Source organism: Jaculus jaculus, chromosome 1 (assembly GCF_020740685.1).
Source record: "Jaculus jaculus isolate mJacJac1 chromosome 1, mJacJac1.mat.Y.cur, whole genome shotgun sequence".
Taxonomy (NCBI): domain Eukaryota; kingdom Metazoa; phylum Chordata; class Mammalia; order Rodentia; family Dipodidae; genus Jaculus; species Jaculus jaculus.
The window spans coordinates 212,676,760-212,748,848 of NC_059102.1; the positions used below are offsets into that span (position 1 = coordinate 212,676,760).

At 39.4% G+C, this 72,089-nt stretch overlaps 2 protein-coding genes across 2 annotated transcripts; both read right to left on the reverse strand.

Annotated features, from left to right (window-relative positions):
* Positions 1-21,301: 21,301 nt before the first annotated feature.
* Positions 21,302-34,293, reverse strand: LOC101597043 (disintegrin and metalloproteinase domain-containing protein 25-like). The gene is made up of 2 exons (XM_004666395.3): positions 32,299-34,293; positions 21,302-21,586 (listed from the first exon to the last, which is right to left on the reverse strand). The coding sequence occupies exons 1-2, from the start codon at positions 34,291-34,293 to the stop codon at positions 21,302-21,304; spliced, it is 2,280 nt and encodes a 759-aa protein (XP_004666452.3).
* Positions 34,294-58,627: 24,334 nt separating this feature from the next.
* LOC123457885 (disintegrin and metalloproteinase domain-containing protein 25-like) lies at positions 58,628-60,427 on the reverse strand. The gene has a single exon (XM_045142479.1). The coding sequence runs from the start codon at positions 60,425-60,427 to the stop codon at positions 58,628-58,630; it is 1,800 nt and encodes a 599-aa protein (XP_044998414.1).
* Between the last annotated feature and the right edge of the window lie 11,662 nt (positions 60,428-72,089).

Sequence of the window (72,089 nt, forward strand, 5' to 3'; positions counted from 1 at the left end):
ATTGTTGAGGTTTATGGGTCATGCATTCTATAGTTAGCCCACAGTTATGGGGAGGGGGATAAATGTCTCTGCATATCATGACCCAACATGTGGCTCTGACATTCTTTCCACCCCCTCTTCTGCAAAATTTCCCTGAGCCATGTTGGGTTCATTTTGGGTCTGCTTCATTGATGAGGAGTTGGGGGCCTCTGAGTCTCTGGATATCTGATTTGGTAGGAGTTGATTTTTCTCTGTGTTGATCTCCTTCACCCTTGTGCTGGTACCCTGTTCGCCAAGAAAGCACCATTGCTTGTTTCTCCAATTGTTCTTAGTTTCAGCTGGGGCCCTTTTGGGGTATGATGGGGTGTCACTCTCCTTAGGATATGCGTCTATCTGAAAAAGAGAAGCAGATTCTCCAATGGAGAGTAAAGTCAGCACCCGACAAATGAGATAACCCTTACTTTTTTATAGAGAATTGTATAGGTGTAGGTCTTCTTATAGTCCATGATTAGGATAGCTTGATATTGGAGAGTGGGCTTATGTTTGGGTATGGTTCTGACTTGTTTCCCAGCTCCAGCTATGGGTCCCATACCACTGAGGGAATCAGTTAGCCAAATCAAGAGTAGTTGGTTCCCCACCATGGCTGTGTTCCACTATTGCACTTGTGTGTGCATCACAACAGGTGTTATTTTCTGCTAAGTATGTTATATCATGAGTTGCTTGGACAGATATTGGTCATTTTCCCCCAGTTGCCCATGTAACACCTCCTGGCACTAGACATGCTGACTGTCTGAGGACTGATTCTCTTCCAGCTTCCAGCCATGCCATTCCATTTTATGTGTCAATGGCATAAGGTGTCTTTAGCAGTAGGGTCTTACCACTATCCTTTGGTGGGTCATCAAGTACTCTGACAGAAATCTATCTTTATTTTAGGAAACTTTGTAGGTCTCTCTGACCCAAAGCTCATTGTGGATGATAGCCACATGCTGGTACTGGGAGTTACAGGTCAGTGCCCACTAAGAAAAGGAAGAAAAAGATAACAAATATAAAAAAGTTAGAGAGAAGAGAAGGAGATTAGGAGAGAAAAAGAGAGAGAGAGAAGCTGGAGAAGATTAAGGTCAGTCTTCATCATAGCCTCTCCAGTGTCTTGTGGCTCAAGTGTTCCCTCTAAGGGCCTGGTGATGATTCAGCCATTTGGTCTGCCTTTTAGGATGTAGAATTTTATGGTATCATTGCCATTTGGGTCTATATTTGTGTTTTCCACCCCCTCCCTTACCCTCCCCTCCCTCCCCTCTCATCCTATTGTCTAGTCCACGAGATGCTTGCTGGGTATGTAAGGCATCTGGGGTAGACTCAGGTTAGGTGCTGTAGATGAGTGAGACTATGTGGCACTTTTCATTCTGTGATAGGGTAAGTACAATGAGAATGATCTTTTCCAGGTTCAAACATTTTCCCTCAAATTTCACTGTGTCATTTTTTTTCTTGCTGCTGTATAGAATTCCATTGTGTAGATATACCACATCTTAGTTATCCTTTCTTCTAGTGATGGACATCTGGGTTCATTCCAGCTCTTAGCTATTATGAATTGAGCCACTACAAACATGGCTGAGCAAATCTCTCTGGCCTGTGCTTTGAAGGTTTTAGGGTACATGCCCAGTAATGGAATTATTGTGTCTATTGGTATCTCTTTAGTCAGCTTTTTCAGGAGACTCCATATTGCTTTCCAAAGTGGTTGTACCATCCTACATTCCCACCAACAGTGGATGAGTGTTATTAATTCTTCACATCCTCGCCAGCATTTATTTTCATTTCCTTTTTTGATGTTTGCTATCCTCATTGGGGCAAGGTGGAATCTCATAGTTACTTTCATTTGCATTTCTAGGATGATTAGGGATAATGAACATTAACTTAAGTGTGTATTTTCCATTTGTATTTTTTCCTCTGTGAACTGCTTGTTCAGCTCTTTGTCCCATTTTGTGAATGGGTTGTTTGACTTTTTATTGTTTAGGTTTTTGAGTTCTTTGTAGATTTTAGAGATTAGGCTTCTGCCAGTTGGATAACCAGCAAATATTTTCTCCCATTCTGTAGGTAATTTATTGGCTTTGTTTATTGTATGCTTGTCTGTAAAGAAACTCTTCAGCTTCATGTGATTCCCATTGGTTGAGTGACTGCTTAAGATTGTGAGCTACTGGGGTTTTGTTCAGGAAGTCTTTTTCCATTCCTATATCATGGAAAGTTTTTCCTATATTTTCTTACATTAATAGTCAAGTTTCTGGCCTTATATAGAGGTCTTTGATCCATTTGCACATGAGTGTAGTGCATGGAAAAATATGTGGATCAAGATTTAATTTCCTGCCTATGGTTATCCAGTTTGTCCAGTTCCATTTGTTAAAGATGCTATCTTTTTTTCCAGCATGTATTGTTAGGGCCTTTGTCAAATATCAAATAGCTATAGTTGCTTTACTCAAAATCCAGGTCCTCAAGTCTATTCCATTGGTCTATACTCCTGTTTTTATGCCAGTACCATGCTGTTTTTATTACTATGGCTTTGTAAGATAGCTTTAGATCAGGTATGGTGATGCCTCCAGAAGTATTTCTTTTGCTGAGGATATGCTTGGATATGTGAGGCCTTCTTCATTTCCATATGAAATGTGAGATCAGTATTTCTATCTCTGTAAAGAACACTGTAGGGATTTTAACTGGAATTGCATTAAATCTGTATTTTGCCTTTAGTAGGATTGCCATCTTCACAATGTTAATTCTGCCTATCCAGGAGCATGGGAGGTCTTTCCATTTTCTCAAGTCCTCAATTTCTTTTTTGATTGTTTTTATGTTTTTGTTGTATAGATCTTTCACTTCCTTGGTTAACATTATTCCAAGGAATTTTACTTGTTTTTGTTGCTGTTGAAAATGGGACCATATCCCTTATTTCTTTCTTTGCATCTTTGTCATTTGAATATAGAAAGGCTACTGATTTTTGTGCATTGACTTTGTATCCTGCTACTTTGCTATAGAAGTTAATCACCTTCAGGAGTTTTTGCAATGGAGTCTCTCTGGTCTCTTATGTATACAATCATGTCATCAGCGAATAGAGATAACTTAACTTCTGCCTTTCCAGATTGTATCCCTTTTATTTCTTTCTCATGTCTTGTTGCTTGAGATAGGACTTCCAGTACTACACTGAAGAGCAGAGGTGAGAGTGGACAACCCTGTCTTGTTCCTGATCTGAATGGGAATTCCTCCAGTCTCTCTCCATTAAGCAATATTTAGGCCTTATGAGCTTTGTATATTACCTTTATTATGTTAAGATATGAACCAACCATGCCAATTTTCTCCAATGTTTGATCATGAAGTGATACTGAATCTTGTCAAAGGCCTTTTCTGCATCTTTTGAAATGATCATGTGTTTTTTGTGTTTCACTTTGTTTATGTGGAGTATTACATTGACAGAATTCCATATGTTGAACCACCCCTGTGTTCCTGGGATGAATCCCACTTGATCAAGGTGGATAATGTTTTTGATGTGTTGTTGGATTCGGTTTGCGAGGATTTTGTTCAGGATCTTTGCATCTAAGTTCATTAGGTAAATAGGCTGGTAGTTTTCTTTTCTTGTGGCATCTCTGCCTGACTGTGGAATTAGGGTGATAATTAGCTTCATAGAAAGAGTTGGGTAGCTTTCCCTGTTCTTCAATTGTGGGGCACAGTTTGAAGAAGATTGGTTTGAGTTCTTCCATGAAGATTTGATAGAGTTCAGGTGAGAAGCCATATGATCCCAGACTCTTCTTTGGGGGAAGGTTTTTAATTACTTTTTCAATCTCCATAAGTGTTATGGGTTCACTGAGGTGATTAATCTGCTCAGAGTTTAGCTTTGATAGATGGTATGCGTCCAGTAATTTATCCATCTCCTCCACATTATCCAGTTTTGTGGAGTAGAAGTTTGTGAAATAAGTCCTGATTATCCTCCCAATTTCACTTATGTCTGTTGTGATCTCTCCTTTTTCATTTGAATTTTGTTAAGTTGAAGCATTTCTTTCTTTTTTTTTTTATTGCTTGATCAAATTGGCCAGGGGTGTGTCAATCTTGTTTATTTTTTCAATGAACCAGCTCTTTGTTTTTTCAATTGTCTTAACTGTTTTCTTAGTTTCCAATTCATTAATTTCTGCTCTGATTTTAATTATTTCTTTCCTTCTGGAGCTTTTTTTTTTTTCCTTTTCCTGTGCCTATAGGACGATGTTTAGGTTATTGATTTGGGATCTCTCTGTCTTTGTTATGAAGGCATTGAGTGCTATGAATTTTTCCCTGATGGCCATCTTCATTGTGTTCCATAATTTTTGGTACAATGTGTTGTCATTGTCATTCATATCTAGAAATTTTACAATTTTATTTTTTAATTAATCCACTATCCATTTATTGTGTGCTGTTTAGTTTCCAGGTGCCGATGAGATTCTCGGTGGGTCTTTTGTTGTTGATTTCTAGCAATACAGCATTGTGATCTGATATCATGCAGGGCATTATGTTAATCCTTCTAAATATATGGAGGCAGGCTTTGTGACCCAGCATATGACCTATTTTAGAGAATGTCCCATGGGCTTCTGAGAACAATGTGTAGTCTGTGGATTTGGTTTGGAATGTTCTTTAGTTGTGTGTTAGGTCTAAGTGATCAATGGCTTTGTTAAGGTCTCTTACTTCCCTGTTGAGTTTCTGTTTGGATGATCTATTACTGATAATGGTGTATTGAAGTCCCCAACTATGATGGTATTGGTGGTTATTTCTGTTTTGTTGTCAAGTAGGTTTTGGATTATGGACTGTGGTGCCCCTCTGTTTGGTCCATACAAATTCATGATTATAATATACTCTTGATGGATCATTACCTTGATAAGTAGGTAGTGGCCTTCCTTTTTATTATTATTTTTTTGATTATTTTGAGCTTGAAGTCTATTTTATCCGATATTAATATAGCTATGCCTGCTTGTTTCTTCTTCCTGTTTGCTTGGAATGTTGTTTTCCACTCTTTCATCCTGAGGAAGTGTCTGTCTTTAGTGGTGCGGAGGGTTTCTTGAAGAAAACAGATTGAGGGGTGTAATTTTTTTGATCCATCCTGTTAGCTTGTGTCCTTTGATGGGTGAATTAAGGCCATTAATATTTAGGATAATGACTATAAGATTTGATTTGATCCCTGCCATATTGTGATGGTATATGTGGTTTTGTGTTTTCATGGACTTTGAAGATTTTTTGTGCCTTCTCTGAGTTTGTTTATTGCAATCTGCTCCTTATAGGCATTTGAGTTTGATTATTTGATTCTTCTGTGTGGAGAATTTCCTGAAGTACTTTCTGTAGGTTTGGTTTTGTGTTAATATAATTGTAAAGCTGATTTTGTCATGGAAAGTTTTTCTTTCACCATTTATTATGAGAGATACTTTTTCTGGGTAGAGTAGTTTGGGTTGGAAGTCATAGGTTCTTAGTCTTTGCAGTGTTTCATTCCAGTCCCTTCTAGGTTTCAGGGTTTCCAGTGAAGTAATTCTCATGGGGTTGCCTTTAAAAGTGGTGTGCTGTGTTTCCCTACCTGCTTTTAGGATTTTCTCTTTGATGTCAATGTTTACAGTCTTAAGAACAACATGTCTTGGAGAGTTTCTCCTTTGGTCCAGTCTGTTTGGAGTCCTGTTAGCTTCTTGTATCTTGTATCTTGATGTGCTTTTCTTTTAAGAGACTTGGGAAGTTTAATTTGATTATTTTGTTAAATAATTCTCCATGCCTTTGGTCTGAATTTCTTTCTTCTTCTGGTATTCCAATGATCCTGATATTAGGATGTTTAAAGGTATCCCACAATTCCCTCATGTTCTGTTCACAGAGACTTTTGAACTTACAGAAACTTTTGAACTCTTAAATTGTTTCTTCCATCTTGTTTTCCAGATCAGAGTTTCACTCTTCCACATGGCTGGCTCTATTCTTGAGAGCTTCTAGAGAGTTTTGGATTTGTTCAATTAGGTTTGCATTTTCTACTACTTTTTTATGTATAGTTTCAATCCCTCTGTCAAGCTTCCTTTTCACATCATTTTCTGATTTTCTTGATGCTTCTTGGAATTCATCCTTATACTTCTTTATGTCTTCATTTAGGATCACCAGCTGATATTTGAAGTCCTCTTTTTTTTTTTCCACTCTCCCTCATTTCTCTTAACTGTCTTTGAATTCCTTCCATTTTCTTATCTACTAGGTCTAGTCTAGTGATGGCAGTCTCCACACATTTATTGGTCCTTTGTTGCTTTTCTGCAAGTTCTACCAGTAGCTTGGTCAGGGTTGCATTGTTCATAGCTTCATTTTGGTGTTCTGATCCTAATGACTCTTCATTGTTTTGATTAGATACATTCATTGTAGGACTATATGATCTAACTGGATTTTCTTGCATTTGATTTTTCATGTTATTTCTTTTGTGCTGTGGTCTGCCCATCGCAGTATATTGGCATTGTAGGTGGGCGGATCAGTTTGGGCTCAAGCACATGGGGAATCTGAAGCAGCCTGAGGCAGTTGCCAAGCCATATGAGCTTTGGCTCTCACTTGCAAAGCCACCTGAGCTCCTCCTGACAGGGTCGCCAAATTTTCCTGAGCTGTCATGTGGTAATACTCCAAAGCTGCCTGTGCTCACATTAGGAGGGACCCTGAGGCACCAAGCACCTAAGCAGCCCAAACTCCAGCATAGCAGAACACAGGGACCCAGAAGCAGTCTGAGCTCCCCCACAACAGGACAATGGTTTTCAGCTGGTGTGGCAGACAGGGTGGGGCTGGCACCTGAGCTGGCTCAAGTGACAGGCAGAGACAGCCTGAGCTCACATAGGCAGTCAGAATGGGCCTGGGCTTGTGTGTGAATGTGCAGCAGCCTGAGCGGTAAATGAGCAAATAGGCTGCGCATGCAAAGCTTGCAGAAGCAGGGATTGGTGGGGCGGCAGGCATGTGGTGGGCAAATGGATCAAAGGAGCTTGAACTCCAATGGGCCAGTGAGTGTAGCCTGGCTAAGGTCACTCATGGGCAGGGGTAGCAAGGAGATCGCCCCTGTGCAATGAGGCAAGTGGAACTATGTTGGCCTGGGACCCTTTTCCAACAGTAAGTGTGGGAGTTTCTTGAAGCTGGGACTGTGGGTACGACAGCTCCTTGGGAGTGGGTGTGGGGCAGTGGTGTGCTACCCACACATGAGGGAATCAACGATTCCCTGTTTTTTCCTCTCTGTGCCCTCCCACTGGCAATCTATTAGAGATTTCTCTACCCTAAAAGACCCAGTGAACCCTTAGTGTCTTGCCTTTCTTTCCTGGGGATGTGCAGTGCAGTTAGGTGGTTGCCATCTTGGCCAGAAGTCCTCTTTCTCTCTTTCAAATAAATAAATAAAATATTTTAAAAAATGAAAGATAAAAAGGATAGCATCACAATGGCTACCAATGGAATTCATAAAATCATATGTACCTTAAAAATGTATGCTCTAATATACTGGAAAATCTAAACTTAATGAGTTTCTAGCTAGGTATGATGTTTCAAAATTAAACCAAGATTAGATAATTTGTATTTTTTCAAACCATTAATTGTTTTCCATTTTTAATGTTTTTCAATACATGTGTAGTGTATTTTGATCTTATTTCCCCCAATTATGCACTCTTATTCCTTCCTGCTTCCATGAGTCATCCTCATTGATTATCATCTGTAGTGGTTTGAATATAAATGGCCCATAACCTCAGGTATTTTTGATAAAGCTTCCAACTTAGTGGAAGGTGGAGCTGTGCTTGAAGAGGCTTGTCACGAAGAGTGGATTTTAAATCTACCCTTAAGGTGTATTTTGAGTCAGCTTGAGTCCTGACTGCTCTCTGCTCTCTTTGTCACTCTGCTACAGATGGATGCTGAAGTGATCCAGCTTCTTCTACCATGATGAAGTTCCTCGTCTGATATGTAAGCCTGAAATGAACTCTTTCCTTCCATAAGCTGCTTCTGGTCTAGTGTTTGTCCCAGAAATGAGAAAGTAACTACAACAACATATGACTTTTATACCTTATTTTATTTTTTACCCTTTGAGTTAATATAGGGTTACTTGCATAATCATGGATTATTTGTCATGTTATTTACCATAGACTGGAACCTGACTCCTCTCTCCCAGCAACAAATAGCTGCCATTAGCTACTCTGGAAGGTGTGAGGTGTGGGATCTTATAAACCCTTCCCCTACCAGTGATGATGCATTTACAGCCTCACTCTTGTTTAGAAAACCATAGCTACTGCCAATTTATCATTGTAACACCTATGTCATATCCAGAAAATAGTGTTTCACAGCCTTCTTCCCCATATTTCTGCTCTTACATTCTTTTTCTTTTTCTTTTTGTTTTTTGAGGTATGGTTTCTTGCTCTAACACACAGCGACCTGAAATTCACTCTGTAGTCTCAGCATGGCCTTGAACTCACAAGGATCCTCCTACCACTCTCTTTCAAATGCTGGGATTACAGGCATGTACCACCAAGCCTGGCCTCTTACATTCTTTCCACCTTTTTTTTTTTTCCAAGAGGTTTCCTCAGCCTTAGAGGGTGTAGTTTAGATAGTCCATTAAGGCTGAATGCATGGTAGGTAGTTACTTATTCTCCATAATTTACCAGACATGCATCTCTGCATTAACCACAGCCATTATGTGTCTAGAGACTTCTGTGGTGGAACTTTCAAGTACTACTAATCTGTGGAAGAAAATACTGATATTTAGAGCAGTTTGGCATGCTGAACATTTAGCATAATCACAGTAGTAGGTTCTGCACTATGGCCTTTGTCATTAGCTGTGAAATTTTGCCCAGGTTACAGTACCAAGCATGGAATTTTTCCTGTGGAGCAAGCCTCAAACCCAATAAGAAAACAACTGGATACTCTAATAACCTTCATACCACTATTGCACCAGTGGATATATCTTGCCTGGCATGTTGGTTGTGGAATGTAGACGGTCCACAGCTGGACAGGACTGTACAACCTTGTACATCCAATCCCCTTTGGATCTTCTTCCTACCCTCAACTACATATAAACCAATTTCCCTGACAATAAACCAACCGAAATTGTCTATCAAGAGTAATTCTTGACTTCTGGTTAAGATGGTGGCTTAAGAACCACACCAAAGCAGCCTAGGGGAGAAAAAGCCAAAGATTACCCAGCAAAATACACACTTTTACTAAAAAGTGAGGTGTATATGAAATTAAAATGGCAGCAGAGAAGTAGGAGAGATCCACGGCATCCAGAGTCCACACAGGCAGGCCAAAGCATCCCCGGCAGCAGTGGCTTTTGCTTTGGCAGCTGTTGCTGTGACAGCAGTAGTGGAAGCAGTGGCTCTGGCTCCAGCATTGGCAGTGCCGGCTCTGACATCAGTGGCTCAGGCAGTAGCGGATCCAGAAGCTCCAGCTCCAGCAGCAGCGGTGGCTTCAGCAGTGGCAGTGGCAGGGGCAGCAAAGGCTCCAGCAGTAGCAGCTTGAGCAGTGGTGGCTTCAGCAGTGGCAGTGGCAGCAGAAACTCCAGAAGCAGCAGCTCCAGCAGTGGCAGTGCCAGGTCTGTGGGGTCAAAGCTGCCAGGCTCAGCTTGCCCCACAGGAAAAGCCAGTGCCTAGCTCCAGAGCACAGAACAGCAGTCCAGCAATCCAGCCAGCCTACTTGAACCCACAGGGCACCAAAGAGGGACGCATAATTGAGACCAAAATCATCCAAAAAGGTAACTGGGATTGCACCAGGGAAGGGGCTCACTTGGTCACAAGCTGACTTGGAACCCTCAACAGACCAGAAATCTTAACTTCTTTGTTGATAGAAGATATGGTTGTTATAATACCTACTCTTGCATAAATACTCGGTGCTGTTTTTTTTTTTTTTTTTTTTTTACTGAATGTGTACATTGTTTAGTTATATTTCAGAATCTATCTGTATTTTGTTCTTAGTATAGCAATAATGCAAGAGACACACATAAAAGGCTTACAAATCAGAAAGAAAGAGATCAAGTTACCATTATTTGTAGATAACATAATTCTGAACATAAAGGACCCTAGAGAATCTACCAGCAAATTGTTAGAGCTGATAAACACCTATAGCCATGTAGCAGGATAAAAATAAATACACAGAAATCAGTAGCCTTTCTATATGCTAACAACAAACACCAGAGGATGAAATCAGAGAATCATTCCCATTCACAATTGCATCAAAAATAAATAAATAAATAAAGTACCTATCCAAGGAAGTAAAGGACCTCTACAATGAAAAGTATAAAACACTCAAGTGAAAAATTGCAGAGGCCACTAGGAATTGGAAAAACAATCCCTTGTTCCTGGATTGGAAGAATCAATATTGTGAAAATGGCAATCTTACCAAAAGCAATCTACATATTTAATGTAATCCCCATCAAAATTCCAATACCATTCTTCAAGAAAATAGAAAAAACAATCCAAAAATTCATTTGGAATCTCAAAAAACCTCGAATGTCTAAAATAATACTGAGCAACAAAAATGAGGCTAGTGGTATCACTATAACTGATTTTAACCTAGACTACAGAGCCATAGTAACAAAAACAGCATGGTACTGGCACTAAAACAGACATGTAGATCAATGGAACAGAATAGAGGACCCAGATGCAAGTCCAAGTAGCTACAGCCACCTGATATTTGTTTTTTTTTTTTTGTTTGTTTGTTTTTGTTTTTTGAGGTAGGGTCTCACTCTGGTCCAGGCTGACCTGGAATTAACTCTGTCATCTCAGGGTGGCCTTGAACTCATGGCAATCCTCCTACCTCTGCCTCCCGAGTGCTGGGATTAAAGGCGTGTGCCACCACACCCGGCTTCCACCTGATATTTGTTAAAAATGCCAAAACTACTCATTGGAGAAAAGACAGCATCTTCAGCAGATGGTGCAGGGAAAACTGGATATATATCTGTAGTAGGATGAAAATAGATTCTTCTCTCTCTCCATGCACAAGAATTAAGTCCAAATGGATTACAGACCTTAACATCAGACCAGAAACTCTGAAACTGCTAGAGGAAAAAGTAGGGGAAACCCTTCAACATAGTGGTCTTGGACAAGACTTTCTGAATATAACCCCAATTGCTTAGGCAACAAAGCCACAGACTGACTGCTGGAACCTCATGAAATTACAAAGATTTTGTACAGCAAAGAACGCTGTGAATAAAGCAAAGAGGCAACCTACAGAATGGGAAAAATCTTCGCCTGCTATATATCTGATAGAGGATTAATATCTAGGATATACAAGGAACTCAAAAAATATAATAAGAAATCAAATAAGCCAATTAAAAATGTGGTATAGAACTAAATAGAGAGTTCTCAAAAGAAGAAATATGAATGGCATATAAGCATCTAAAAAATGTGCCTCATCCCTAGTCATCAGGGAAATGCAGATTAAAAGTATGTTGAGATTCCATCTCACTCCTATCAGATTGGCTACCATTATGAAAACAAATGACCATAAATGCTGGCAAGGATGTGGAAAAAGAGGAACACTTCTACACTGTTGCTGGGAATGCAATCTGGTCCAGCCATTGTGGAAATCAGTGTGGAGGTTCCTAAGACAGCTAAAAATTGATCTACCATATGACCCAGCTGTAGCACTCCTAGGCATATATCCTAAGGACTCATCTCATTTCCTTAGAAGTACGTGCTCAACCATGTTTATTGCTGCTCAATTCATAATAGCTGGGGAATGGAACCAGCCTAAATATCCCTCAGCTGATGAATGGATAATGAAGATATGGCACATTTATACAATGGAGTTCTACTCAGTAGTCAAGAAAAATGAAGTTATGAAATTTGCAGGAAAATGGGTGGATCTGGAAAGGAATATACCAAGTGAAATAACCCAGGCCCCCAAAGCCAAGTGTCACATCTTGTCTCTCATATGAGGATCCTAGCTACAGATGACTGGGCTTCTGTGTGAGAAGAAAAAAATTCAGTAGCAGAGGCCAGTAAGCTAGAAAAGAGATAGAAAGGGAAGAGAAAGGAAGGGAGGGGGCTACTTAATAGGATGGTATTGTATGTATGTAAGTAGAAGAATCGATTAATGGGGGTGAATCAACCCAAAATGAGGTCTGGGGAAGAGATTGAATAAAGGAAAGGTGGAGGGGCAGCTAATCAAAATTTAAGAGGATATAAATAAAGCATGTGTAATTCTACTTTTTTTTGGACAATGGAACACTCAGGACCCATAGACTGTTACTAGAAAATTTTCAGTGCCAGGGATGGGATATCTTCCAGTTTGTTCTTGCAGGGAGATCCCTTATGCCCCCAAAACATTATAGGCCTTTGCCGAGGCCCTTGGTTTCCCACCAGGAATAGATGGGAAGATCCTATTGCTGAAGACTCCATATACTTGGGCTGTAAGGACACTGAGGAATCTTGTTGGAACTGAGCTGATAACCTCCTCCATGTAGAATATCTGACAGACAGCTGGAAGAAACCATTCTGCATGCAATTCAATGGAAGAAAGAGAAATCACCAGTGAAAATACTCATCAGTGGACACTGCAAGCCTTATAATTGGCCAGCAGGCCAAATGAGCCAATGGGTGCAATAGTGGCATGTCTGTTATGGGAGAAACCAACTGCCCTCTAATTGGACTGGAGGCCTGCTCCATGGGAAGGGAATACATCCCTGACACTGAGAACTTAAAACAGGGGTGGTCATATGCCCTAGGGGTGTAATGTCTGCTGTTGTCTGGCCAAATGTGTATACTATGCTTATCCAACTGCCCAGTAAGCACTTCTGTTAATATTCACACCCTTATATTAATACTGCTTTCACTTTTTGTTGAGAATCTTCTCTTTACAGATGGCCGTGACCTTGGGACTACTCAGAAGGTATCATGGTGATGGAAAGAAATGACTGCAGTGCTAAATAATGCAATATCTGTATCACACCTTCCAAGGCTCAGGGTCTAATGAGGAAGAGGTGGGAGAAAGAATGTAACAGCCAAAGGAAGTGCAGGACTCCATACAACATGCTCCCTCAAGACACAAAATGGCCTGGATATCCATTGCCTCACAGTGCGTGATACTACCTGATAAGACCATCATAAGAGGAGGAAAAGATCAAGACCTCAAAAGTAAAAGAGAGACTGATTGAGATGGGGAGGGGGTATGATGGAGTGTGGAGTTTCAAAGGGGTAAGTGGGGGTGGGGAGGGAGGGTATCACCATGGGGTATTTTTTATAATCATGGAAGTTGTTAATAAGAAATAAAAAAAATAAAAATAAATAAAAACATTTAAAAAAAGAGTGATTCTTGGTCTTGTCACAAATGCATAACCTTGATCTTGATCTCCATGGTTGCCTGGACTCCTTGGGAGACCATATCCAGCCTGAGGATACAGGAACCCAAAGATAAAGACATAAACAAAATACAGGAACACAAGAAAATATCAACATGATCAAGGTGGTTTTAGTACAGATATGCAGGAATGGTTTCACATAGTGAAATTGGTAAATGTAATACATCATATAGATGAATCTAAGAACAGAAATCACATACTCATCTCATAGATACAGAAAAAGCTTTTGAAAAATACAACATCCCTTAATGATGAAATTTTAATAATACTTTCAAGAAAGGGAGCATAAGTCAACATAGTAACAAATAAAACTTAAAGCCAACATTACCAACATTATACTAAATTGAGAAGAACTCAAAGAATTCCATGAAAATTAAGACCTTGACAAGAGTATCTATTTTATTCCCTTTTATTAGATACAGTACTGGAAGTCTTAACAACAACAAATAAGACAAGACAGGCAAATCAAGGGATACAATAGAAAAGGAAAATGTCAAAGTACCCTTATTTACAGATGGCATGATTCTCTAAGGTTCTGCCAGAAAACTTCAGAGCTAGCAAACACTTTCATCAAAGTGACAGAATACAAAATTAACATTCATAAATAAGTAGCATTCGTATTTACAGATAACAGGCATGATGAGGAAGAAATAAGGGGAAAAATTTCATTTACAACTTCCTCTCTCTCCCTCTCTTTCTCTCCCTCTCTCTCTTTCTCTCTCTCTCTCTCTTTCTCTCCCTCTCTCTCTCTCTCTCTCTCTCTCTCTCTCTCTCTCTCTCTCACACACACACACACACACACACACACACACACTCTTTTGGATGCAAAAAACTTATACATCCCATCTCCACGGTATGAGTTCCTTGTGTGGTCAGTGTGTGGGTGGATGCAGTAGTCTGGAGTAAGTAGGCTAGACTCATTTCTGGACTCCTACCAACTACTGGGTCTGAGTTCCTTGTACAGAAAGTGTGTAGCCAGGAGTGGTGGTCCGGAGTGAGTAGGACAGACCCATCTCTGGAAATATCCCATATCTCAGGCCTTAGTTCCTTGCACAGTGTGTGTGCAGGCATGGCACTGTGGAGTGAGTAGGCCAGACCCCTGTATCTGGGATCCTCCCACCTTCCCAGTCTGGGTTGCCTGCACTGGTCTATGTCCTGGAGGGCACAGCAGTAAGTAGGCCAGATCCCTGTTACCTTGCTCCTCCTAATTCCCTGGTTCTGGTATGTCCCATTGTGCTTTGCTCAGGGAGGTCTGGTCACTGTATGAACTGTGGAATCAGGCCTTCTGCTCTGGTATCTTGACTGGCCACTAGGTACCAACATTCCTGTTCACCTGAGTGAGAAGGCAAATGAACCAAAGGAACAAAACTTTTTGCTTCTCAATAAAATAAAGAGTCATCCTAAAACGGGTAGACAACAATGCAAAAAAAAACAAAGAAAGTCAGAAAACAGAGATCTCCACCAAGGATGTCTAGTCCTACTACAGTAACCTCCAATTAAATCATAGAGAAATCAACATAAATTCATTTCCCAAGTGAAAACACAACAACCAATGAAACTCTGATACAAACAAATTGATTAACTTGAAGCAAACTATCAAAGAACCAACAATCATATCAAGGAAATTGAACAGAACTATCTTCTAGAGCATTGAGCCTTTGATAGTAAGCTTAATTTGATTGAAGAAAATATTAGAACCCTCCAAAGAGACATGGATAAATTGAAGGTAAGTTAAGAAATGGAAGACTTCCACAACTGGTAGAATAAGCTTAATGAAGACTTGATGAAATGCAAGAATGAACTACAGGAACTATCAGGAAAATCAGAACTTGACTTGGAATCATACCTCAAAAAGAGATGGACACGATACAAAATAACACAACAAAAAACAAAAATCAAATGGAAATTATAAAAACCTCTCTAGACCCACTCACCAACAGAGTTACTCATGTAGAAGACAGAACCTCAATCTAACCTAGAAGATAATACAGAAGAAATTGATTGGAAGGCCAAAAACTTTGTTAAATTCAAAAAATCATGTGAAAAGAATGTGAGGAAACTGTGGGACCCCCTAAAACAACCAAATATCAGGATTATGGGTATACTAGAAGGAGAGGAAATCCAGACCAGAAGCATAGAGAACATACTCAACAAAATTATTGAATAAAACTTTCTGAATCTTGCAAAAGAGAGGCCAATCCAGATACAAGAAGTGCACAGAACACCTAACAGGCAAGAACAAAAAAGTAACTGTCCAAAACACATCATGTGTATGCATATATATATATATATATATATTTTAAACTCTTAGCAATGGAGACAAAGGCAGAGTGTTAAAAGCAGCAAGAGAGAAGCAATTCACAACATACAAAGGCAATCCCATTAGAATAACATCAGATTTCTCAATGGAATCCCTGAAAGCCAGAAAAGCCTGGAATGGAACACTTCAAAGTCTTAATAACTATGGCTTCCAACCCAAGCCACTTTATCCAGCAAAAGTATCCCTCATAATATATGGTGAAAGAAAAACTTTCCATAAAAAGTCAACTCTATGATTGTATGAACACAAAGCCAAATGTACAGAGAATACTTGAGGGTATATTCCTCACAGAGCAGTTAAACAACCAATCTCAAGAGCCAACAAGAAGATAGCAATAACCAAAATAAACCAGGCTCAAAATAGTACATAACACAAGAAATCAAACAAAACCCATAAAACACTTCATCATCGTAGGGATTCATTCAAGCCTCACAGTAATAAGCTTAAATGTTAGTGGTCTTAACTTACCCATCAAAAGACATAGGTTATACAGGTGGATCAAAACACTAAATCCTTCTATATGCTCTCTTCAAGAAACCCACCTCACCACTTGCTGGGGTCCAGCCCTGGTTCGAAGAAGGGTCCCCAAAGAGAGGTGTAGAGGTGTGAAAGGGAGCAGCACAATAATGACTCAAAGTCAAGTTCTGATGCAAGCTGACAGACAAAAGCTGAAGGCAGCTGAGTCTCTCTCTCCCTCTCTCCCTCTCTCCCTCTCTCTCTCTCTCTCTCTCTCTCTCTCTCTCTCTCTCTCTCTGTCTGCCACAGCTCTTAACCTCAGTCTTTTATTTTCTGATTATGTTATGCAAGAACAAACTTCAAGAAAGGTAAAGTTCCACAAAATTCATAGACACCTTTTGCTATTTGTTAACATCAAACAATCCCATAATTATTTACCTCAAGCACAGCCGTCAGTCCCCTATCATGATTAACTATTTTTACACTTTCCCCTTGTATGTGATGTCAAGCACTTGTGGTTTCATGAGCTGCTTTCAGTTGCTATATTAAAAGTGATAGACAGAACAACCACAAAATGGGGATTCCCACCATTGACCATTGATCCAATAAACCCGTTTATCCCCCAACCATTTCTTTTGAATTCCCCTTTTCATGCCCCTCCAAAACTTAGATTTTGGTCCTACAGATTGACTTCTTTCTGATGTCATTTGTTCTTCCTGTAAGGATCCTTGGTAAAGAGTCATAATTTGTTGCAATTGCCACTATTCAGAAAAATTAGTCAGAAAAATTCTTACACTCTTCCAGGAGGTTCGTTGTTTCCTTCTCAGTGTACTGTACTCCAAGGCCTTAAGGAAAACAATTATTTCTGACTTATTTTCTTGTTTTCCCAATTCTATGCCAGAGCTTCTTTCAGATACATTGACCAACACTTCAATAACATCTATTTTTGCTGGAAAAAAACAAAACAAAACAAAACTTAGAGATTGGTACACCAAATGAAAGACAAAAAAAAAAAAAAAGAAAAAACAAAAAACAAAAAAACAAAAAACCAACATTATACAGCATGCCATAAATATTCGTAGCACAAAGAGCCAAAGATGTTTTCTATAGAGGGGCCACATTGGACTCCAAGGAAGAGACAGCTGGGCTGGAACTGTGTCATGCAGCTCTTCAGTGCTCAATTCCTCATGATCCTTAACTGGCATGCTTGCCGTCTCCAGCAAGCATTAAAGATAGACACCTCCTCAGGGTGAAAGGTTGGAAAATGATATTCCAAGCAGCTTTTGTGATATTAATATCTGATAAAATAGACATCAATCCAAAAGTAATCAAAAGGGACAAAGAAGGCCACTTCTTACTGATCAAGGGAATGATCCAATATGAGCACATCACAATCATAACTATATATGTGCCAAACACAGGGGCACCACAGTTTATAAAAAAAAATCTACTTGACAATAAAACAAAAATAAACACCAACACTGTCATAGCCAGAGACTTTAATACTATCATCAATAGGCACATCAGCCAAGCAAAAAATCAAGAGGGGTTAAGAGCTCAGCAACATCATAGATCAACCAGAACTAACAGATATATACAGAACTTTACACCCCAATTCTCCAGAATACACTTTCTTCTTGAGAGTCCATGGAACCTTCTCCCAAGTTCACCATATATTGGGCCATAAAATGTGCCTTCATAAAGTCAGGAAAATTGAAGTAACTTCCTGCATAATGTCAGATCGCAATGCTTTAAAGCTAAAAATTAATAAAAGGAGACACATCAAGAATTCCACCAGCTCTTGGAAACTAAACAACATAAAATAGTATAATTAGTTGATTTTAACCTCGGGTATAATTCAAACAATTCCTTGGATCAAGAAGTCACATATAGTGACAGGATTGGTGCCCACTGAAAACTATCAGCTGGTTGTTTTGTCTTTCAGTGGGAAGGCCAGGGATAAGCAGTCGGGGTAGCTGGTGGGTCATCAGCCATTGTCTCATTGGTGTTGACATCATCATCATAAAAATCTTCAGCAAGATCCAGCATCTGTCTAGTCCATGGCACAAAGAAAGCTGACAAAAATTTTGGCTCTGCCCCATACTTGTATGTGAAGGTTTGATCCGTATCTTCATTATCCCATTCAAAAATATATCTCTACGCTCCACCACTGTGGTGAACTTCGTGATGTGTCTTGTGCAAACATCAATTCTTGCACATGTATATAAGGTAGACTGCAGAAGCTGCTGTGACCTGGTGTCAGAGCTCAGTACCACAGCAATGTAAAGAGTTCTCATCATGAATATTAATTTGATCTATATCTTTTAGGGAAGCTCTGACTATTGGGCTGTATTGGGCAGTTGTCTTTCTGTACTGTTCACAATAAGAGTAGTACACATGGTGGCCTACATGCTGGCATCAGGAATATTTAGCCCAAACAGAGCATCTTGTATATGTAATATTGAGACCAATATGGTAATAGTTCTAATATTGTGAAACCAAGCCCTCAGAATCTTGTAATTCTGGTGGTGCAGGGGTAGTAGCAATTATATCATTAATAATAATAGCAATAATATAAAAAAATCACCACACCCATCCCTTGGGGTGTGGTATTCCACATGCTCCACATATCATTGTGTAAAGATGTCTATAATATAGAGGGTATAATTGGTTACCCATGCATGGGTCCATTGAGTAGTCTTGTTATTATATTTCCTGCTACCACACAAGAGTAGTACCCCAGTAGCCACACCAATACTATCAGGGTACACACTATGCTTATGACCCAGCTGATTAGTTTAACTATTTTCATGTTGAAAGCCATCCAATATCTTTTAATTTCATCGCGCATAGGTCTTTCCTTCCCCAGGTTGTCTAGAGCATATTTAGACCTCTGGGGGACACAATTTCCTGTAGGGAAAAAGACTTGTCAGCTTCACACCGTGTGATTTTGTGTGGTAATAGCACCATAACTTTATCATTTATTTTGGGTAGGTCAATAACTACATGCCCATATACTTCCTTCAAGAGGCTGAGTGTATGCTGTCTGTATCTGCAATTTAATTCAAAACAAGCTCTCTCCAATGCCTTCTTCAAAGTGTAGTGTTTGAAATTTATATTTAATTTTTATTTATTTTTTGAGAGCGACAGAGAGAGAAAGAGAGAGAGAGGGGGGGGGGAGGGAGGGAGAGAATGGGAGTGCCAGGGCCTCCAGCTACTGCAAAGGAACTTCAGATGCCTGCACCCCCTTGTGCATCTGGCTTACTTGGGTCCTGGGGAATCGAGCCTCGAACTGGGGTCCTCAGATTTCACAGGCAAGTGCTTAAATGTTAATCCATTTCTCCAGCCCTGAAGTTTATATTTTAAAAGGCCATTACAAAGTTCTATATTCCCTGCTGCTGTTGGGTTATATGGTAAAATCCCAAAGTATATCCATTACATGTGTCCATTTTTGTACTACACTTCCTGTAAGGTGAGAACCTTGATCTTAAATAATTAGCATGGGGTTCCCATGTGCAACCCAAGTCTACAGTGTATAAGTAGTTGTGATCTGATTTGGCTTGTCACAAGCTTTGGCGTTTCCCAAGCCTGTGTATAGATCTACTATAGTACATGCATATTGATTATGGAAAGAAGATAAAGGGCCAATAGAATCAATCTGAATAGCACAGTTATGTTTTTCAGGCTTGGAGAGGTCATTAGGCAGGTTACGCTTAAACCTCAACTTGGTTCCAGGAAAGTCCTCACACCGGGAAATTATTCTTTTACATTCCTGTCAAGTTACCGATAGGTTTCTACATTACATGCACGTGAACATGGCGTGTATTCCCAAACGTCCTAAAGCCTTCATTATCCATGGATTTGTTACATGAATTTTCAATTTCTTAAATGTTGAACAATTATAATGTGAACTTCATCATTACATTCTATAATCACAAACTGTATCTGAAACATATGGTTAGACTCCATCTATACATTCTCCTCTCCTCTCTTCCCCCTTCCACACAATTCCTCTATTCCTTTCCCTTTCTCTCTCCTTCTTTCTACCTTTCACTTCTCATCTTTCTCTCTTTCTCTTTTCTCCCACTCTTCCTCTTCTTCTCTCCTTGTGGTGACAGGGTTGTATTCCAGAGACATACACATGCTAAGTAAGTGTTTTAATTCTGAGCAATGCTTCTAGCTCCTACTTGTCATATATATATATAAATTAGGTGTGATGCTTCAATCTATGGAGTGGTTCCTAATTACCAGACAGACTTACAAAGTTATGGACAGGAGAGAATAAACACGCTGTAAAATACTTGATTCACATCTATTGGAATGAATAAAAACAAAACAAGCTTTGTGACAATACAACCTGGGTGTATAATGGGAGAAACTGAGCTTTGAAATATTGCTCATGGAAATAAAATCTGGTATGTTCCCTATAGAACCTAGTATAGAAGTTTGTAATAAAATTAAATATATTCTTATCATCTTATCCATAAATTCTTCTCTGAGATACTTGCTCATATAAAATAATCAATGTTCTGAAAGAGTATCTATACATGAATTTTTACAATAGTCTTATAGGTCATTTCCACAAAATGAAAACCCAAATATCCTTAATTATAAATGAAAAAATAAGCTGTACTCAGCTACACATTGAAATACTATTTAACTTCAAGTAGAAACAAACTATTGGCGTATCAATATCATGGGTGTAAGTCAAATGCAAAATGCAACAGAAGTCGGACTCAGATGGTTAAATACTGTGTGTGTGATCCCATTTATATGAAATTCTAGTGAAGACCAAGCTATAGAACAGCTCACAAATACAAACAATTCATGTTAGGGAGGACTTGTGTGGGAGAGGATAAGAGTATCCTGAGGACTTTTATTTTATTTTTTAAGCTCATTTTACTATATGATAATAAAACGTGATTTTTTTTTGTTTGTTTTGTTTTTGTTTTTTTTTTTTGATTTTTCAAGGTAGGGTCTCTCTCTAGCCCAGGCTGACCTGGAATTCACTATGGAGTCTCAGGGTGGCCTTGAACTCATGGGAATCCTCCTACCTCTGCCTCCCGAGTGCTGGGATTAAAGGCGTGCGTCACCACGCCCGGCAAAATGTGATTTTTAAAATGATGCAACTATGCTGGAAGGCAAGATAATCCAAAAAGTGGTCCTTTGTATCCCCATGTCAGCAAACAAATGGAGAGTGGTCATGATACATGGCAATGCATAACAGAGAAGCTTCATGCAGGTTGCAAAGAGAAGGGAGAAGATCTAGGAGGGGGAGAAGGAATCCAATAACCAGCCAGCAGTGTCAAGTCTTCTGCAGAACAAAGGAGCACTATAGCCACTTCGGCTTTAGCAGAAATACTGTCCTGAGAACCAGGGAGTATTCTGAGGTATGGGAGCATGACAGAAGCCCAGTCTGCGGATACTCTGATACAGACAGACACAGGATTTTCCCTGGGCTTGCTGGTGCTTGGTCGATGGCTCATAGGGTGGTGACACCAAGAAGTGATGTCAGAAGACTTAGAGAGAAAGTAAAAAAGAAGTAAAAAGAAGACTAATTCTAACTTCTTATGCTTCTTAAAGTAATGGTAGAAACCTGGCCTCACCATCAGGCTAATTATTTACTTTAGTGTAGAACAAATTATTGCCTTCATTTTGGTCTTATTTTACACAATATAAGGGATTAGTTTTTATACTTTTATGTCCTCTAAGCCTATTCATGTTCATCTACCTGCTTACTCAGTTTCACTACTTTATCTTTTTTTGGTATTAAGATGATTAAATATAATTTAATCAGGTACATTTTTTTTTTGAGGTAGGTCTAGCCCAGGCTGACCTGGAATTCATGGGTGGTCTCAAACTCATGGCAAGTCTCCTACCTCTGCCTCCCAAGTGCTGGAATTAAAGGCATGTGCCACCATGCCTGGCTTACAATGTGTTTTAATGAACCTTTCCTTTTCCCCAGGCCTGATGGGTAAGGATGGACATACTCATATCTAGTCATCATTCTATGTGCTAAGCATGAATGATACTTAAGTGAGACATATGAAAAACACAATTTTTTTAAACTAATAGGCTTAAGAAAATGAAATGTTAATATAATTCAATAAGCAGGGATCTACCCTATGTGTACTTATACAATCATCTCCATGATGGAGTTCCAAACAGAGGATGGAAGCTTTGGAATCCTGTCTGACCAACCATTATTGTTTCACTCAGCTTCACCTTGTTGGGATGAACATTCCACCAGACACAGTTTATAGCTGAAAAGTATTTATTTCTATTTATGAATCCAGGGAACATTCCATCATTGGGGCAAGAAGCTGATTACTTCCATAGATCCAAGCAGAAAGAAACAACTATAGCAAGAAAAATACCTTCACCAACAAATACAAACTCTTCAGAGCTCAAACTGCTCTCCCTATACCTTTGGGCTGTAATTCAGATCTGCATTCAGTGATATTTTCCCCCTGTAGCAGTAATCTGCCTGCTAGGGGCTAAAGCTGTAAATCCAGTTTCAATAAAACACCTGAGTTTATGTGACAATTTAAACTATCACATTCAAAGTATAACAACTGCTCTACATTTTTTAACTTGAAGGAAGGAAACATAAGGAAAATAAGTTGAGTGAAATGGAAATGTGTATTATAAGGATTTTATTGGATAAACCACAGGATTTATAATTTCCACAGCAAGGACTTAACAATACATGTAACTATGTGTTTGCTCTGAGTTTTTTGTTGGAATTATAAAAGTATTTTCCAAACTAGCTTCAAATGAAAAAAAAAAAAAAAGAAAGAAAGAAAGAAAACCTTCTCTGTATACTATAGATGTAAAATGTTAAATTAGGAAATGTCTCCAGAAAAAAATAATTTTTTGTTTCTCAAGTTACCTAGCATGCTAAGTGAGACACTCATAAAGTAAACCGTTCCTGCTTCCTGCCTACACTGGGTAATCAATTGCTTCCACATTTATCCTCTGAAAATGATGCTCTACCTTAGCCAGTCACTAGGAAATGGAAACCTAAGTCTAAATAAATCATCCTTCCCTCATTATTCTCAGGTTTTTGTCCCAGTGATTAAAAGAATTTGGGAATGTAACTACTAATAACATGTTTTGTTTGGTTAATTCTTTCAGTAAACTTGATTTGAGCTCCTATTGGGTTGCAATCACATTTTTGCATGCAAGTTTGTCTCAAATTTAAGATACACTACTAATAACTACTTAATCCTTCATTTTCTTAAGTAGGAATAAATGAAAACATAGAAATAGTTCTCCAAACATATATGAGTAATGTTTTTTTTAAGGAAATTGGTAAGTATTCCTACTAGAATAGAATATGGAAGAAACTCTTAAAGAGGTTCTTAAGTTATAAAATAATTATTGATACAACAGTAGTCACAAACCAAAGTAAGTATAAAGACTATTCTTATAGAACAAAAAATGTGACAGTTGCTAGAGAGATGGCTTAGCAGTTAAGGCCAAAGGACCCAGATTTGATTCTGTAGGACCCATGTTAGGCAGATGCACTAGGGGGCTCATATTTAGAGTTCGTTTGCAGTGGCTGAAGGTCCTGGTGTGCCCATTCTCTCTTTCTCTCTCACTCATTCTCTGTCACATAAATAAATAAATAAAAATAAAATATTTTTAAAAATTACAGTATATAGAAACTGACAGGTCATTTTATTACATTGCTGCACTGTAACAGAAAGCTCTTCCAATTGCAGTGTCTACCACAGAAGACAAAGTTGATACTCCAGAAACACTTTATAAAAATATGACTCAGGAGAAATTAGAATAAATCATTTAAATCACTAATATAAGAGTAAATCAGTATAACAGAATAAGGAAATGATATTGTAGGAATGATCATGGCAAGTTTTCTGAAGAAAATGTATATGAGGTAAGGGCAGAGGGTAAGAGATAATTTCTAGAAAGAAGAACAGTATGTTTTTGAAGACAAAGAGCTAATGCCTACTCATTTAGGGGCACTGTCCATAACTTAGTCTAAAAGCTGAAGTCAAGTTGTATCCATAAAGAACTTCAGTGGTTCTAAGAATCTCATCTCTAACCCTCCACATGGGTTGAAGTCAAGTTATATGTATATAGACCTTCAGTGGTTCTAACTTGCTTATCTCTGGCCCTCTAGCTTGGGCTGAAGTCAAGCTGTATCCATGCAGAACTTAATGTTTCTAAGTTTCTCACCTTTGGCCCTGTAACATGGGCTGATCCTTAGAGATTCTAAGTTTCTCATCTCTGACTCTCTACGGCTTGCTATTCTATCTACTCTGTACTCATTTCAAACTTTTTTTCATTTAATTTTCTATATCCCATCTCTGCCAAGCATTCAATGACTGATAATAGAAATATTTACTAAAATTTATTATGGAAGAACCACAACAATGTCTGCTAGAATCTCCAAGTAATCAAACAAATAAGGCTTGATAACAGCTATCAGAAGAGGATAACAGCCTCACATCTCTGATCTAATGACAAAGGAAAATAGTTTTTTAAAAACTATAAAGAGCCAAAAAGAAAAATACAGAGTCTGTTCCAGAGTGGTTATAGCAGTGTAGTGTGCCTCTCCCCACAATAATAGTGACCATTGATTATGAGAGCTACAGAAACTGGTCTTAGACATTGACATTTTAAAGAGAAAAAAAAAAAAAGAAAAGAAAAAGAGTAAGGAAGGGAGAGCAGCAGCAGTAGAGGAAGGACAGACACTGAAAAAACACTCATTTTGGGCAAATTAAGCCAGTTTTATAACTCCAAAAGAACATAGCAAGCAGGTGAATATAATGAGAAAGTCCATTTAGAGTACTACGATGAAACTCAGTATGGTAAATACTACAACCAAATTGAAACACTGTAAATGAATACCTTTTAAATTTTTTTTATTTAATTAAATAGTTTTTTTATTTAGTAAATACAGTCACTTTGGTACCATTATTAGGCTCATTCATGACCTACCCCTTCCCCTTGCCCCCTGTTTGTTGAGGTATATAGGTCATGCATTGCAGAGTTTGCCCACAGTTGTGGGTAAGATAAATTCCTCTGCATATCCTAACCCAACATGTGGCTCTGACATTCTTTCTGTCCCCTCTTCACAAAATTTCCCTGAGCCATGTTGGGTTCATTTTTGGTCTGCTTCAGTGATGAGGTATTGGGGGGCTCTGGGGTTCTGGCTCTCTGATTTGGTAGGAGTTGATTTTTCTTTGTGTTGATCTCTTTCCCCCTTGTGTTGGTATCCAGTTCATCAGGAAAACAGCACTCTTGCTTGTTTTGCCAATTTTTCTTAATTTCAGCCGGGGCCCTATTGAGGTCTGATGGGGTGGCTTTCTCCTTAGGATCTACATCTATCTGGAAAAGAGAAGGAGATTCTCCAACAGAGAGTAGGTTAGCACCAGGACAAATGAGATAACACTTTTTTTTATAGAGAATTTAATAGGTGTAGACCCTCTTGTAGCCCATGATTGTTGGTTGCTTGATACTAGAGAGTGAGCTTATGTTTGGATATGGTTCTGACTTGTTTCCCAGCTCCAGCTATGGGTCCCATACCACTGAGGGAATCAGTTAGCCAAATCAAGAGCAGTTGGTTCCCTGCCATGGCTATATGCCACTATTGCACTTGTGTGGGCATCACAACAGGTTATTTGCTGATAAGTAGGTTAGATCATGAGTTGCTTGGACAGATATTGGTCATTTTCCCCCAGTCGCCCATGTAGCACCTTCTGGAACTAGATGCACTGACTGTCTGGGGACTGACTCTCTTCCAACTTCCAGCCATGCCTTTCCATTTTACATGTCAAGCACATAAGGTGTCTTCAGCAGTAGGGTCTTACCACTAACCTTTGGTGGGTCATCAAGTACTCTGACAGAAAACTTGTAGGTCTCTCTGATCAAAATCTCAATGTAGATGATAGCCACATGCTGGTACTAGAAGTTACAGGTCAGTGCCCACTAAGAGAAGGAGGAAAAATATAACTAATATACAAGAGTTAGGACGAAGAGAGAGAGGGAGAAGGAGAGGGAGAGAGGGAAGATGTAAAAGATTAAGGTAAGTCTTCATCATACCCTCTCCTGTGTCTTGTAGTTCAGGTGTTCAGTGTAAGGGCCTGGTGCAGGTTCAGCCATTTGGTCTGCCTTTTAGGAAGTAGAATTTTGTTGTACCATTGCCATTTGGGTCTAGATTTGTGTTTCCCACCCCATCGATGCCTTTCCCTCCCTTCCCATCCAACCTAGTGCCTAGTCCAAGCATTTCACCATGCACTACACTCAAGTCCAAATGGATCAAAAACCTCAATATAAGACCAGAAACTTGAATACTACTGGAAGAAAATTTAGGAAGTACCTTCTATGATATGGGAATGGGAAAAGACTTCCTGAACAAAACCCCAGTAGCTCATGATGTTAAAAGGTCACTCAACCAATGGGATTACATGAAGCTGAAGAGTTTCTTTACAAACAAGCCTACAATAAGCAAAGCCAATACATTACCCACAGAATGGAAGAAAATATTTGCAGGTTATCCTTCTGATAAAGTTCTAATCTCTAGAATCTATAAATACTCAAAAATCCAAACAGTAAGAAGTCAAACACCCCACTCACAAAATGGGGCAAAGAGCTGAACAGGCAATTCACAGAGGAATAAATACAAATGGAAAACACACACTTAAGAAAATGTTCATCATCCCTAATCATCAGAGAACTGCAAATTAAAACAACTATGAGATTCTACCTTACCCCAATAAGGATAGCAAACATCAAAAAAAGGAAATGAAAATAAATGCTGGCGAGGATGTGGAGAATTAGGAACACTCATCCACTGTTGGTGGATATGTAGGATTGTACAACCACTTTGGAAAGCAATATGGTGACTCTTGAAAAAGCTGACTATAGAGATACCAGCAGACCCAGTGATTCCCTTACTGGGCATTTACACTAAAACCTTCAAATTACAGACCAGAGAGATTTGCTCAACCATGTTTGTAGCAGCTCAATTCATAATAGCTAAAAGCTGGAATCAACCCAGATGTCCATCACTACAAGATTGGAAAACTAAGATGTGGTATATCTACACAATTGAATTCTATACAGCAGTAAGAAAAAATGACACAATGAAATTTGAGGAAAAATAGTTGAACTTGGAACAGAACATTTTCAGTGAACTTACCCAACCACACACACACACACACACACCCAAAAATCACCACATAGTCTCACTTATCTACAGCACCTAACTTGAATCTATTCAAGATACCTTACATACCCAGCAAGCATCTAGTGGACTACACACTAAAAATGAATACTTTTTTAAGTCAGTTAAAATTTCTGTGATAAGCTTTATAAGTACAACATGTCAAGGAGAGGGAAGGGCATGATAGGATGAAGAAAGGATAGAAGATTTGGTAAACTCACATAGAGATCAACATAAATAAATAAAAAAGATAGGAAAACAGCAAAAACAGCATTTGGAATTTATGGAACACATGAAAGGACCAAAACCACAAATAATGAACAAAGTTGAAGCAGAAGTATTTTATGCTAGAGACACTGAAAAACAGTCATTAAAATCTTTAGCAGAAATTTCCCAAGTCCAGGGCAAGTGATGCTCATCAAAATATAGAAAGATTTAAAAAAGACCAAACAAATAAGATCAGAGAAGAAAATCTTCATATTATGTTCCAGTCAAACATTAAATATGCAGAACAATAAAATATATAGAAAACTGCAAGAAAAACACCAAGTCACTAATAAAGGCAGACCGATTAAAATAATAGCAGATTTCTCAACAGAGAATTAAAAATCATGAAGAACGTAGATGATATATTCTTAATTATGAAAGACAATTTCAAACACTGTAAAATTTATCATAACAAGAGGCTATATAATCAAATTTATAGCAAAATTCATACCAAACTAAGAAAACTACAAAGCATTTTAAATTAAAAATAGGAAAAAAACTGGGGTGCCTACCTTAGGAAAAATTCAAATTATCTCTTTGTAGATTATACTATCCTATCTTTAAGTACCCTAAAAACTTCAATGGGAAATTGAAGTGGTTTATTCATTTCACTCAGAAAAGATGAAACCTGACCACTCCACATATGAAAAATGTTCAATCACATGCACCATAAGACATAAGACAAGACAAAGCTATATTGAGATTCTACCTCATCCTTGTCAGAATGGTCATCTTATCTGTTTTTTTTTTTTTTAACAAACATACAAATGTTGCCTGTTATGGGAACACAAGGAACAAAATATACTCTACTGGGGGGAATGTAAACTCATGCAGTCACTATGAAAATCAGAATGGATTGTCCTTGAAACACTGAGTCATATGACTCAGCTATACCACTCCTGGGTGTTTATCCAAAAGACTCCAAGTAAACAGGTCAGAATTATATTTGCACATCAATGTTGGTTGAGGCAGTATTTATAAGAATAAAGTTATGGGACCAACCTAGGTATCCACAAACAAAGGGGTGGATAAAGAAAACAGAATACAGGGCTGGAGAGATGGCTTAGCAGTTAAGCGCTTACCTATGAAGCCTAAGGACTTAGGTTAGAGGCTTGATTCTCCAGGAATCATGTTAGCCAGATGCACAAGGGGGCCCACGCGTCTGGAGTTCGTTTTCAGTAGCTGGAGGCCCTGGCACGCCCATTCTCTCTCTCTCTCTCTCTCTCTCTCTCTCTCTCTCTCTCTCTCTCTCTCTCTCTTCTCTCTCTCTCTCTCTCTCTCTCTCTCTCTTTCTCTCTCTGTCTCTCTGCCTCTTCCTCTTTCTGTCTGTCACTGTCAAATAAATAAATAAAAATAAACAAAAATAAATTAAAAAAAAGAAAACAATACATACATACATACATTTTGCTCAGTCCTGATTAGATCAAAGCTCGATTCCCCAGGACCCAACTAAGCCAGATGCACAAGGTGGCTTTTTTATCTGGTGTTTGTTTGCAATGGCTGAAGGGCTTGCCATGCCCATTCTCAATCTCTCTCTCCCTCTCTCTGTCAATTTCTGTCTGTTGCTATAAATTAATAAATTAAAACAAGCAAAAATTATTTAAAAAAATAAATTTAAAAATAAAGAAATTGCTAGGCATGGTGGCACATGCCTTAGTCCCAACACTTGGAAAGCAGAGATAGGAGTATCATCATGAGTTCAAAGCCACCCTGAGAATACATAGGAATTCCAGGTCTGCCTGGGCTAGAGCAAAACTGTACCTAAAGAAGAAAGAAAGCAAGGAAGCAAAAAAGCAAGGAAGGAAGGTGCAGCAGACATCTTCTAGTTCACTGAGATGAACTTCCAGACCATGAATAGTTATCGAGGAAGGGATATTTGTTGAAGCTTATAGATCCAGGGGAAGTTTCATAATGGTAGAAGAAGCTGGCCTGCCTTCCAAGCAGAGAGAGAAGCACAAGCCTAACAGGTCAAAAGCCACACAGCACACTTCAGGAACTCCAGCTAGGCACACTTTGCATATCTTTAGAATGAAATCTGAAACCAACCACCACAACTTAAGATACACTCCAGACAGGTGGCTGCAAGGTGAAAACTACAAGTAATAAAGAACTGAATATATGGGCTGGAGAGATGGCTTAGCGGTTAAGCGCTTGACTGTGAAGCGTAAGGACCCCTGTTCGAGGCTCCATTCCCCAGGTCCCACGTTAGCCAGATGCACAAGGGGGCACACACATCTGGAATTCGTCTGCAGTGGCTGGAGGCCCTGGCGTGCCCATTCTCTCACTCTCTCTCTCTCTCTCTCTCTCTCTCTCTCTCTCTCTCTCTGCCTCTTTCTCTGTCTGTCGCTCTCAAATAAGTAAATAAAAATAAACCAAAAAAATTAAAAAAAAAAGAACTGAACATATAGGGGGTCATCTATTCTATTCAACCCACCATAGTAGGAAGGAAGGAAGGAAAAAAGGAAGGAAAAAAGGAAGCAAGAACATAAAAATGTGGTTTTTTAAATACCACTTGGCCTTTTTATCTTTTATTTTCAAATGACAAATTTGTTAATATTTATTGTAAACAATAAGGAATTCAAAACAGGGCTGAATAAATGGCTTAGACGTTAAGGTGCTTGCTTGTGACGCCTAAGAATGTATGTTTGAGTCTCCAGGTCCCCAGTAGCCAAATACAAAGTGACCCAAGCTTGCAGTGACACACAAGGGGGGTGTATCTACAATTTATTCACAGTGGCTGAAAACGTCCTGGTGCACCCATTCTGTCTCTTACTCTGCCTCTTTCTCTCTTTCTGTCTGTCAGGAATAAAATAAAGAACTCAAAGTATCTTTATGAACCTGTATTAGATGCAATGTTGAATGTGATTTTAGTGACCAGTGCTATTATTACTATTATTTATTATTTGGCTAGAGTGTGAGTGTGTGTGTCTGTTTGTTAACACACAGGCATGTATCAAGTGTTTTGCGGTAAAAGAACATTCCCTAAAGTTAGTCCTCATCTTATACTTTAAGGCTGGGTCCTTTTGTTGTTCCCTGCTGCACACACTGTGAACTTTGAGGATTCCTCTGTCTCCCTCATCCCTTCTCAATGTAGGAGCAGTGCAGAAACTCACCCACTATTGTGCTGGCTTTTCTGTGCAGTAGTAGATATAAAAACATGTCCTCAGACTCTGGAGCCCTGTTTTGGGATTTTATTTTGGCTTTCAGATTGTTAAAGAAATTCCACCTAAGGTTAAAAAATGCTTAAAGCTGCTTAGGGGAAATTGTGAGGTCTGACTTTGTCATTATTTTATACTGTACATAAGTCCTGTAGCCATGAGAGTTTACTGCCTGAAAGACAATAACCCAGAGATAACCCAAAGTTTCGAGGTGATATGTGCAGATCTGGGACTTGAAATCAAAGGGAAGAGATTGGAGGCAGTAGGACACAGAGCCTTGGAATTTGTTCCAAGAGTTGAACAACTAAACCTTGAAGAGTGGGTATATTTAGTTGGTGGTAGAACCTTTGGAATTTGGTGTAAGGCTCAAAGTCCTAGGACACAACATTGTGTTCTAGGCTGTTTGTAGTTGTGCTGGATGTCGTAGGGCTGGCAATGCCTTTGCTCTGGGATCATCTACATGGTCTACATGGCAATCTTGTGAGACTTAAAGCTGCTGCTGCCATCCATGTAAGAACTGCCACTGAGACCCCACCCAGAGGAATGTCAATCAAGAGGGCCCCAGGTGTTCAGTCTCCTGTGCCTTCTGAGAAGGGCGTGTTTCCTTGGGGAGGCTTGGCACTGAGGAAATGGTTGTATACTTTCCCTTTCCCACTGTAACAAAGCATAATGAAAACAAGAAGGTGGTGTGGAACTGATAGACATAAGGACAACATACATGCCAAACCCGCACGCTCGCGCACACACACAGCACATACATACATACCACAAACAGACACAGACACACACACAAATGCACACAGTGGGCACCTAGACACAAAGAACCCAAACATACACACCACATACATACACCCAAAAACGCATACACAGCATGTACACATGTATGTATAAACATGCACACACACACACTTCACAGAAGCACAGACATGCTACACACACATGACACATATATGCATGTACATATGTATATATACATGTACATAAAGTCACACCAGCAGATCAATGCATTGGACTTTGCTGTGGGATACCGAGACAAATTATATGAACATTAAACCAAATATTGCTTTTAAATAATGAAAATCCTGAATGTCGAGCAATTTATTTTTATTTACTTGTTTATATGTGTGTGTGTGTGTGTGAGAGAGAGAGAGAGAGAGAGAGAGAGAGAGAGAGAGAGGGAGAGAGGGAGAGATTGAGAGAGAGATTCTGAAACCACATGGATCTCTGGGAGTTTTTTATGGTTGTTCTGAAAACGGGAAGTGTATTTTTACTGTCACGACACTGGAAAGGAAACACTCATGGGATTGGGTTTTGTTTTTGAAGTTGGAATGTCTTCATTTTAAGGGCCAGCTGAAGATTAAACAGGGAGCTGCTCTGTTTTTAATAACTGGTTAACTTTGAGCTATTTTTTCTTATGTGGATCATGATCTTTCTCTGTTTTCTCTTCATCTGATGACTTTTTCCTTCTCCATAGCCAAATTAATAAACAGCATAACAAAATCCAAAGTGGAATCAATAAAAGTAGTAAGAGCCAACTCCATCTTTTCTTTCGAACTGTTTTTCTTGGTGGAGCTGGGCCACTGTCAACACTTCCTCCATCACCACTTACCAGGCACTGTGGTGGGTTCCATCCAACATCACAATGGCAGTGATCTTTATTGTTGCAGACTCCTCTCTTATTGCAGGTTTTAGAATGGCAATCTCGTTGCAAAAGTTTCACAGGAACACACCTCCTGCGCAAGCACATATGTTTCACACCACAGGCATTGCCGTCTTCCACATTACCATCATCAGGTGTTTTCAGCCCCCAGTGGTAGTCAATACCCCAGCAAGTGATGCTATTGACTTTATGAAAATGCACAGTGGTATGACCTCTCATATCAGGAATCTCTGTCACATTCTCACACTGAATTCGGCCACAAAGGGCATGTGAGGAACGACATCTTCTGTAAGTGTCCCTTGTCATACCACAGTTGCCAAAACGGTCACCTCGGCTGTTCACTTCTTTGTAGCAGCTCTGTTCTGCACTTCTGGATTGGTTGCCAAAAATTTGGTGACACTGTTCCTCACGATTATGACACTTCTTTTCATAGCAGTAGTTATTGTCCTTGCAAGGGCTTCCTCCTTGCATATACACATCATCAGGACATTCCTGTGAAGTTCCATTGCACCACTCAGGAAGATCACACTCATTTGCCACGTCTCTACACAGTGTGCCTGGTGGCATGAAGCGGCAGTCTTTGCAACAACCCCCCACGGCACAATCAGAACCATTTTTTAGAGTGCAATCTGTCATGCAACAGGGATCTTTCATACAAGATACCGTGGATCCACAGTCACATAATTCTCCACCTTCAACCACACCATTCCCACAGACCTGTTGTTTCAGTTTGATGATGTTCTCTGTTTTTTTTATATTGCGTATACAGGCACGTGTCAGAAGAGTGTTAAATGCCTCCTTATAACTACAGTTGCTGAATCTTTTGGAAGTAGTTATTCTTTTTGCCATGATACACTCATTTGAACCACAAGTACATGTTCCATTATCATGATACATACCCAAGTTATGGCCCAGCTCATGTGTCACAATGTATCCAATGCGAATCATGTCATTGCTATCAAAGCTATTTATTCCACAATTATATTTGTTACTACATATCGTTTTCACATACCCTAAACCAATAAGTCTTCCGTAATCCTGTCTTACAATAAATTGCATGCTATCATGAGGAAGGCGAAGAGCAATATTTGCCTTCCAAATGCAAAATATTGTCATGACATCATTCATTTTTCCTTTTACGTTAATTAGATTTTTTTCATTCCAAAGCTCAAATCCAACAAGGAACACCTCTGTATCCAGAGACTCATAATATCCATTAATGAGATTTACAATTGTAAGAAGGTCTACATGCACTGCTGTGACGTTACGTTTTCTATATACATAATGATTATAATCTACAACCGTTGCAACTTTAATGAATGTTTGATGGGTCCACCAGCCCTCATAGCTACTTTGCATCAGTATAGAGTCGTCGCTATCTTGAATCTTCATTTGTCGTGCTATTTCTTCTTCCGTTAATCCACATCCCATCTGGGACAGCTGGGTATCATTGCTGTCCAAGTTATAAATCACATGTTCAAATGTGGAAGAAAGGTTCTTGGGTTTGATTTCATAACTGGTGTTATTTATCTGTATTGTTCCTTGAAAGCCCCCCAGGCAGGTGTTGACAGCAACCATGGACTCTGGGTCCCCTTCCACATACCCATGGTAGTAGCAGTCCTTTGGGATGAAAGGCTGCTCTTCTTGAAGAGCACCCTGCTTAGTGTAGGTAAACACAGAAAACTGACTGGATACCAGCACCCGCTTGGCCTTCAGGTGGACAATGTGTCTCTGGCCCCCAAATCTCATACTATAGGACAACCAGGTTGGAGACCTTATGTCTCCACTAGTGCCAGAGACCCTCAATGGTATCACCACTTCTGGATGTGTGTGGGGCTGAGCATGCCCACTCAGGGGATATGCAGAAAGGGCGAGGCAAACCCCCAGCCATAGCTGCACCCTTGAAATTCTCACATGCAGCAGGGCCTTATCCGCACAGACCATGTCCTGCAGAGTAAGCCAAAGAAAGGCAGGAGTCCTTGCTGCCTGTGTCTTCCCTCTGGCCTGGTAGCACGCAGCGCTGACACTCAGTGATCTGTCTTCTGGCAGCTTCCATCCATCAGAGCAGCAGGACTGAAGAAATAGGAAAAACGGTACTGGTCACACAGGTATGGGCATTGCATGATTAGGTAGGGATAGCATAGTAAAAGCCATGTGGTGGCTTGTTTCAGGTGTCCCCATAAACTTAGGGGTTCGGGATGCTAGATGCCACCGCCGATGGAAATTGGAAATCGAAGCGTCCTGGAGGCGGTGCATTGTTGGGAGCAGGCTTAATGGTGTTATACCCAGTTTCCCCATGCTACTGTTTGGCGCACTCTCGTGCTGCTATCTTCACCTTATGTTGCCCGGGGGTGATTTCCACCTTCTACTCATGCCAGCTTTCTCCCTGACATCATGGAACCTCCTATTTGAGCCAGTCAGCCAAAATATACCTTTTTTTTTTTTTAATCCCTACAAGCATCTCTGGGTTGGGTGATTTCTACAAGCACTGCAAACCTAACTGCAACAGTAGTGTTACTGAGAGTGGGGTTGCTGCTAGACAACTGACTGTGTGGCTTTGGACTTTTGGAGTTGATTTTCAAGAGAAATGTGGAAGGATTTGAAAGCTTGGCCTAAGAGATTCCTTACAGTGCTATAAGTGCAGCATGTTTAACTATTCTGGTCAGAGTTGAAAGATCTGAATGCAATAAGTACTATGGATGGTGAGGCTTGGCTTATGAGGGTGAGAATGAACTTGTCTTGGACTGGGCTAGCAGTTTGTGTGAGAAGGTTGCTATTATGACCATGTCCTGAAAAATTGTGCAGGGTTGATTTGTACAGACATGAACTGTTGTATGCAGATGATATGGAAAAAAAAAAAAAAACTCTTTGAATGATCTGTTGACCATTCAGCCACAATTGAGAGATTAAAACCTTTGGGATTGGGCCAGTTGACCTACACTGGGGCAACAGGAAGAATGTAGACTCTTTTGAAAGGGACTGAATGCTCAAGGAGTGTCCTATTCTTCAAAGTCTGCTCTATTGCCCACTGAATTGACAAATTGGCACTCTACCTGGTGCTGTGGAGTACAAGAAATGCAGGGAAGAGAGGGTCATTGAGTTAGCAACAAGGTGTTTTGGAAATGGCCATCGGCAGTGTAAAGCAGGTTTGCTGGATGCCTACATGGGGACCCCAGAGGACCATGAAAATGAGCCATGTGTTGCAGTAGAGACCCAGTGGAGATGCCAGGACCACATGATGGCTGCTAAGGAGAGCTGCTGGTCCTGATGAAGTTTTTCAGGACTTTGAGTAGCCTGGCTGGAGGGATAGAATTGGACCTCTAGAGACATGTTGCTAGTTAGAATTATCAGACTTGAGATTTGTCATTGTCCACAATTGTTGGACATGATGCTTACAGAGATTGATGTTCGGCCTGATTATTTTTACTCTTGTATTGACTTCATATTTCTTTGCTATTTCCAATGCCATCTTTTGTAGTGTGTATGTTTATTCTGTGCCATTATGGGTTTCTTTGGGGGGATTAGTATTATGACCCCATTAAAAGACCTTGGATTATGCAGATATTTGAATATCATTGGGATTGATAAAACTATGGGGAGTTTTAAAGTTGGATGAATGCCTGCAGTTTATATAAGATATGGTTATGAGTTTATTGGGACCAGGGGCAGATTGGAGTGTTTTGATTCAGTTCGCCCCCATAAATTAAGGTGTTCTGGATGCTAGGTTTCCCAGCTGATGTCAATTGGAAATGGAAGCCTCCTGGAGGTGGTGTGTTGTTGCGGGCAGGCTTATGGGTATTATAGCCAGATTCCCATGCCAGCCTTTGTCACACTGTCCTGTTGTGATTGTCCATCTTATGTTTGTCAGGGGCATGTCCACCCTCTGCTCATGCCATCATTTTCCCTGCCATCATGGAGCTTCCTACTCGAGCCTGTCAGCCAAAATAAACCTTGATTTTTCACATAAGCTTCTCTGAGTTGGGTGATTTTTACCACCAGTGTGAACTTGACTGCAACAAGCCAGTAGTAGGTTCGAATTGATTAGCATTGTGTCTTGTACCTGATTCAACATGGTGCAATGGTTTTGCTCTTTACACACGTACCACATGTTTGGAGCCTATGTACTTGCACCTGGGGAGGTCCTACTGTGTTTGGGCTCTGTGTGCTCAGGGTCACTGAGTTGCATATGTGTTTGCTGCCTGTGCACTCAGACCAGGTTTTTGGGGCCTTTGTGCTGGGGCAGGTGAAGGCCCTGTGCTGGGATGGGCCCCAGGGGAGGACTGGAGTGTTTAGGGCCTGTACATCTAGACAGGGTGAGGCTCCAGCTTGCTTGTTGCCTGTGTGCTCAGGGTGTGTGAGGTGCAGGCATGTTGGTTTTTATTTGGGGCCTGGCCTGGTGTCAGTTAGGAAGTGTTGATTACATCCATCTTTAGGACTCAGTCACAGGAAAATCCAAAATCTTTTCAAGCTTGGAGACCTTACATAAGGCTGCAGTAGTCAAACCACCAAGCTGGTGGCTGCAGCCCTAGGGCCCACATACTCTTGGAACTGTTTGTACTTGTTACCTCCACAATTTGTGCATCTGTCTACATAAAAGCATCCTACTCCGAATCAGTTCATGCATACAACAGAACACTCACCGATAATCTAAAAGGAAAATTCTTGCTTCCTACTCTACAATAAGACTTTTACCTAGAGATGGGGACACCTTAGCTCATTCACACAAGCTCTCTCACACACATATGCACACAAAACTACAACAGCAACAACAGAGATTGCCTAGTTCCACACAAAAGTCTCAAATAAAAACTCTGAAGAGACAACATAAATAGAACCCAACATGAAAACAGAATAAGCTATGTGACTCTGGCCAAGTGAATCCTATAACTGGAAACAAATCATCAAAGAAACCCCAACAATATCATAAATGCAATGCTATGAACTCATCTCTTATAGCACACAACTTTCCTTACTAGGCTTAACTTAATTGAAGAAAACCAGAAAACCTCAAAAGAGTGATACATGAATTAAAGATGAGTCAACAAATGTCAATAACTAGCTAATTAAACTTAGTGAAAACAAGATTAAATGCAAGAATGAATTTTAAGAAGCATCAAGAAAATCAAACTCTGATTTGAAATTGGATCTCAACCAAGGGATGGACCCAATACAAAAAAATGAAACAAAAAAAAAAAAAAAATCAAACAAAGCTTGTAACAGCCTCTCTAGAAATCCTAACCAACAGAGTTAATGATGTGGAGGATTGAACCTCAGATCTTTAATAGAAAACAAAATAATGTTTAGGAGTTTAAAAACTTTGATAATTAAAAAAAAATCATATGACAAGATATGAGGCAACTGTGGGATACATAAAGTGAAGAAGCATTTATATCATAGGTATATCAGAAAGGGAAGAGATCCATTCCTGTGTCACAGGTACCATATTCAATAAAATTACTGAAGAAAACATTCCCATCCTGTCAAAAGTGAGAGCCATCCAAATAAAAGTAGTTTACAGAACACCAAAGAGACTAGACTAAAGAATTAACCATACAAGGCACATCATATTTAAATCTTTAAACATAAATAAAGTGAGAGTGCTACAAGCAGCAAGAAAGAAACAACTGATTTCTTTCAAAGGCAATTCCATTAGAACTAGCTCATATTTTTTTCATTAGAATACTTGAAAGCCAGAAGCATTGGAATGGACCACTTGAAAGTCTTTAAAAATCCCCAAAGCTATGGCTTCCAACCCAAACTACTGAACCCAATGACGGTATCTTTGATAACATATTATGAAAGGAAAAGTTTCCATGACAAAATCCAGCTCTATGATTATATGAACACAAAACCAAATCTATGGAGAACAAATATTTCAGAGAATACTCCATTCAGAAAAGCCAACAAACAACCTCAAGAGCCTACAAGAGGAAGAATACACAAACCAAAACTAGAGCAGGCATTGAAATATACAAAGCCCACAGAAGTACCAAATCCCATAAAGCATCCAACATGGCAGGCATTAAACCAAACCTCCCATTTATAACCTTACATATTAATGGTGTTAACTCAGCCATCAAAAGATACAAGTTGAAAGTATAGGTCAGAAAAATGGACTTTTACATCTTCTGTCTTCAAGAAAACCACCTTACCTGTAAGGATAGACTCTTCCTCAAGATGAAAAGATGAAAATGATTTTCCAAATAAATGAAAATAAGAAACAAGTGGTGTGTGGGGCTATATTATTTCTGACAAAATAGATTTCATACCAAAATTAGTTAAAAAGGACAGGGAAAGCCACTGTTTACTCAACAAACAAACAATCCAACAAGAGTACATCACAATCATAAATCTATATGCACTAAACACAGGTGCAACACATTTAATAATGCACAACATATTCAACAACAAAGCAGAAACAAATCCCAATACTATTTTAGTAGGGGACTTCAATACCCTACTTCCATCAAAAGGTATATCATCCAAGCAGAATATCAACAGGGAAATAATAGATCTTAACAACACCATAGATCAACTAGATCTAACAGAAATCTACATAACATTTCACTTGAATTTTATAGAATAGGTATTCTTCCTAGCAGTCCAGGGAACCTTCTCCCAGATGGATCATATATTAGGGCATAAAATATGTCTCCATAAATTCCAGAAAATTGATGTAATTTCCAGTGTCATATACAACCTCAAAACATTAAAGCTGAAAATTAACAGTAAAAGAAACAATAGAAATTATAGCAAACCCTGGAGACAGAAAAAAATGTTACTAAATAATGAATGGGTTGTGGAAAAAAATCAATAAGGAAATTGTAAAATGTCTAGAACTGAATGATAATGGAAACACAACATATCAAGGCTCATGGGACACAATGAAGGGAGTTCTAAGGAGAAATTCATGGCACTAAGTGCCTTCATAGCAAAGACAGAGCAATATCTAATTGACTGCCATACCATCCACTAAAAGGCATTGGGAAAACAAGAATAATCCAACCCTACATATTCCAGATGGAAAGAAATCATTGAGATCAGAGCAGAAATTAATGGAAACTAAGAAAACAATTAAGGACACCGATAATATGAAGAGGTGATTCTTTGGAAAAATAAGCAAGATTGGTAAACCCCTTACTAAATTCATCAAATGAAGGAAAGAGAAGTTGCAAATTAACAGTATTAGAAATGAAAAGGGAGCTGTCACAACTGATGGCAATGAAAATTTAAGAATCATCAGCACATATTTCAAAAGCCTCTACTCCACAAGATTGGATAACCATGAAATGGATGAATTCCTAGATGCATATCAACAACCCAAAATAAATCCAGAGCATATAACTCTCCTAAACAAACCTGCTAAATCCACTGAGATGGAAAAGTTAATCAAGGGCTAGAAAGATTGCTAAGTGGTTAAAGCACTTGCCTGCAAAGCCTCATACCTGGGTTTGATTGTCTAGTACTCACGTAAAGACAGATATAAAAAGTGGTACATGCATCTGTGGTATGTTTGCTCATTGTCTCTGTCTCTTTCTTCTCTGTTTATCTCTGGGCTTACAAATGCATTAATAAATATTTTTAAAAAGAAAAGAACAAAAATAAAGATCTCCTCAAAAGGAAAATCTGATGGATTCACAGGCAAAGTCTACAAAACATTCATTGAAAACAGAAACCACTTTTTAAAAGCTTTTTCACATAATTGGAGAAAAAGGAAATGTTCTCCAACTACATCTGTGAAGCAACCCTCACCCTAATACCAAAACCAGACAGAAATACAACAAGAGAAGAAAACTATAGACCTATATCCCTGATGAACTTAGCTGTAAAAATCATGAACAAAATCCTTATGAACCAAATTCAACAATATATCAAAAACATTATCTACCTCCATCAAGCAGGCTTCATCCCATGAATACAGGGATGGTTCAATGTATGGATATTAATTAATATAATACACCACATAAATAAACTTAAAAATAAGAACCACATGATCATCTCCATAGATGCAGAGAAGGCCTTCACAAAATACAACCCTTCATGATCAAAATTCTGGAGAGACTGGGCATAGAGGGTTTATATTTCAACATAACAAAGGGTATATACAAAGCACCTAAAACTCAAATCATACTTTATGGGGAAAGACTCAAAGTGTTCCAACTAAGATTGGGAAGAAGACATTGGTGCCCACTCTTCCACTACTTTTCTGCATAGTACTAGAAGACCTAGCCCAAGTAATAACAAAGGAAAAAATAAGTATAACAGCAATAGAAATTGAAGCAGATGAAGTAAAACTGCCTCATTTGCAAGACATGTTCCTACATATAAGTGTCCTGAAAGACGCTACCATAAAGCTTCTAAAAGTGATTTCTTCCTTCAGCAAAGTGGAAGGATACAAAATTCACCTAGATAAATCAGTAACTTTCCTATACACAAAAGCAAATGTACAGAAGATGAAATGAGCAAGGCAGTCTGGTTTTCAACAGCTATACAAAAAATTTAAAAACCTTGGAATAACATTAATCAAGGATTTGAAGGCTTATGTAATGAAATCATAAAAACACTCAAGAAAGAAATTGAGGAGAACTTGAGAAGATGGAAGGACCTCCTATGCTCCTGGATAGGTAAAATTAATATTGTGAAAATGACAGTCCTACAAGAAGCAATATATAGATTCAATGTAAGTCAAAAAGAATCCCATCACCTTTCTTCACAGAGATAGAAAAATTCACCTCACCATTCTTATGGAATGCAGGACACAGACATTCAAAAAGATCCTCAGCAAAAGAAAAACCTATGGAGGTATCACAATATCCAATCTAAAGCAATACTGTTACAAAGTCATTGTAATAAAAAAAAAAAAACCCTACATTTTACTTGCATAAAGATAGGCATATAGACCAAAGGAAGATAACTGGAGACCCAGCCCTCAGTTCAAGTAACTTCAGCTACTTGAATTTTGACAAAAGAGCCAACAACATACCCTGGAGAACAGACAGTAGCTTCTACAAATGGTGCTGACAAATTGAACAACCACATGTAGATAAAGGAAACTATACTAACTCCTCTCACCATGCATAAAAATTAACAGCAAATGGATTAAAGGCCTCAATATATGACCTAACACTTTTAGTTTCTCATAAGAAGTAGGGGGAACTATTCATGATATTGGAGTGGGGAAGTGTTCCTGAACAATACTTCAGTAGCCCAGGAAATTAAACCCCCAACAAGTGGGATCTCATGAGGCTAAACAGCTTTTGTACAGATAAACATATAATAAATAGAGGCAACAGTTTACACACACACTGGGAAAATTTTTGCCTAGCTATGCTACTGACAGAGGCCTAGTATCTAGAATTGACAAAGAATTCAAAATCAAACGAACAACAACAACAAAATCAAACAACACACTCAAGAAATGAAGCAGAGAACTGAACAGGGAATCCTTAGAGAAATACAAATGGCTAAAACTCACCTATGAAAATGTTCATTCTTAACCATCAAGGATATGCAAACTAAACCAACTATAGGATTTCACTTTACTCCTGAAAGGATGAGAGTCATTCACTGTTTATAGCTACGTTGACATAGTTTTGACAATTATTATAGAGTATGGATTTTTGTAATGAAGGAAAATAATTATGGTCTCCAGAGAAGTGTGGTTCAGATTGTATCCATATGAATGTGTTACAATTTATTCCCAAGACTTCATTGTTAAGTAGGTAATAGAAAAACAAAGTTGGGAGAACATTGCAGCCATGCTGTCTTTGCACTTCACATTCCTCTAGACACTGTTTCCAGACCCCACAACTCCCGAGAAATGATCACATTTTCATACAGAAGGCCAGGCTGGCCTGTAAGGGCACAGGGAACTACAGGGTGACTGTTTCTCTTTTCAACTTTTTTCCTATGTGAGCTCAGCTTCACCAAATTTGTAAGTTACTGCCTCAGAAGCCCTAGCCTTGCTCTTATCTGGAGTATGTTTCAACTATAAAGAAAAAAGAAAATTAAAAAAAAAATAGTGTAGATCATAGGACCATATAGAAAACAGGAAGTCATCAAGGGCATTTCCAGCTCTAGACTCTGAACTATTGGCAAAGATTATAGGATGTGTTTGTGAATGTTTGGCTTTTCATCTTCAGAACTAAACTCTTAATGACTTACCTTCAGATGAAGTGAAGCCCCACAGTTTTTCTACTTCTGGTCTATCCTGCTAGCTCTGTCACACTCAGCTCATGAGTAAAGCTTTTCATCTGAGGCCTCACACGACAAGGAGAACTTAACTACTTTCCTTTATTTGTCACCATTGGCATCAGTTCTGGACTTCTGGTGCCTAGCAACAGGAGCCTTCAGTCTACAGATCCTGCAGATGGCTGAGTACTTTGTCCCAGAGTACTGGCCACACATATTTTATGTGATCCTCAATGTGAGTCAGTCTCACTTCCTGTCCTTCATTAGTTCTGCTCCAGGAACTCCGGTATGAAAACATCTTATTTGCTTCCTTCCATTCCATAATTTCTTTACACACAGTGTAATGGTTTTAACCTCTGTAGTTGTGTTCACATTGGGAGCTTTTGCCACTGTAGTTCCTTCAAGTTGAGCCATATCATGTAACATGCAAATATCTAGACTCATAAAGTTGTTCCAAACTTTTACAGAGTACTGTATTAACCCTGAGTCACATAGTCACTTTTATCTTTCTAAGGCAGGGGCTATAGCACATATTGCATATTGCATAAGTGCACCTGGGTGTTCTTTGTCAAATTCAAAGCACCATTATCAATATGAAAAGACAAAAATAATTCAGCAGATGAGCTATGACTAGCATAACATCTTGTAGATAAATTTCATTGATATTGAACAAAATGGTAGTTCAAATGATGCCAATATGAGAATAGTGTCCTTTTCATGTTGGCTTGCATAAACTATTGAAACAAAGCCAGTATCATGGTGTCCTCATGTCCATATTTATTCCAATGTTGTTAAAAAAAAAAAGATTACTTTCAGGGATCTCTTTCAACTTCTGGATTTTTCTTGTATTGAACAAACAAAATATTTGGGGGGGGGGCTTCATTGGATTTGGGTCTCACTCTAGCCTAGGTTTACCTGGAACTCATTCTATAGTAAATTTTGGCTTTGAACTCATGGAGATCCTCCTGCCTCACCCCAGCCTCCAGAACAGCAGCATAATTTTCCATTTAACTTTTACTCTATGGACAAGCACAGCTACTTATATTACACAATATAGTTGTTAAGTCAAAAGCTATTGTATGTCAAAGTTGTATACTACACAGAGGTCATTCACTAGAAGTACATAAAAAAATCATCCGTATATGTCAACTGTGCCCCATAGTGCACACAGAGATATTCAGTACAAGTATTGGCAGATACTAGAGAAGAAATACTAATATAATCATAGAATATTGGGGTATTTTAATTACCTAGTTCAGTAATAATTTAAACATTCTGGTAGTCAGTAAGTAAATAACAATATAAATATGAACAACATCCTAGAAAAAGTTCACAAGGAGTTTCATATGTGTTAAACAAACTTCAGTACAATCATGAAAGAGGTTGTCCTCAGGATATGGTGGAGGTAGAAGAGAGAGGACAGAAAAAATAAAGGGTGAGAACCCAATTAAATTTTTGAATGATCATACATTAAAGGTCACAATAAAAAATCAAAGAAGGGCTTCTGAATCTTTCCCATGAAAAAATGATGATAAATAATATAGAGAGATTGGAATGCCAAATGGTGTTATTTGATCCTTAGACTTTGTACGTTGATGTATAAATTCACCATACTGTGCCACAAAGTGATGCACAATCACCTGTCAAAAATGTTTTAACAGCCACTTGAATAAGAAATTTATTTGATTTCTGAAGTGATAGAAAAAAATCCTGAAATTTGAATAGGATAAAATATCTTGGTAACTGTATTTGTGTCTGCTAATAAAAGAAGAGTAAATAAGTTTTTATATTACTTTTATTTTTATGTATATTTACTTATACATTAATATATTTATACATATTTATGTTGATATTTTATTTTGAAGGTGCAGTAATCATTCCATTGCTGGTATGTATAGTATGTGGGGTGTGTGTGTGTGTGTGTGTGTATGTTGAATGTGTTGCTTGCACATAGGATACAGGTACATATGTCCATTGAGCATTCTTATAGATTCTAAAGGAAGACATGAGCAATCTTGGAATTTCTGACCTTCTGAGAACTGTGTCTCAGGCTTGTAAAGCCATGTGCAACTTTTTACCTGGGTGATGGAGATTGAAATCAGTTCTTCATGCACAAGCAGCAAACTCTCTAACTCACTGCACCACCTCCGCAGCCACACTAGTATCTTTTCAAAATTAAGATTTTAGGCTAGCATGCAATATAGTAGGTTAAATTATGGTATCTCCCATATACATTTCTCATTGTGCTTTGTTGTTATTCATTTCTATCTCCAACTTCCCTCCACTAGTTAATGCACATTTCTACATATATATGTACAAATATATATATATATATATATATATATATATATATATATATATATATATATATATATATATTCATGAGTATGACAAGTTTAAGAGATGTACTTTGCCAGTGGTAATTTTTGTTAGAGGTATTATAGTAACATTTTTATTATGATTAATTATGAAATAGTTAATTCCCCATTAATCATTTTGCTTCCTATTTTATAATATAGCAACCAAGGCCTCTTGTACAATGAGAGTTAACCTATTTTCCTTCATTTACAGAAGTAGCATATTAAAACATGACTGGAATATTTTTCTAGATGTTATTGAGCTTACTTTACATAAATTTATATGTATAGTACTTATTATTTGTCAGAATCCAATCAAAACAGTCATGTTCCTGGAAATGAAAGAAATTTTATTGTTGAATGTATTAATTTTCAAAAGTGATAGAAATGCTTGAAGATAACTTTCTAGAATATGATTTTAGACTCCTCAAACAGAAAATCTGCATCATATCTTTGTCAAGTAGGTTTTAAAACTGAAACAAAACTATTGGTCTTAATAAGAACGTTGGTTAAAGAATAGCAATAAAACACCATATTCTTTAGAGGATCCTGTGGTGCAATAGGAATATTCCTGTGCATGTGTCATAAACTTAGCAGGAGTGTGATGTCCCAGTTGGCAGAGACCTGACAGTGAGAGTGAGAAAGACTTTACAAGTGGATTAGCTAGCTCCCTATTAAGACTACATTCACTAGAATTAGAGAAAGATGAGAACATGGTGTGAACCACACTTTGATTAGTAGATTATAAGCACCTTTGCAGTTGACTTACTTAGCTGAGGCCTCCCCAAAATTCTGATCTGTTCTGCTGAAATGCTGAGTAGTCCATGCATGCATAAATGTCTAAAGTCAATGAATTTGTGGTTGTCCTTTTTTTTTTTTTTTTGCAAAATTATCTCTGGTCTTAAGGAATCCTTCAACCTTCAGCAAGAAGGACTGCTGAGGTACCCAGACCCATGTACTGAATAGTTACTGGATTCTCAGGTATTTTAGACTGAAAACAGTTATTGTTGGAGTACCCTGGCTATATCCTATAAGCTAATCTAACAAGCTACCTTTTATAATACATATTCATTTTATCTCAACAAAACCTTGATTAGTATGGATTGTGTTACCAGGATGGGTTCAAGAGAAAGAGAGTGAAAGGAGATTTTTGAGTGGACTTGATGTCACCTGGACCTAGCACTAATAAAGTCTCTCCTGGTAGCAAGCAGAACGCTGATAACTCATGCTATGATCTCTTTAAAGAACCATTACAGTACGTCAAGAGACTATACTGGAACTGAGAGGGAATCCAGTTTCCTCCTGCCTATTCCCCATAGCACTGGAAAATGCTTTGTGACATTCTGGAAGATAGCCGCTTGAATAAGGAAGGATCCTTCCAGTTTTGAAAGTAACCATCCAAGAAATCTTATACCTGTGTGATAGTGGCACACAGCTTATGTGGATCATTCGTTCTTGGATTGCATATGAACCTCATTCAATGGGAGATATCTCATTCTTGGTACTGGGAAGCAAGTCATAATAGAGTGGTTAGGAATCAAATGGACTACAGAGAGAGTCCCCTAGTACTTTTTGACACATCAAAAACCCTCTCAGAAACCTATGATTCTAACCTTTAATTCAAGATGCTCTCATTTTGGCTATAGATTCTACTATTTTAAAGATGGCAGAGAATACTGAGAAGATCCAAGATTGATCAATATGCAAAGAAAAGTTAGCCAACCACGTATGACGAGATATTTCATCTTTAATTCATCTGCTGTGGCCCAGGAGACATTGCAGAAGAAGCGGTATTGCTCACACTGCTAGCCTGAAAACCAGCTCCAAGGTTATATTATGGACATTGTGGACCCAGAATGGCTAGAAGGAAGAGGAGGCCAGGTCCAGTTGATAAACAACCTTCCTAAACCATGAATTTTATTTTATTTTTTAATAAAATCACCTTTTGAAAGAGGGGAGAAAGAGAGAAACAGAGGGGGTAATGTTGATGCTCTGTCCCCTTTGAACTCCAGATGCACGTGCCTCTTTGTGTATCTGACTTTATGTTTGTTCTAGGTAATTCATCCCAGGGTGGTAGGCTTTCCACGCAAGTACCTTTGACCACTAATCCATCTTGCAAGCCCCGAATTCTGATAAGTTGTAGTACTAATTTTTCTTCCAGCCTTCCAGAGAAGAGCCTGTGGCCTGCTACTAGGATAACTGCATATTGAATAAAATGAAATAATCAGGTTTCCCACATATTACTAGACATTGGCTCTAAATGGACAATGATGCGAAGAGACTCCAAACAACAATATGTCCCTCCAGTTCAAGGAGAGTTTACAGAGGTCAGGTGAACAGTGTAGTTTTAGACAAAGTCTGGTTTGGTAGGGCCAGTGGATCTCCAAACTCATCCCATCATGAAGTTGTTTTCCCTGCCCTAGAATGCATAATTAGGATAGATTATATTTAGAAGCTGGCAGAATAGCCTCTTTAGCTCCTTGTAGACAGAGGGCTAATATGGTTGAAAAGGCTAAGTGGAAGTCATTAGAGCTGAATCTATTATGGAAAACAGTGATCTGAAAACAATGTCACATCCCTGGGAGGAGGAGAGATTACTGTTTCTTTTAAGACTGTGTCTCCCTTTAACTCTTCTTTCTGGTGAGTTCAGATGACAGATAGATCATGGGGAATGACAGTTAATCATTGGAATGTAACCAATTGGTAACTCCAGTTAATGCTGTGGCAGACGTAGTTTCTTTTCTTGAGACTATCACATCTCCTGATACTTGGCATCATACCTGTCTATAAAGAACACTGGAAGCAACTTGCTTTTAGGCAGGAAACCAGCAATACACCTTTACTATTATATAAACTTTCTATTCATGTGTCATAATTTCATTCACAAGGATCTTAATCACTGTCATTTCCATAGGACATCATATCGGTCCATCATAATAATATGATATTATGATCAAATAATATGATATTATTCTTTCTTGGACCACACAGCATTGATTCTGACCAAGGAACTCACTTCAAAAAGGGTGATGTTTTCCTGTAAACCGGATACCAGCACAAAGGGGAAGGAGATCAACGCAGAGAAAAATCAACTCCTACCAAATCAGAGAGCCAACGCCTCAGAGATCCCCAACACCTCAGCACTGAAGCAGACCAAAAATGAACCCAACATGGCTCAGGAAAATCTTGCTGAAGAGGGGGCAGAAAGAATGTCAGAGTTACATGTTGGGTCATGATTTGCAGAGACATTTATCATACTAATAACTGGGGGCTAACTCCACAATGCACGACCCATTTTCATTAACAAGGAGGGACTAATGGGAGGGGGTAGATCACAGATGAGCCTAAATAATGGTACCAAACTGCCTGTATTCACTGAAAAGAAAACTAATAAATTAAATTAAAAAAAAAACCTAAATGATATGACCATGGAACTCTGCTCAAAGAATAAACTGGTCTTACGATGTTCCGTGTTCTCCTACTATCTTGAAGAAGCTGGCTTGATAGGAGAGTATAATGGTCTTTTTTTCATTTTATTTTATGGGTGGTGTGTGTGTGTGTGTGTGTTATGTATGCACACATACATTTATGCATATGACTGCTGGCATGCCTGGTGTAGAGGGCGTGTGGAGGTCTGAGAATAACTTTTGGGTTTGTCCTCACCTGTGTGTCCATACCTTGTGAGACAAAATTTCTTTGTGTATTTTATTTTGTGGGCTAATCCTGAGCTCATGAAGAATTTTCTTACCTCTGCACAGTCACCATAAGTATCCTGTGGTTGTGGAAGAGACTGAAGTCTTCAAGATTTTTCTGTGGGTTGGTTCTGGAAATTGAGTTTGGGCACTCCACATTGAATGGCATCCACTTGATCCTCTGAGCATCCTTCCTAGATCCTGCCTTTTGAAAGACACAGTTGTAGTGCTAACAAGGTGGCAATAGGCTGGAGGGCTGGGGAAAGGTTTCTTGAAAGGCTGTATATGGTCTGTATCAACATCTGACATATGACACAGTTACTCCTATAGCCAGAATTCACAGGTCCAGGAATCAAATGTGGAAATGGGAATGGTGTTAGTTACCATTGCCCCAAATTATCAACCCAACTACATTTTTTCCTCCTTTTACTGCAACCTCATGTTCTGCTCACCCAGAGGTCTTCGTTGCAGGGGATGGGTGCTTCCTCCAAGATGGACGAATAGCACTCAGTTGTGCTAGAAGCTAAGAATTTCCATGGGCAACATTTTACTCCTGATGCCTCTAAGTCAATAGGCCAATAAAGGAGTTACAGTGTTGTCTGGGGTGTTTGAGTCATTTTATTGGGTCAAAATTTGGCTGTGGCTCTACAAAGGAGGTTAAAGAACATGTCTTGGGTATGGAAGATCTTTTGAGATGCTTCCTGGTGTTACCCTGCGCTGTGACCAAGGTCAATGGGAAACTCTTCCAACCATGCAACGCAAGATGATGAATTTCTCAGACCCCTCAAGGTGGAGTTGTTGGTCACCACACCAGGTAAAGTACAAGACCTGCTAAGGTACTTACAGAGGGTGGCAAAAATTGGGAATAGGAAGTAGAAAAAGGAGTTATAAATACTAGCCATTGTTTACTTAACTATGGTCAGTGTTGACAAGATTTAGAAATTAATGCCTTTATAAATTTTTTTAAATTTATTTTTTGTTGTTTATTTGACAGTGACAGAGAGAGAGAGAGAGAGAGAGAGAGAGAGAGAGAGAGAGAGAGAGAGAAACAGGAGTGCCAGGGCTTCCAGCCACTGCAAACGAACTCCAGAAGCCTGTGCCACCTTGTGCATACTGCTAACTTGGGTCCTGGACAATTGAGCCTCGAACCGGGGTCATTAGGCTTCACAGCCAAGTGCTTAACTGCTAAGTCATCTCTGCAGGCCTGCCTTTATAACTCTTATCATTCCCCTTTGGAATTCTTTGTTTCTCCTCAAATCTTAGCTCAGAAGTGCCCCTAGTTGGTAGCAATGAATATGTACTGTATATTTATAGAAATCCTGTTAACATTGGTATAATACTGACACATATGAAAGGGAACAGCAGCAATGAAGATGAATAAAGTGACTTAGTTTGGGTTGCTTGAGAAATTGCAATAACAGTAGTGACACTGTTGAGCTCTGAGGGAAAGACAAGAATTGTAGGTTTTAACAAGACCAAAACCTCCTGAAGGAGCCACATGTTGGGTTATGATATGCAGAAACATTTATCCTACCCATAACTGTGGGCTAACTCCACAATGCCTGACCCATATACCTCAAGAAGGAGGGGCCAATGGGAGGGGGTACGTCACGGATGAGCCTAATAATGGTACCAAACTGACTGTATTTGCTGAATACAAAACTAATTAATAAAAAAGTTAAAAAAAAAAAAACCTGCTGAAGGATTGGTGGGGGCACGTGTTGCGTGAGTGCCAGAAGTCTGCTGTGGTTGTAGGACAGTGAGAGGGAGGAGCCTTAAGGTGACTGGTTTTCTGGGTTCTGCTCCACAGTGACCAGTGTATTTCCACTGAGGCCATGCATGAGCAGGTCTCCTTCCCTGATTTCGACTCCATTTGGAATGCTGAACAAAAATGAAGTCATGTTCCGGTAAAATATGTGAGGGGTCGGGATGTTCTTACATTTTGTATTGAGAATTTTAACACATAAACCTTCTGTAATTTGATCATAATGCCCTTTTAATTACCCTCATTAGTGCCCTCTTGTGCCCCACTCCCAAGGAACTCTTTTCTATGTGATCCCTCTTCTACTTAGATATCATTCTTTTTTTCCTCTTCCTCGATTATCTCTGTTGAAATGTTGATGGGCTCAATACTGTGCAGGTATTATGGTGTTAGTTACTAAGTAACCTTCACTACAAGGTTATAAATGCACCAGTCCCTTCATGTCCAGGGGAGAGTGTCCCATATTTTAGATATCGGTTATAGTTGTGCAGGAAAACTTAACTAGAATCTGCTGGTGCAATTCAAGATGCTTTAATAAAAATATACGTGGAGGGTTGTAGAGATGGGTTAACAGTTAAGGTGCTTGTCTGCAAAGCCTAAGGACCCATGTTTAAATCTCCAGGTCCCCCAAAAATCAGATCATACACTCAAGGTCACACGTGTGCACAAGGGGGTGCAATTGTCTGCAGTTCTATTGCAGTGGCTGGAGGTCCTGGTGTGCCAAATATCTCTCCTAATATCTCTCTTTCTCGCTCTTTTTCTCTCATAATAGTGGTCAGTCTGTTTGGCCTACCTCAAAAAAAGAAAGTATACATGAAATACTCCCCTCATGTGTGTACTTGTGGAGGTGCCAGCATATGCATTTACAAACGACAGAGAAAGAATGTAAAATAAAATAAAAGAATGTTTATAATACCTATAGGATGATATTTATTTCTATTGTGCAGTAACTAATTATAGTAGCGAGTGCCATAATAATTTATTATCTTTGGACATGAATATAATCTCTAAGGTCTTCCAACAGATCTTATAAATGTTGTCAGCAATAATATTTAAGTTTTAAATACATAAATTATTACTTTAAAAAAAAGATAAAGTTGAAATGAATGTGTTGTCCATGTTTCTTAGTTGTAAAGCATTTATGAAATAACCTGGCTTGATATGAAGTCACTATAGAATATGTAATATTTAATTAGATTATTTTGGAGATTCAAGAAATTTCTGAGATTTTTGAGACTGGCATTAAACTTACAGCTATTCTTCTACCTCTGCCACTGATAGGTTTAATATTGGGCACTCCCACACCTGTAAGTACCCTAAATTTTTTCAAAAGGGGGTTTCTAGGTAGGGTATTCCTCTAGCACAGACTGAACTGTAATTCACTCTGTAGCCTCATGGTGGCCTTGAAATCACAGACATTCTCCTATTTCTGCTCCCAAATGCTGGAATTAAAGGCATGTGATACCACATCCTGCTAAGAACCCTAGTCTTTTAGGAGGATTATCTGATCCTTGTACCTATTTTAAATAGACATATATATTTAAAATCTATATATATATACATATATATGTGTGGGTGTGTGTGTATATATATACATATACATATATATATGTGTGTATATATATATATATATATGTATACATACATACATACACACACACACATATACATACATACATATATGATGGCTTTCAAGAGGGAAATATTTGCTGTGCCCAGAACAACACTAGGACTCACTTTTTTGGGAGGTCTGACCTTTGGTATCTGTCCAGTGAAGGACAGTGTTTGTTAGATGAGAAAAGTAATATCCCTGTAGGAAGGAGAAGGCAATAACACCATAACTCAATCGGATTTATCCTGCAGATCTTTTAAGTTACCCCAATATGGGAATCTAGCAGACTATCAGGCCCAAAAGGCAACTCTATTTGTGCTCTACTTATAAGTCTTATGAGAATACAGACATTGAAGGGACTTCTTCCCTTAGATTAACAAAAGACTCACCCCACAGGGTTAAAATTATGGAGGCACAATGGCCCATGGCCCTATTTGAGCTAGCAGATGAAAAAAGAAATCTTAAAAGAGACAAATGGAACACTTCAAAAGTACACAAAATCATCAACAACGGACAAGATGACCAGTCATTTGACACCTATGACCAATTTTGTCAAGGGTTTTCTGTCACTTGTCTTGCATGTACCCATCATACATGACCTTGCCAGTGTTGGATTGAGCACTTCTCTCAAGCACTTTTATTTTGATGCTGGTAATGCTCTTAGAAGGTTTCAGGTGCAATTCCAAATGCTGAGAATACAAAGAGACCACTCGCCACACTTAAACGAAATGGTTGACCACTGAGCCCATCTAACTTAACAGGAACTGTTTTACTATAGGCTCCTCTGGAGGAACTTGTTTTCTGTGGCTCAGCATCACACGCTATCAGCAGGAAGCACTAAGAGTGGTCACCTACTGAATTCCCTAACAACAGTTAGGGTGACTTCTTGAGAGTGAGAAGTGAAAGACTGTAGGAATTGGGAAGCTTTCTCTGCTAAGAATAGACAGGGAAGTGTTACCTTTAGGTAAATAGCCACTTTATTTTACTGGAGGGAACAAAGATAGCAGAGAGGGCAGCTTATTTCTTAGTTCCTCGTGGGAGTGAATTCTCTGCACCCCATGCTCTTGTTGGTGGGCTTTCTGAGATATGCACACTTGAACATGCCCCCTGAACCAGTAAGAACCTTTGTCTTTGCTTAAGCTGGTAAACGCTAAGATGCCTGGGCCCTACATAATAAAATTCTTGCCCTCCATTGCTACTTCATCTTAACATACCGCTCTCTCCTCAGTCTTTAGCCACAGTAAGCTTTTAGTTACTTCATTGTGCCTTATACATTCATGAACATGGAGATGTTCTTTCCTTCCTGCACATTAACTAGACAAAAATTGAGTGTCTGAATATGTGGTGAGGATGACCAGAATTTATTAAGCAAATTAAATTGGGTAATTACAAGATGTACTATATACTTGACATGCTGGGTAAAGAACTTAGGTGATTCATTCATAAAAATTGATTTGAGTAAACACTATAGAAACAGGAGCATCATCATGCAAGCAGCTAAAGTCAATGATAAATTAACCCACCTGTCATCAGAGAGGCTGTCGAGGGTTTCAGTCCTGTGAAAAGCTCCCTTGTCTTGTCTCACGGTTCATGTTTTCAAAGTATTCTGCTGCTGACCCTCATCTTTCTGGAAATTCACAGTACCATGCGAAAGATATAGGAAGGGATGCAGACAGTGGAAGGGGTGGTGGAAATGTCACCTCGTGTCCTCAGATGCTTGAGGAGTCCTGCTTTGCTGCTCTCAGCATGTCCATGTCCCCGTGAGACATAAAGGCCAGCAGAGCAATGTTGTCTACAGAGATGGGAAATGGAGCCAGGGTGCATGGCTGTAATTGCACTGCTTAAAAGAAAGTACTGAAATAGGAAAAAAAATCACCAGGAATGTTTAAAGTTGGCTAGGTGTGGGGAAATGATGACACAGACATGAAATGCACAGCACACCTGCCTTACAAATCTAGTGCTGTGTAGTACTTAGCATACTGTACTTCCTCTCTTCAGTGCTGAGGTCCTCTGTTCTGACTGACCAGAACTCATCCTATCTCACATGCATTGTCCACAGGTATTCCACAGGAAAGAGAAGTCACATTCCAGCTCTTTGCCAACTATATATTTATATAACTTAAATTCTTCATTTTGTATAATTGTGTGTGTGTTTAGGGGTGTCTACATGCCACAGTGACATCCTCAAGGTGTCTATGCTCCAACTTCTTTGAGACAAGCTGTTGCTAAAACAACCATAAGCTCTGAATTTTCCTGTCTCCACCTCCTATTATTGAATAAATGTTGGAGGTACAAATGTATCAGTCACTTTGCCTCCAGCTTTTCATGGGTTGTTGAGAATTCAACCAAGGTCAATTATGTTTGGCAAGCAAGCATTTTAGTCACTTAACAATCTGCCAAAGCTCTGTATTCTGTATTTGAAAACAGCGCCAAGTTTTATTGAAAATGTGGAGGGCTAGTTAGCTAGAAAGGCTATATGAGAGGAAAGAAATGGGGGGAGGGGGGCTTAAGGGGATGGTATTGTATACATATAACTAAAAGAGCAATTAAAGGTGGTATAAAGGTTTAAGTGAGTTCAGGAAAAAAAAAACTGAGTGCAGAAAAGGTGGGGGAGGGCTAATCAGAACCTAAGAGCCTATGAGAAAGTCATATGGAAATCTACTTCTTTGGACAATGGTGCCCCCAAAAGTCATAGATTATTACTAGATAACATTTAGAGCCAGTGATGGCATACTTTTCAGTGAGTTGTTGGGCAGTAAGTACTCTGATGCTCCAGAACATTATAGGCCATATGCGAAGATCTTGGTTTCCCATCAGAAATAGATGGTACGACCCTAATCTTGAAGACTCCACTTCCTTGGGCTGCATGGTCACCAAGAAATCTTGCAGGAGCTGAGATTAAAAACTGTACCCTTGTAGAAAAGATGACAGAAATTTAGCAGAAATGTCTGCATACAGCTACATGGGAGAGAGAGAAGTCACCAGTGAACAACAGTAGACTTTGCCAGCCTTAAGTATGGCCAGGCAGGCCAAATGAGACAATAGGTGCAAGAGTGTCATGTCTGTTACAAGGGAAACCAACTGGTCTCTAATTGCACTGGAGGCCTGCTTCATGGGAGGGAATGCATGCCTGATACTGAAAACCTGTGACAGGGAAAATCATGAGCCCTAAGCGTGTAATGTCTGCTGGTGTCTCCCTATATGTATATAAGATGGTCATCAAACTACTCAGTAAATACTTCTATTACTATTCATACCCATATACTTATGCTATTCCCAATTTGGTGATAGAAACTTCTCCTTTCACATGGCAATGGCCTCTGAGATGACTCAAAAATCCCCACAGTTTTGAGAACAATTGTCAGAGAAGTGCTCAGGACCTAATCATCTCGATTATAACTTCCAAGGCTCAAGGTCCATTGCAGAATTGGTGACAGGAAGAATGTGTGAGCCAATGGAAAGACATGACTCCTTACAATGCAGTCTTCCAGACTTGAAGTGGCTTGGATATCCATGACTTCACAGTCCCTGTCATTACCTACACAAGACTAGTATAATAGAAGGAGAAGAAGATGACATCAGAATAAAAGAGAGACTGGTGGAGGGGTAAAGGATAGCATGGAATGTGGAGTTGTGCAAGGGACTTGGAGCAATGAATTAACATGGTTTATTCTCTATAATTACTGAAGTTGTCAATAAAAAATAAATTAGGGTGCTAGAGAGATGGCTTAACAGGTAAGCACATGCCTGTCAAGTCTAAGGGGTGCAGATCAAGGCTCCATTCCCCAGGACCCACCTAAGTCAGATGCACAAAGTGGCTCTTGCATCTGGAGTTCGTTTGCCATGGCTGGGGGAGGCTCTGGTGTGCCCATTCTCTCTCTCACTCTTTCTGACTGTCCTTTTCAAAAAATATGTATATAAATAAACAAAAATTATTGAAAAAGAAAAAAAAAATTAAAAAATTAAGAAATTGTTAGGCATTGTAGCACAGGCCGTAGTCCCAACACTAGGAGAGCAGAGGTAGGAGAATCATCATGAGTTCAAGGCCACCCTGGAGTACATAGTGATTTCCGTGTCTGTGTGGGCTAGAGCAAAACTGTACCTAAAGAAGAAAGAAGGAAAAGAAGGAAGGAAGGAAGGAAAGAAGAAAGGAGGGAAGAATAAAGCAAGAACACAAAAACGTGATTTTTAAATGCCACTTGGTCTTTTTATCTTTTATTTTCAAATTACAAAGTGTTCATATTTATTGCACACAATTATGAATTCAAAATAGGGCTGCATAAATGGCTTAGATGTGACATTGCTTGCCTATGAAGCCAATGAATGTATGTTTGAGTCTCCAAGTGGCAAATAGCCAAATATGACGTGACCCAAGCTTGCAGTCACACACAAGGGGTGGGGGGATGTGCCCACAGTTCATTCACAGTGGCAGAAATTCCCTGGTGGAACCATTCTCTCTCTGCCTCTTTCTCTCTCTGTGTCTGTCAGGAATAAAATAAAGAATTCAAAGTATCTTTATGGAACTGTATTAGACTCAATGTTGACTGTGACTTTAGTGACTAGAGTTATTATTATTATTATTATTATTATTATTATTATTATTACTATTATTATTATTTACTTTTTGGCTGGGGTGTGCGAGTGTTTGTGTTTGTTAACACTCGTGCATATAGCAAGTGTTTAGCGGTAAAAGCACGTTCCCTAAAGTTGGTCCTCATCTTACACTTTGTTTGAGGCTGGGTTCCTTGTTGCACCCGCTGCACACATTGTGAACTTTGAGGATTCCTCTGTCGGACTCATGCCTTGTCAGTGTAGGAGCAGTGCGGGAACTTACCCACTATTGAGCTGGCTTTTATGTACAGTGGTAGATATAAACACAGGTCCTCAGACTCCTGAGCCCTGTTTGGGGATTTTATTTTTGCTTTCATTTTGTTAAAGAAATTCCATGTAAGGATTAAAATTGTCTTAAAGCTGCTTAAGGGCAAATGTGAAGTCAGACTTTGTCATTATTTTATACTGTACATAATTCCTGTAGCCATGAGAGTTCACTTCCAGAGTTCACACCCTGGACATAACCCAAAATTTCAAGGTAATATGTGCAGATCTGGCACTTGAAATCAAAGGGAAGAGATTGGAGGCAGTAGGACACAGAGCCTTGGAATTTGTTCCAAGAGTTGAACAACTAAACCTTGAAGAGTGGGTATATTTAGTTGGTGGTAGAACCTTTGGAATTTGGTGTAAGGCTCAAAGTCCTAGGACACAGCATTGTGTTCTAGGCTGTTTGTAGTTGTGCTGGATGTCATAGGGCTGGCAATGCCTTTGCTCTGGGATCATCTACATGGTCTACATGGCAATCTTGTGAGACTTAAAGCTGCTGCTGCCATCCATGTAAGAACTGCCACTGAGACCCCACCCAGAGGAATGTCAATCAAGAGGGCCCCAGGTGTTCAGTCTCCTGTGCCTTCTGAGAAGGGCGTGTTTCCTTAGGGAGGCTTGGCACTGAGGAAATGGTTGTATAGTCTCCCTTTCTCCCTGTAACAAAGCATAATGAAAACAAGAAGGTGGTGTGGAACTGATAGACATAAGGACAACATACATGCCAAACCCGCATGCTCACACACACACAGCACATACATACATACCACAAACAGACACAGACACACACACACAAATGCACACAGTGGGCACCTAGACACAAAGAACCCAAACATACACACCACATACATACACCCAAAAACGCATACACAGCATGTACACATGTACGTATAAACATGCACACACACACACTTCACAGACGCACAGACATGCTACACACACACAACACATATATGCATGTACATATGTATATATACATGTACATAAAGTCACACCAGCAGATCAATGCTTTGGACATTGCTGTGGGATACTGAGACAAATTATATGAACATTAAACCAAATATTGCTTTAAATAATGAAAATCCTGAATGTCTAGCAATTTATTTTTATTTAGTTGATTATATGTGTGTGTGTGTGTGAGAGAGAGAGAGACAGAGAGAGAGAGGGAGAGAGGGAGAGATTGAGAGAGAGATTCTGAAACCACATGGATCTCTGGGAGTTTTTTATGGTTGTTCTGAAAACGGGAAGTGTATTTTTACTGTCACGACACTGGAAAGGAAACATTCATGGGATTGGGTTTTGTTTTTGAAGTTGGAATGTCTTCATTTTAAGGGCCAGCTGAAGATTAAACAGGGAGCTGCTCTGTTTTTAATAACTGGTTAACTTTGAGCTATTTTTTCTTATGTGGATCATGATCTTTCTCTGTTTTCTCTTTATCTGATGACTTTTTCCTTCTCCATAGCCAAATTAATAAACAGCATAACAAAATCCAAAGTGGAATCAATAAAAGTAGTAGGAGCCAACTCCATCTTTTCCTTCGAACTATTTTTCTTGGAGGAGCTGGGCCACTGTCAACACTTCCTCCATCACCAGCTGTCAGGCAGTTTGGTGGATTCCATCCTACATCACAATGGCAGTGATCTTTATTGTTGCAGACTCCTCTCCTATTGCAGGTTTCAGAATGGCAATCTCGTTGCAAAGCTTTCACAGGAACACACTTCCTGCGCAAACACATTTTTTTTCACACCACAGGCATTGCCATCTTCCACATTACCATCATCAGGTGTTTTCAGCCCCAGTGGTAGTCAATACCCCAGCAAGTGATGTCATTGACTTGACCCAAATGCACAGTGGTATGACCTTTCATATCAGAAATCTCTGTCACATTCTCACACTGAATTCGGCCACAAAGGACATGTGGGGGATGACATCTTAAGTAATTGCGAGCTGTTATACCATAGTTGCCAAAACGGTCACCTCGGAGGTTCACATTGTAGCAGCTCTGTTCTGCAATTCTGGATTGGTTGCCAAAAATTTGGTGACACTGTTCCTGACGATTATGACACTTCTTTTCATAGCAGTAGTTATTGTCCTTGCAAGGGCTTCCTCCCTGCATATACACATCATGAGGACATTCCTGGGAAGTTCCATTGCACCACTCAGGAAGATCACACTCATTTGCCACGTCTCTACACAGTGTGCCTGGTGGACTGAATCGGCAGTCTTTGCAACAACCCCCCACGGCACAATCAGAACCATTTTTCAGAGTGCAATCTGCCATGCAACAGGGACCTTTCATACAAGATTCTTTGGATCCACAGTCACATACTTCTCCATCTTCAACCACACCATTCCCACAGACCTCATGTTTCCTGGTGATAGCTTTCACTGGTCTTGGAATATTGCATATACAGGCACGTGTCATAAAAGTGTTATATGCCTCATTATAACTACAGTTGCTCCAAACTATGGAATTAGTTACATATGAAGTCATGATACAGTGCCTCTGGCCACAAGTACATGTCTTGTTATCATGATACATACCCAAATTGTGACCCCCCTCATGTGCAAGAAGATGTGAAAGAACTCCTAAGTTCTCATTTGCAAAGGAATTGATTCCACAATTATATTTGTTACCACATATTGTTTTCACATATCCTAAACCCACAAGGATTCCATAGTGATGCCTTACAATAAATTGCATACTATCATGAGGAAGGGGGTGAGCAATATTTGCCTTCCAATAGCAAAATATTCTCATGATATCACTCATATTTCCCTTTATATGAATTGGATTTCTTTCAGTCCAAATCTCAAGCCCACTTATAAACACATCTGTTTCCAGAGACGTGTAATATTCATTTACGATAACGAACATCATAAGAACTTCTATCTCAATTTTCGTGGCATTACGTTTGCGATCTACAAAGTGATTATTATCTACAAAAATTCCAACTTCAACAAAGTGTTCATGCGTCCACCAGCCCTGATAGCTACTTTGCATCAGTATAGGGTTGTCACTGTCTTGAAACTTCATTTGTCGCACTATTTCTTCTTCTGTTAGTCCACATCTCATGTGGGACTGCTGGGTGTCGTTGCTGTCCAATTTATAAATCAGATGTTCAAATGTGGAAGAAAGGTTCTTGGGCTTGATTTCATAACTGGTGCTATTTATCTGTATTGTTCCTTGAATGCCCCCCAGGCAGGTGTTGATAGCAACCATGGACTCTGGGTCCCCTTCCACATACCCATAGTAGTAGCAGTCCTTTGGGATGAAAGGCTGCTCTTCTTGAAGAGCACCCTGCTTAGTGTAGGTAAACACAGAAAACTGACTGGATACCAGCACCCGCTTGGCCTTCAGGTGGACAATGTGTCTCTGGCCCCCAAATCTCATACTATAGGACAACCAGGTTGGAGACCTTATGTCTCCACTAGTGGCAGAGACCCTCAATGGTATCACCACTTCTGGATGTGTATGGGGCTGAGCATGCCCACTCAGGGGATATGCAGAAAGGGCAAGGCAAACCCCCAGCCATAGCTGCACCCTTGAAATTCTCACATGCAGCAGGGCCTTATCCACACAGACCATGTTCTGCAGAGTAAGCCAAAGAAAGGCAGGAGTCCTTGCTGCCTGTGTCTTCCCTCTGGTCTGGTAGCACGCAGCGCTGACACTCAGTGATCTGTCTTGTAGCTGAATCCATCCATCACAGCAGCAGGACTAAAGAAATAGGAAAAACGGTACAGGTCACACAAGTATGGGCATAGCATGATCAGGTAGGGATAACATAGTAAAAGCCATGTGGTGGCTTGTTTTAGGTGTCCCCATAAACTGAGTGGTTCTGGACCATAGGTGCTACCGCCCATGCAAATTGGGAATCCAAGCCTCCTGGAGGCGGTGCATTGTTGGGAGCAGGCTTAATGGTGTTATACCCAGTTTCCCCATGCTACTGTTTGGCGCACTCTCGTGCTGCTATCTTCACCTTATGTTGCCCGGGGGTGATTTCCACCTTCTACTCATGCCAGCTTTTTCCCTGCCATCAGGGAAACCTATTTGAGCCAGTAAGCCAAAATATACCTCCTTTTTCCCAGAAGGTGTGCTGGGTTGGGCCATTTCTACCAGCAATGAGAACTTAACTGCAACAATAAAGAGGTACTGAGAGTGTGGTTGCTGGTAGACACCTGACTGTGTGGCTTTGGACTTTTGGAACTGATTTTCAAGAGGCATGTGGAAGGATTTGAAACCTTGGCCCAAGATGCCTCACAGTACTGCAAGTCACAGCTTGACTAAGTGTTCTGGTCAGAATTGAGAGACCTGAATGCAATAAGTACTATGGATGGAGAGGTTTGGCTTATGAGCATGAGAAAGAGCTTGTTTTGTACTGGGCTACAGTTTGTGTGAGAAGCGTGCTACTATACCCATGAGATGGAAAGTTGGGCAGGGTTGCTTTGCATAGACCTGAACTGTTGTATCCAGAGGATATAGACAAGGAGAAAAAAACCAAACCCTTTGGATGATCTGCTGCGCATTCACCTGCAATTGAGAGATTAAAACCTTAGAAAGTGGACAGTTGACCTGCACTGGTGCAACACGAAGTATGTAGACTAGTTGGAAGGGCCTGGGTGCTCAAGGAGTGCCCTGTTCTTCAATGTCTGCTCTAAAGCCCCCTGGATTGACATATTGGCACCCTACCTGGTGATGTGGAGTATAAGGAGTACAGGGAAGAGAGGGTCATTGATTTAGCAACATGGTCTTGTGTTTTGGAAATGGCTAAGGGCAGTGTAAAGCCGGTTTGCTGGATGCTTGCATGGAAACCCTAGCTGGTCATGAATATGAAACGTGTTGCAGTAGACACCCAGTGGAGATGCCAAGTCTACGTTATGATTGCCAAGGAGAGGTGCTGCCCCTGGATGAAATTCTCCAGGACTTTGAGTAGGCTAGCTGGAGGGGAAGAATTGGAACTCTAGAGACTTCTTGCTGGTTATAATCATCACACTTGAGATTTGTCACTGTCTACAATTGTGGGACATGATGCTACAGAGATTGCTGTTTGGCCTGATTATTTTTAATTTTGTATTGGCTGAATATTGCTTTGCTATTCCCAGCGCCATCTTTTGCAGTGGGAATGTTTATTCTGTGCCACTAAGCTTTACTCGGGGTGGGGGGGAGGGTATTAGTATTATGGCTCTGTTAAAAGATTTGGATTATGCAGATACTTGAATATCATTGGGATTGATGAAAACTATGGGGGGTTTTGAAGTTGGATGAATGCCTTGCATTGTACATTACATATGGTTATCAGTTTATCGGTACCAGGGGCAGATCGGGGTGTCTTGATTCAGTTCGTCTCCATAAATTAAGGTGTTCTGGATGCTAGGTTTCCCAGTTGATGTCAATTGGAAATAGAAGCCTCCTGGAGGTGGTGTATTGTTGCGGGCGGGCCTATGGGTATTATAGCCTGATTCCCATTCCAGCCTTTGTCACACTGTCCTGTTGAGAATGTCCATCTCATGTTGGTCAGGTGGGGCATGTCCACCCTCTGCTCATGCAGTCATTTTCCCTTCTATCATCCTACTCGAGCCTGTCAGCCAAAATAAACCTTGATTTTTCACTCAAGCTGCTCTGAGTTGGGTGATTTTTACCAGGATTGTGAGCCTGAGTGCCACAAGCCAGTAGTAGGTTTGAATTGATTAGCATTATGTCTTGTACCTGATTCAACACGGTGCAATGGATTTGCTCTTTAATCATGTACCACACGTTTGGAGCCTATGTACTTGGACCTGGGGAGGTCCCACTGTGTTTGGGCTCTGTGTGCCCAGGGTCACAGAGTTGCATGTGTGTATGGTGCCTGTGCACTCAGACCAGGTGTTTGGGGCCTGTGTGCTGAGGCAGTTGAAGGCCCTGTGCTGTGATAGGCTCCAGGGGAGGACAGGAGTGTTTAGGGCCTGTACACCCAGACAGGGTGAGGCTCTAGTTTGCTTGTTGCCTGTGTGCACAGGGTGTGTGAGGTGCAGGCATGTTGGTTTTTATTTGTGGCCTTGCCTGGCATCAATTAGGAAGTGTTGATTACAGCCATGTTTAGGACCCACTCACAGGAAGTTACAACAACTTTTCAAGCTTGGAGACCTCACATAAGGCTACCACCAAGCTGTTGGTTGCAGCCTTAGGGCCCACATACTCTTGGAGCTGTTTGAACGTGTCACCCCACAACTTGTGCATCTGTCTACATAAAAACATCCTACTTCAAATCAGTTCATACACAAAACAAAAAACTCACTGAAATGTCTGAAAGGGAAAATTCTTGCTTCCTACTTAATACAACCAGACTTTTACCTAGAGATGGGGACACCCTAACTCAATCACATACACGCACACACACACACACACACACACAGACAAACAACAGCAGTAACAACAACAACAATAACGGATATCCACCAAGATTGCCTACTTCCTCAGGAGACGTTTCCAATAAAAACTCAGTGACAAGCCCGTAGTTCAAGTAATTACAGCTACTAGATTTTGACAAAGGACCCAAAAACATACCTGGAGAACCGACAGTATCTTCTACAAATGGTGCTGACAAATTGAACAACCACATGTAGACAACGGAAACTATAACCACTCCTCTCAGCATGCATAAAAATTAACTACAAAGGGATTAAAGGCCTCAATATATAACCTAACACTCTTATTTTCTTGTAATAAAAGTAGGGGGAACTCTTCATGACATTGGAGTGGGAAAATGTTCCTGAACAATAGTTCAGAAGCCAGGAAGTTAAATAACCAACAAGTGGGATCTCACAAGGCTAAACAACTTTTGTACATATAATTGTACAATAAAAAAAAACAATAGATTGCACACACAATGGGAAAATTTTTGCCTAGCTATACTACTGACAGAGGCCTCGTATCTGGTATTGACAAAGAACTCAAAATCTAAACAGTAAAATTACAAAAAAAAAAAAAAAAAAAGCAAACAATACACTGAAGAAATGAGGCAGAGAACTGAATAGGGAGAATCCTTAGAGAAATACAAATGGCTAAAACTCAGCTAAGAAAATGTTCATCCTTAACCATCAAGGATATGCAAACTAAACCAACTATGAGATTCCACTTTACTTGAGAAAGGATAATAATCATTAAAATATTGTCTGAAAATAAATGTTGGCAAGGATCTGGGGAAAGAGGAACCCTCATTCACTGGTCAAGTGAGTGCAGGCTTGTATATCCACTATGGAAATCAAAACGAAGTCTCCTTAAAAGATGAAAATAGAGCTTCCAACTGACCCAACTTTTCCTATACTGAACATCTAAACCGAAGTCTCTCCTCTTTATTGCAGAGATATTTCCTCAACTATGTTTATTCACAGTATCTAAGAACTGGAATCCACTCAGATGCCTTTCAGTTGATTTTGGAAAATGAAGCTGTGGTACATTTACACAATGGGATTTTCTTCAGGAGTAAGGTAAAATAATAGAGTGAAAATTGTAGGGAAATGGTCAGACTTGTAACAGATCATACTAAGTGAACATGCACAAACACAGAAAGTCAAACACTGCATATTCTCCCTCATCTGGTGTTCCTTAACTGAAACAGGAGTTGCAGGCATAACAGATAGGCAACTCGAGGATCAGATAATATGGATGGAAAGGTTTGAGGGGAAGGTGATAGGAGGATTAGGTAGATACACACAAAACTAAATACAAAGTGAATTGGTAGCATAGCAATCTTATTCCTGGACTGTTGATGGACAGTGATATCACTTAGTAGAATTATAGGGGATCTTCTACTAAGAAGGGTCTTGGAGAAGCTGGGATTAATCCTAACTCTAAAACGTTCAGCTCTCTTTATAATTCCCAGTACCAAAAGTTGATTATAAAACACACTGTATAGCCGGGAGTGGTCACACATGCCTTTAATCCCAGCACTCGGGAGTTAGAGGTAGGAGAATCACTGTGAGTTCGAGTCCACCCTGAGACTCCATAGTGAACAGCCTGTACTAGAGTGAGAACCTACCTCAAAAGACAAAACAAAACAAAACAAAACAAAAGAAATCAAAACAAGCCGGGCGTGGTGGCGCATGCATTTAATACCAGCCCATGGGAGGCAGAGGTAGGGGGATTGCCATGAGTTCAAGGCCACCCTGAGATGACAGAGTTAATTCCAGGTCAGACTTGACCAGAGTGAGACCCTACCTCGAAAAACCAAAAAAAAAAAAAAAAAAAAGAAATCAAAACAAACAAACAATAAAACACTGAGATGTTGATTGGAGAGACATATCAGGTCCCTAAAACAAGACAGGCTTCTGTGAAAGAAGTTGATTACCTGTCTGAGGTAAAAGGTAAGAACTTCTCACTGAACGCACCCCATGCTGTTGACCCAGAGCATTGAGAGATTTGGCTAGCAACTTGAAGGAAGCCAGTTCCCAGATGTTTAACCACTCTCCCACAGGAAAGTGCTGCATGAGATGATGGGAGAAGATGTCCAAGCAGGGGCACTACTTGATGAAAGCAACCAGACAGACACGATATACCCTGTACAATAGTGGCACCCAACCTGGGTGGGAAACTGATGGCTCTCTTATGGGCTAAGAGATTCACTCAGTGGAAAGGAATCCATAGCTGGAACTAGAACCAAGTAAGAATCCTTTGGTAACCAAGAATATGGACACCAAAGAGAAACTCCCCACCATCTTTTGCTAAAAGGGGTGCTAGGCCCATAAAATCTCTCTGCATTATCAATGCCTGTTAACAAGGCCTATGCCCTTTAACGTATGGAGATCTCACTCTCCATTGGAGTATCTGGTTTTCTTTTTTAGAAGGCAGAAAGAACCAAGGACCATACATATCTATCAAAAAGATAGGGAAAGACAGTTGGTTCCCTGACAGGAGATGAATCACCTCTTGCACATAAGCCAGGGCCCAAGTTAAACTACAGAGGAAATAGTGAAAAGAGAGAGTGCTGCTTCCATTGGCAAGACTGAAGGCCTAAAAAAGGGTGATTGAGAGTAACACTGAAAATATATAAGATGCATTAAAGCAGGAACCCAGAAGCTGCTGAGAACCCAGAATTAAAGTAGACTTAAAGCACACCCACAATGGTTCAGTGAATTTTGCAGAAGAGACAGAAGAAACATAGCAAGGGCCTCAGGGTGGGAGGGAATATCTGGAGGCATCATATCTCCAGAGTTTGACTGCTGCTCTCACAACTCAAAGCCCCATGGAATACCAGCAATCCCACTGAGAAAAGCCCTCAGTGTATTGGTATGGGGGGAGCGAAATGATTGTACCAACAGATGATGTGCCCCAAAAAGTTTACACTTAATAAAAACAAATAGTTCTGTAGAACAGTCTGATGGTGAGTTTGGAAATAGAAGTTCTTTGCCACATTTAACAATTTATGAACCTAGGTTAATGGACCATGGCTTCATCCTATTGTTCTTTAAATACATAAACATTGGTGAACATTTCCTTAGCAGTGTAAACCAAAGTATCTTTAATGCGAAACCTTGACAGAATAGACCTTTATAAACATAATCAATAGTTCTTCCTTTCCATTTCAAGCAATAATTTATTACGCATTTTCTGAACTATGAAAACATGTAAAGAAGTGAAAATCAACATGATTGAGAAGCTATTAGCTGGAAATGAAAATCCTAAAGTGACTCTAGTTATAAATAAGAAGTCACTAACCCTGTGCTCCTCTCTCTCATGGAGGACTCCCTCAACCATAACACTCTTTTCATTGATTTCCCGGTTTTCAAGCCTGTAGTGTTCCTGTTATTATTATCTCAAAGCTCTACATGCCATCATTTTAACCACAGCTGATGATCCTGCTCAACCCAGGCAAGACGAATAATCTGCCAGTGTTTGTCACTCAGCAGGCACACAGTCAGTGCTACTGGGGAAGGAACTCCAAGTCTACTAAGAGGACCAAGGTCCCAAAATGAGGACCAGCTTCCACGATGCGCTCAGCAGACAAGAATCCCTGACATCCCAAATGGACCCTCCTTTGAGTTGTTCACCACTTTTAGTCATTTGCCTGTTGGTTTGTACACTGTTTTTGACTTTCTAACTTTCCCCATATAATTCACCATGCACAAATCCTTCAGGAGAAATTGAAAGCTACTTTCCAATTATCTTAAACTGAGTTATTTATCTATTAATTTATTTTTGAGAGAGAGAGAGAGAGAGAGAGAGAGAGAGAGAGAGAGAGAGAGAGAGAGAGAGAGAGATTGAAAATGGGCACACCAGTATCTCCAGCTGTTACAACAGAACTCCAGATGCATGTGCCACCTTGTTCATCTGGATTTTGTGGGTCCTAGAACTTGAACCTGGGTTCTTTGGCTTTGCAAGAAAGCAACTTAACTGGCAAGTCATCTTTCCAGACCAATTTTTTTTTTTTAATTTTTCAAGGTAGGGTCTCACTGTAGCCCAGGCTGACCTGGAATTCACTATGGAGTCTCAGGGTGGCCTCGAACTCATGGCAATCCTCCTACCTCTGCCTCCCGAGTGCTGGGATTAAAGGCGTGCGCCACCACGCCCGGCTCAGACCAATTTTTAAAATATATTTTAAATGTTCTTTATTTTTTGAGATAAAGAGGCAGAGAGAAACAGAATGACTTTTTATTAGAAGTTGTTATTATCATTACACTTTGTCCACAGTAATTCATGGTGAGAAACCACGGATATTATTTGATTTAATGCTTATATAATACAGGGTTAAATACTCTTTCATGTCTTTGCTTCACCATTTGTCATAGGTGCCAGGCTACTTTTTCATTGTGAGCACTATCCTTAAGTTTCATGTGAATGTGTCAGGAGAATTTGATTTATTGGAAAAGTAGCTAAGTAAGCAAAGACAAGTAGAACCCAGCACATGCAAAACCAGCATATGAAAATATTCAGTAAAAGAAACATCTGTGGATTATACCTTGAGGTTGTCACTTATATTCTGACATATTCATTTACTAACTATAGCTACTTTGACATAGTTTTGTCAATTATTATAGAGTGTGGACAGACAGATAGAGGGAGAGGGAGAGGGAATGGGTGCGCCAGGGCTTCCAGCCTCTGCATACGAACTCCAGATGAGTGCGCCCCCTTGTGCATCTCGCTAACGTGGGACCTGGGGAACCGAGCTTTGAACTGGGATTCTTAGGCTTCACAGGCAAGAGCTTAACTGCTAAGACATTTCTCCTGCCCTAGAGTGTCAATTTTTGTAATGAAGGGAAATAATTCCTGAGAAGTGAGGTTGAGATTGTAACCCCATGAGTGTGTTAGAGTTTCTTCCCAAGAGTTCACTGTAAGTATGTAATAGAGGAACAAAGTTGGGAGAACAATGGAGCCACGCTGTCTTTGCACTTCACATACTTATAGACACTGTTTCCTAAGCAGGCAACTACCGAGAAATGATCACATTTTCATTCAGAAAGCCAGGCTAGCCTGTAAGGACACAGGGACCTACAGGGTGACTGTTGTTTCCTTTCAACTTTTCCCCTATGTGAGCTCAACTTCACTAAAGTTGTAAGTTGCTACCTCAGAAGCCCTAGCCTCACTCATATCTGGAGTATGTTCCAAATATAAAGAAAAAAGAAAATAATTTAAAAAATGGTTTCGATCATAGAACCACATAGAAAACAGGAAGTCATCAAGGGCATTGCCTGCTCTGGACTCTGAACTATTGGCAAAGATTATAGGATGTGTTTTTGAATGTTTGGCTTTTCAGAACTATACTCTTGATGACTTACCTTCAGATGAAGTGAAGCCCCTCATTTTTTCTAGTTCTGGTCTATTCCTGCTAGCTCTGTCACACTCAGCTCATGTGTAAAGCTTTTCCTCTGAGGCCTCACATGACAAGGAGAACTTAACTACTTTCCATTATTTGTCACCATTGACATCAGGTCTGGACTTCTCGTGCCTAGCAACAGGAGCCTTCAGTCTACAGATCCTGCAGATGGCTGAGCTTCCTCTATTCTGTCCCAGAGCATAGGACACATGTATTTTACTTGATCCTCAATATGAGTCAGTCTCAATTCCTTCCCTTCATTAGTTCTGCTCCAGGAACTCCAGTACGAAAAAATCTTATTTGTTTCCTTCCATTCCATAAGTTCTTTACACACAGTTTACTGGTTCTAACCTCTGTAGTTATGTTCACATTGGGAGCTTTTGCCATTGTTGTTCCTTCAAGTTGAGCCATATCATGTAACATGCAAATATCTTGACTCATAAAGTCATTCCACACTTTAACAGAATACTGTATGTAAACCTGAGTCACATAATTACTTTTATCCTTTTAAGGCAGGCCTATCACAGATATTGCATAATTGCACCTAGGGGTTCTTTGTCAATTTCAAAGCACCATTATGTATATGAAAAGACAAAAATAATTCAGCAGATGAGTTATGACTAGCATAACATCTTGTAGATAAATTTCATTGATATTGAACAAAATGGTACTTCAAATGATGCCAGTATGAGAATAGTGTCCTTTTCATGTTGGCTTGCATAAACTTTTGAAACAAAGCCAGTATCATGGTGTCCTCATGTCCATATTTATTGCAATGTTGTTAAAAAAAGATTACGTTCAGGATTGTCTTTCAACTTCTGCATGTTTTTGCATTGCACAATCAAAATATTTGGAGGGTGGCTTCATTGTAGTTGGGTCTCACTTTAGCCTAGGTTTATCGGGAACTCATTCTGTAGTATAGGCTGGCTTTGAACTCATGGAGATCCTCCTGCCTCACCCCAGCCTCCAGAATGCTCTGATTAAAGCCGTGTATCCCATACCTAATCAGCAGCATAATTTCCCATTTAAATTTTACTGTGTACAAGCACAACTACTTATATTACGCAGTATAGTTGTTAAGTCAAAAGCTATTATATGTCAAAGTTGTATACTACAAGAGGTCATTCACTAAAAGTACATAAAAGAATCATCCATATATGTCAACTGTGCCCCATAGTACACACAGAGATATTCAGTACAAATATTGGAAGATACTAGAAGAGAAATACTAACTTAATCATAGAATATTGGGGTATTTTAGTTACCCAGTTCAGTAATAATTTAAACATTCTGATAGTGAGTAAGAAAATAACACTATAAATATGAACAACATCCTAGAACAAGTTCACAAGGAGTTTCATAGAAACTTCAGTACAATCATGCAAGAGGGTGTCCTCAAGATATGGTGAATGTAGAGGAGAGGGGACAGAAAAAATAAAGGGTGAGAACCCAATTAAATTGTTGAATGTTCATACATTAAAGGACACCATAATAATTAAATAAGGGCTTCTGGAATGTTTCCCATGCAAACATGATGATAAATAATATAGAGAGATTGAAATGCCAATTGGCATTACTTGATCCTTAGACATTGTAAGCTGATGTATAAATTCATCATACTGTGCTACAAAGCGATGCACAATCACCTGTAAAAAATGTTTTAACAGCCACCTGAATAAGAAATTGAATTGATTTCTAAAGTGATAGAAAACAATCCTGAAATTTGAATTGGATAAAATATCTTGTTAACTATATTTGAGTCTGCTAATAAAATAAGAGTGAATATGTTTTTATATTACCATTATTGTTATGTATATTTACTTGTACATTAATATATTTGTACATATTTATGTTGATATTTTATTTTGAAGGTGCAGTAATCATTCCATTTCTGGTATATATAGTATGTGGTGTGCGTGTGTTTGTATGTGTGTGTGTTGTGTGTGTGTGTTTGTGTGTGTATGTGCACATGTTGAATGTGTTACATGCACATAGGGGACAGGTACACGTGTTCATTGAGCATGCTTGTAGATTCTAAAGGAAGACATGAGCAATCTTGGAATTTCTGGCCTTCTGAGAACTGTGTCTCAGGCTTGTAAAGCCATGTGTACCTTTTAACCTGGGTGATGGGGATTAAAATCAGTTCTTCATGCATAAGCAGCAAACTCTCTAACTCACTGCACCACCTCCGCATCCCCTCTAGAATCATTCCAAAATTAAGATTTTATGCTGGCATAGAATATAGTAGGTTCAGTTATGGTATCTCCAATATATATTTCTCATTGTGCTTTGATGTTATTCATTTCTCTCTCCAAATTTCCTTCCTCTAATTAATGCACATTTATACAAATATACAAATGCATATATATGTAGAAATACATATACATATACACACACACACACACACACACATATTTATATTTATGCATCCATCAGTATCACAAGTTTTACAGATCCACCTTTGCCAGTGGTAAATTTTGTTAGAGGATTAGTGTAACATATTAACTGTGATTAAGTATAACATAGTTAATTCCCATTAATTAAATTGCTTCCTATTTTATAATCTAGCAACTAAGGCCTTTCATACAATTATAGTTAACCTTACTAACCTTCATATACAGAAGTAGCATATTAAAGCATGACTGGAATATTTTTCTAGATGTTATTGAGCTTACTTTACATAAATCTATATATGCAGTATTTATTATTTGTCAGATTCTTGTCAAAGCAGTCATGCCCCTAGAAGTGAAAGAAATTTTATGGTTGAATATATTAATTTTCACTACTCATAGAAATGTTTAAAGATAATTTTCTATAATATGATTTTAGACTCCTCAAACAGAAAATCTGCATCATATTTTGGGTAAGTAGGTTTTAAAACTGAAACAAATCTATTGGTCTTAATAAGAAAGTTGGTTAAAGAAGAGCAATAAAACACCATATTCTTTAGAGAATCCTTCCATCTGTCATTAGGTAGAACGATTATATGATATAGTCATGCATGACAAAGGAAAAAAATGTAACAGAGATGGAGTATGTTTGTTTAGAAATGAGTCTTCACAATACACCAATCTTGTGTTTTTTCTTTTTGCTTTTGTTTCCTACTTTTAAGTTTACAAAGTGCTGTTTGACCCTGTCTTCATGTGGCCTTGGTCAACCACCTGGAGGGATTTGTCCATGCAGAGTGTGTGTGTGACATTTGCTTCATAGCATTTGCTGGGCCACCTTTCTTCCTTGCTGGTGTTAGTACTGGTCCTCGATTGTTGCTAAGGTGGGGCGTCAGCAGTTGCACTGCTCCTATATGTTGCCCCCGACCATTTTTCTCCTCCTAGAAGCTTTTGTTTGGTTGGCAAAAGTCAGAGGCTGCCTCCAGGGATGTAGGGCGTCATTCTGAACCAGATTCTGTGTTGGGCCTTTCTTTAGATTAGCAGGAACTCCCATGCAAAGTGGCCGTGGCTCTCT

What these genes read in the sequence shown, in the direction of transcription:
- LOC123457885 (XM_045142479.1), bottom strand. Translation starts at nt 60,427, where the DNA reads ATGGTCTGTGTGGATAAGGCCCTGCTGCATGTGAGAATTTCAAGGGTG.
- LOC101597043 (XM_004666395.3), bottom strand. Translation starts at nt 34,293, where the DNA reads ATGGTCTGTGCGGATAAGGCCCTGCTGCATGTGAGAATTTCAAGGGTG. An exon ending in GGAACCCACCACAGTGCCTG is followed by an intron (nt 21,587 to 32,298) that starts GTAAGTGGTGAT and finishes TTTCTCTCTAAG; the next exon opens with TCTTCTGACATCACTTCTTG.